At 30.4% G+C, this 72089-nt stretch overlaps 8 protein-coding genes across 12 annotated transcripts in view; 3 read left to right on the forward strand and 5 right to left on the reverse strand.

The window, feature by feature from the left end:
• Positions 1 to 8738: 8738 nt before the first annotated feature.
• LOC124420222 lies at positions 8739 to 10133 on the reverse strand. Its single transcript, XM_046952436.1, has 3 exons — positions 9943 to 10133; positions 9690 to 9885; positions 8739 to 8816 (listed from the first exon to the last, which is right to left on the reverse strand). The coding sequence occupies exons 1-3, from the start codon at positions 10056 to 10058 to the stop codon at positions 8739 to 8741; spliced, it is 390 nt and encodes a 129-aa protein (XP_046808392.1). The 5' UTR covers positions 10059 to 10133.
• Positions 10134 to 17181: 7048 nt separating this feature from the next.
• LOC111675615 lies at positions 17182 to 22514 on the forward strand. 2 transcript variants are annotated; one of them, XM_046952323.1, is made up of 5 exons: positions 17182 to 17416; positions 17481 to 17635; positions 17703 to 18087; positions 18174 to 18310; positions 21011 to 22514. In XM_046952323.1, exons 2-5 carry the CDS (start codon positions 17516 to 17518, stop codon positions 21098 to 21100), a joined length of 732 nt encoding a protein of 243 aa, XP_046808279.1. In that variant the 5' UTR covers positions 17182 to 17416; positions 17481 to 17515; the 3' UTR covers positions 21101 to 22514. The 2 variants fall into 2 exon arrangements, with proteins under 2 accessions (XP_046808279.1, XP_023292167.1); XM_023436399.2 differs by having other exon boundaries at positions 17183 to 17635.
• A 494-nt stretch (positions 22515 to 23008) lies between these two features.
• Positions 23009 to 30345, reverse strand: LOC111675619 (gustatory and odorant receptor 63a). Of its 2 annotated transcripts, XM_046952322.1 has the most exons (8): positions 30331 to 30345; positions 28907 to 29652; positions 25311 to 25460; positions 24451 to 24633; positions 24244 to 24387; positions 24070 to 24183; positions 23569 to 24009; positions 23009 to 23489 (listed from the first exon to the last, which is right to left on the reverse strand). In XM_046952322.1, exons 2-8 carry the CDS (start codon positions 29108 to 29110, stop codon positions 23253 to 23255), a joined length of 1473 nt encoding a protein of 490 aa, XP_046808278.1. In that variant the 5' UTR covers positions 29111 to 29652; positions 30331 to 30345; the 3' UTR covers positions 23009 to 23252. The 2 variants fall into 2 exon arrangements, with proteins under 2 accessions (XP_046808278.1, XP_023292169.2); XM_023436401.2 differs by lacking the exon at positions 30331 to 30345 and having other exon boundaries at positions 28907 to 29891.
• An 8880-nt stretch (positions 30346 to 39225) lies between these two features.
• LOC111690680 lies at positions 39226 to 40929 on the forward strand. 3 transcript variants are annotated; one of them, XM_046953089.1, is made up of 5 exons: positions 39226 to 39835; positions 39899 to 39951; positions 40013 to 40140; positions 40197 to 40329; positions 40429 to 40929. In XM_046953089.1, coding segments are annotated over exons 1-5 (681 nt in total). In that variant the 5' UTR covers positions 39226 to 39833; the 3' UTR covers positions 40794 to 40929. The 3 variants fall into 3 exon arrangements, with proteins under 3 accessions (XP_046809045.1, XP_046809044.1, XP_023308982.2); XM_046953088.1 differs by having other exon boundaries at positions 40197 to 40929; XM_023453214.2 differs by having other exon boundaries at positions 39899 to 40140; positions 40197 to 40929.
• Positions 40930 to 41821: 892 nt separating this feature from the next.
• Positions 41822 to 43717, forward strand: LOC111675609 (hsp90 co-chaperone Cdc37). The gene is made up of 3 exons (XM_023436390.2): positions 41822 to 42042; positions 42110 to 42970; positions 43034 to 43717. Exons 1-3 carry the CDS (start codon positions 42010 to 42012, stop codon positions 43250 to 43252), a joined length of 1113 nt encoding a protein of 370 aa, XP_023292158.2. The 5' UTR covers positions 41822 to 42009; the 3' UTR covers positions 43253 to 43717.
• A 1575-nt stretch (positions 43718 to 45292) lies between these two features.
• LOC111675607 (CLIP-associating protein) lies at positions 45293 to 55724 on the reverse strand. Its single transcript, XM_023436388.2, has 3 exons — positions 55222 to 55724; positions 54713 to 55089; positions 45293 to 52343 (listed from the first exon to the last, which is right to left on the reverse strand). The coding sequence occupies exon 3, from the start codon at positions 52277 to 52279 to the stop codon at positions 47789 to 47791; it is 4491 nt and encodes a 1496-aa protein (XP_023292156.2). The 5' UTR covers positions 52280 to 52343; positions 54713 to 55089; positions 55222 to 55724; the 3' UTR covers positions 45293 to 47788.
• Positions 55725 to 62065: 6341 nt separating this feature from the next.
• LOC111675612 (probable asparagine synthetase [glutamine-hydrolyzing]) lies at positions 62066 to 63974 on the reverse strand. Its single transcript, XM_023436394.2, has one exon. It carries the CDS (start codon positions 63857 to 63859, stop codon positions 62186 to 62188), a length of 1674 nt encoding a protein of 557 aa, XP_023292162.2. The 5' UTR covers positions 63860 to 63974; the 3' UTR covers positions 62066 to 62185.
• Positions 63975 to 71666: 7692 nt separating this feature from the next.
• The window catches only part of LOC111675614 (probable asparagine synthetase [glutamine-hydrolyzing]), a 1946-nt gene continuing 1523 nt past the window's right edge, over positions 71667 to 72089 (reverse strand). Inside the window, exon 1 of the mRNA XM_023436398.2 lies at positions 71667 to 72089. This exon is cut by the window's right edge and continues 1523 nt beyond it. Within this exon, the coding sequence (XP_023292166.2) occupies positions 71785 to 72089 (305 nt within the window). The 3' untranslated portion in view covers positions 71667 to 71784.

Consider the following 72089-nt stretch of genomic DNA (forward strand, 5'->3'; position numbering starts at 1 on the left):
AAAATAAAATCTATATATTATTTTGGTGAGTATACAAATAGAAGAAGAGAAAACTTATCTTCTAGAAGACGAGAATACTCATCTTCAAAAAGAAGAGAAAACTCATCTTCAGAAGAAGAGAAAACTCATCTTCAGAAGAAGAGAAAACTCATCTTCAGAAGAAGAGAAAACTCATCTTCTAGAAGATAAGATAGGAACACTTCTAGAGGATACTAGGTAGTCACTTCAAGAAGTGACTTCCTAGTCACATCTAGAAGAGTCTTTGGCAATACCTTACTTCCAAGAGTCATCTAGAAGTTTCTTCTGCGGGTCTTCCAAAAGTATCTTCCAAGTTACTCTTAGAAGTTGCCCAGAATTCTTATACTTCCGCAACATCGCTGGCGAGCTTTTAGCACGTTTGGAAGTTTCACACGGGTAACTTCCGCAATAGAAAATGTTTGTAGGGTAGTGAATGATTATATTTTTCCTCTATCCTGTTAGTGGAGAATTTACAGTAAGCTGTAAAAAAAAGTTTTCAACATCACTAAATTAATTTTATTGAAAAACTCTTGTACCACTACCACCATTTCTTAGTGAGGCTGTCATTTGTCAACTCAATATCTATTAGTAATAGTGAAAAATTTTACACTATCAGTAACATTTAGTGGAAACAGCAAATTTAGCGCATTACCTCCAACTCTGAAAAACAAACGTAAAGTTTTATGAGCTTTTTGATTGAATTCTTATACAAAAATACACACGATACGTATATGCACAAGACTTGTGAATTGGACAGTTGTTTTATTTAAATATTCTTGTACCTATGTGCAAAATTAAAATTCTTTAAGAATTGGATAAAAATGTTTTCTTCTGAGTTAATATTTCAATTGTTTTAAAATTGAATCAAGTACATCTTAATAATTTTTTTAGCAGAAATCTATATTTCGCTATAATAAAAATATACCTTTGACTTTTATAATATTAATACGATTTACTGCAGATATTTAACATTTTATGTATGTATGTATGTATGTATGTATGTATGTATGTATGTATGTATGTATGTATGTATGTATGTATGTATGTATGTATGTATGTATGTATGTATAATGGTGATATTAGCCATAAACATATTTTATGTGAACCTAAATTTCTTTGTACAATTTTATAATGATCGTCTTTTAATTGGCCGTACACGCCTTATAAACCCTTTTTGAAAGTGACTTTAATCTATTACAGAGAAATTCGACATAAACTTTTTTTATAATTATTAAAATAAATCAAAAACTTTTTTCTTTATTTTAGAACTGCTCTTAATTGCGTAATGAGTTTTTATTAATTTGGTTTTATAATTATAAAACATTAAAATAACGCAAATCTTCCAGAAGTGGACTGTTCAATTCAAAATGTATTTTCTTATGCATAAATAGTAAATGCAAAAATGTATTACACTTAAATATTATTTGTAGATCTATTCAACATTTGGAGTGAAATACTAAAAAAATAATTGTTCTTATAATTTTGAAACACACTATATATGAAACAAGTAAGAGTTCTATATTCGGCTGTGCCGAATCTTATATACCCTTCACCATGATGTGTTTAAAGCCTTTTGTACCTTTTGAAGAACGAAAAAGTACCAAAACGTCCCCATCTATGGGTCCTCAGTTAATCCGGGCCATACAAACTTAATTACATGTTCCTAGGTTCAATATTGTAGAAATTGTAAAAAGTACCTTTTGAAGAACGAAAAAGTACCAAGAAGTCCCCTTTTACTGGTTCTCACTCAATCCGGGATATACGAACTTAATAACATGTTTCTAGGTTCAATATTATAGAAATTTCAAAAAGTACCTTTTGAAGAATGAAAAAGTACCAAAAAGTACCCTTTCATGGGTCCTCACTTAATCCTGGCCATACATACTTAATTACATGTTTCTAGGTTTAATATCGTAGAAATTGCAAAAAGTACCTTTTGAAAAACGAAAAAGTACCAATAAGTCCCCTTTTATGGGTCCTTACTTAATCCGGGCCATACATACTTAATTACATGTTTCTAGGTTTAATATCGTAGAAATTGCAAAAAGTACCTTTTGAAAAACGAAAAAGTACCAAAAAGTCCCCTTTTATGGGTCCTCACTTAATCCGGGCCATACATACTTAATTACATGTTTCTAGGTTCAATATTGTAGAAATTGCAAAAAGTACCTTTTGAAGAACGAAAAAGTACCAAAAAGTCCCCTTTTATGTTTCTAGGTTCAATATTGTAGAAATTGCAAAAAGTACCTTTTGAAAAACGAAAAAGTACCAAAAACTCCCCTTGTTTGGGTCCTCACTTAATACGGGCCATGCATACTTAATTTCATGTTTCTAGGTTCAATATTATAGAAATTTCAAAAAAAATACCTTTTGAAGAACGAAAAAGTACCAGAAAGTCCCCTTTTATAGGTTCTCACTTAATACAGGCTCTACATACTTAATTTCATATTTCTAGCCAATAACAAAACATTAGTGCTGCTCTCGCTCTGCTACTCTTGCTCTGCTGCTCTTGCTCTGCTTTGCTTTTATAAACAAATTACAATAACAATATTTACCGTATTGTTATGTATTTTGTTTTTGTTTTTTGCAGTTTCTGTCTGAGCATGAATAAAAAATCTAAATTTTATATGAAATTTTCAGAGGTTGTCTCGGTTTTTTGCTCATATCTCCGTTATTTATGGACCGATTTTGCTGATTTTAAATAGCGTTCTTGCCGGTCGTATGTCTGATAGAATTATGGAAGATTCGGATCTCGCAGATATCTGGGGTCTTCTAAAAACTGATTTCAACAAACATACACACAGACAGACAGACGGACAGACAGACAGACAGACGGACATGGCTTAATCATCTCCGCTACCTATAAGGATCCAGAATATATATACTTTATAGGGTCGGAAAATTATATTATAGAAATTACAAACGGAATGACAAACTTATATATACCCTTCTCACGAAGGTGAAGGGTATAATAAATGAGAAAAACTTCCAAAATTAACTTTAATTTTACGGCAAAAAAATTTAATGGTGGGTATAGAAAATTCGACCTGGCCGAATATAACATTCTTAATTCTTAAATTTACGACAATTCCAGACATTTTAATTCTATTACAACGATTCTTAATAATTTTTGGTGTTCCTCATATAGGAATAGAAAAAAATGAGTTTGAGATTAAATACTGTAAAACTAAAATTTAAATTTACGAATTCTAGTTTAGTTTGTCAATTGTATCAATGATGCAGAAAACTAACATTAAATTGTCTATGGCTCGTTTATACATGTGTTTAACTTTTGATTCCAAATTGTGGTTGAGTACATTCGAATGTTTTAAATAATTGTGGTTTTATTTTATTCAATACAAATAAACAAATAATCTAACAATTTTAAGATACTAAATCTATATACATTAGAAAGCTAAAAAAACAAGTATGTCGTAGTCGATACCCTACTCGATTCAGTATGTTAATATTTTTAACTTTATTCTGGAATATTTTTATTAATTTTTGACAAAATAAGGATTTTCTACAATAGGGCTGATAGGGGAGTAGAGATAAATCCTTAAAAAAAATTATTAGAGAAATTTACGTCTACTTGAAAGTGATTTATGTACAATTTATTCGTGTTATTAGTGTTAATAACTGAATTTTGACATTCAAGTAATTTTCTGGAGGAAAGTTTGCATGGGGCTAGAGTCAAATAAGAACCGATCACTAAAAATCACGAACACTGATGAGAAAATTATTTAGACTTGCACATAAGAATACCTTTTTCGATTATTCTATAATGGTTGTTGAACAACTCTTTTCATGTAGATAATGGAGCGCAAAACAAGCCCTAGGAGAGAGTTTAGCATTTTGATTCTTTCTTATCACCAGTGTATACATATGTTTTTCAGTTCGAACTTAATGATAGAAAAGCTTAGCAATTATTATACACAATAGAAAATAGCAAATCAAAAAATAAATACATACATACATTATTTTTTTGCAACTTGCAACTTTATTTTAATTTACAAATAAATTAACTTCATACAATCTCAATATTTGTATGTTTATCTCAAATTATTACAAGATCGATAAAGCCCTCAAGTGTAAACTTTTTAATAAACTATAAATATATAACAGAAATATTGAAAATCCTGGTTTCCTCTAATTCCAGCAGTTCTTCAAGGAGTCAATGCAAGAATAAAGGATGATCATTTACACAAATGTCTAGCCACATGTTTGACTAACATGTATTGTCTTTCGTCACGATGTAAAGAAGAAAAGTTTTTGTGTCTCGAAAAGTATATCGTCCATTTACCGTCCCCAAGTAATCAAGAGAGTAGACACTCTTGCTGTATTCTACTTCAGAAAGTAATCAAAATGACTTATGCTAGCATTCTCTTTTGCTTTAGTTGGATAATAAGCACGTGTTAAAATAACCAGACATATGTATGGTAAAATTCCAACTTACGGACTGTCATCCCGTACTGCAGGAACACTATTTGTTACAATATTCGCTGCATCTGCCGCATCAGCAGCAGCTACTTATCTTCACATCGATACATTCATTTATTTTTACACATGGTGGAATGCATTGCACTGTACAATTGTAAGCAGTGAATATTAATGCCTTCGAGGTGTGTACTGAAATGTCATTTGTTGAAATGCTTGTTAACAAGCATTCCATTTTCGTTGTTGTTAAATTAATTTGAATTTTTTATAAGTTCTATAAAATCTCCTTAAAAATGTATTCGGTTACTTACGATACGTACAGTATATACTTGTATGTTGAAATCAAAAAATGTATCTCTTCATAAATATCGGAGATGTTATTACATTTCCGGAAAAACGCATAACTTTTTCTATATTTTTTATGTTTAAATCTTTGATAGTTTATTTGTAGATGTAGAAAAAAATAGCGAAGCTAAACATCACCAAATTCTTTATACTTCAAAAAAAAATATTTCATACAATTACATGTAGACAACAAATTTCAAATTGATTTAATTAATTAGATCAATAGAAATCACCGTGAAACTTGTAAATTCAGATTTGATAAACAAAAACTAATTTTAGAAAAAAATGCCGATAACTTATTCTTTGAAATAATTGCTGCCTATTTCATTTATACCAGATAATGCTAACAAAACCTAAATCTATGAAAATTTAAAAGTTTAGCTTTATTCAAGAATTCGATTCAGTTATTCGCGGTATCTAAAAAATGCAATCAATGAAATGCAACACCTTTTAGCAATAACGCCAGATATTAATAATGTTGCTTCTGTTTTACCATTTTATTTCGCAATTTAAAATTGAAATATATATTTCTTATTTATGCTTACGTAACTACTTAACTGACATGCACTTCTGCTATAAGTACAGTGTACACACGAAATAGTTACATTTAATACAATTTATATACTCATGGGAATACAGACACACAGAGAGGACAACAAATGCAACTTAGCTCAGAGGAACTAAAAGTCGAAACTGTTAGTCGCAAAGGTTCTTCACAAAGAAAGCTTAATTATTGCCTCAAACTATATCAGCGAAATTAATGAAAGGCTGATTCAATGTTCAATACCATTAATACTAAGAAAACTATGTAACTCTAGTAATACACCAACATTTATTTTTCCAAGTATGGACAATTATAATTGTTGGACATTACTCCCATTAACGATAGATCTAAAATGACAGTTCATATTTGGTGAATATCCAGTAAAAAGTCTTTCACAGACAATAATTGGATTATCGTTATATTAGACTAAGTAATAGAGGCAGATTCCAGATCTCTATAAGTTGACAGCCAAACCTCTGCGAAGAATTACTTTTGCGGTGGTTCCGCAGGGAATATGGACCATTGTTTCCAGTTTTTTTTAACCGTGTTAATGTCTCGCGCTCCCGGCCAGAGTATTTCGATTATCTCGTGCACTAAGAAAGCATTACATAGTGGAATTCTAAACTTTGCAAAAAAAACACAAAGCCGTGTCAGCACCCCATGGAAAAGCTTCTGTGAATCTATAGATAACACAAATGACTCTACCATAATTAGAAAACCACTTGTTAAAGGCTTATCTAATCCAAAATATTATTAAAGAAAGACACTTGCTCGCAATCATTAGCATAATATCCTACTGAATACACTAGCTGCACTAGCCCCATGGGGAATGTTATTTTGCAAAGAATACATCCAAAGGAATACATCATTTCTTGGCTTCATAGCAAAGATGACAAAAAAGTCATAAAAATGCGTCAACATGTGTACTTTAAAGGTCGATCTACAAAGTCTGCTCTATCGGTGCCTTAAGTAACGTAATACAATTAAATAAACTCTTACTAATGGAGATGTCGAAGAGTATCACTTAAGATGGCTTTACACGATCACACAAGTAATATGATCTGCCAAAATTTTGTGTAGAAGAATACAAATGCGATCGTCTAAAAGCAATATGTAATGAAACCAAAGTATAACAAGTAGTCCGACTCTTTGACAGCAGTACCTAACTCTAAGCATGTGTTAGTGAAAAAGTACATAACTCTAAATATGTGTTAGTAACAAAAATGTATATGTATTGGTGCATTCCAAACACACAGAGTTTTATAAAAAAGATACAATTTTAAATTTGTTTGAATTTTCAATACCTAAAATTAAAACTCTATTTGAAAATTAAAATTCAACAACAATAAAAATGAAATGTCAATAATTAGAAAAAAATATTTTTTTTTCCAGTTTAGGAAAATTAAACAAAATTCTGTATAAAAAGTGAGATAAAATTATTTTAAAAAATTACAGATTTTTTGTGCACAGATTTTAAATTGTAGATTGTATTTATTAAAGCATGATAATATTTTTCATGCATTCTATACTTGGTAAAATATATAAAGCTTTAATTTCTTGGATTATCATAAATTTGTTTGCTACTAAGAAATGCTACTTCAATTTGAAATTAGAAAAACAAAAAATTAAATGTCAAACAATTGAAAAAATAATTTTTTGGTTTGTGAAAATTAAAAAGATTTCGATAAAGAAAATATATTAAAACAATTGTAAAAAAATAAATAATATGTGTTTGTGTTATAAAAATTGTGTACGAATCGTTTTTTGTGCGAATTTTGGACCTTAAATATTGAATATTTGTTGTTGTAGCTTTGTGTTGAATTCACACCGCACATATATGTGTGATTTTCGTTGTTGTTGTTTTTTTATGAAAAAAATTTGAGTTGACATTCTAGTCTTTTTCTATGCTGGGGGCTAATTACGGAAGTCGTGATCGAAATAATTCAGCATCGAAATTAGTTTCGATAGTTCTAATTTTTCTGATGATGTAACTCGATAAGAAACGAATCGATTTGTTGTTTAAGTGTTAGAAAGGAAAAATCTGAAAGAGTTATTCAACACTGGAAATATGTAAAAAGATTAAAGAACAAAAGTAAACAAAAAACATATGTTTACTCTGCAAAAAATTCTAAGCGCAAATGTTATAAGAATTCAAATATAAGTTAATAAAAGATTTTTTTGTGTTTTATATATTTATATTACAAGAAAAATGGACCTAAATCTTTTTTTTATTCTTCATCGTCCAAATCGGAAGATGAGTGTAACGTAAGTTTAATAAGAAAAGAAATTCGAAACACCAGTGACCCATTAAGTTTGCCAAACGCTGAGTAAGTTTTAATCTATTTGTTTATAAAATAAATAGTAATTATTTTTTTTTAACAGGTTTAAAAAACGCTTTAGGGTTACAAAGGAAGCTTTTAACTACATTCTTGACGAGCTAGAATTTGTGGCACACTTGTCGACAGCAGTACCTCCAAAAATACAACTGGCCTCAACTTTATTGCTTTTGGCTTTAGGAGGGTTTCAAAACACTGTCGGAAATGATTTTCTGATTGGTGTAGGCCAAAGCACACTTTCCAAAATAATCAAAAGAGTGGTGAATGAAATGGAAAGTAAGCTATGTAGTAAATTTATTGAGTTTAATCTCGATAACTGCGACGATTCAAAGCAATTCTTTTTGCAAAAATACAAAATTCCTGGAGGTATGTGTTAAAGTCTTTATTGTATGACAATTTAATAATTAGTTTCTTATAGTAATCGGCTGTATAGACGGAACTCATTTTGGTTTGCAAAAGCCACCAAATGAGCATATGTTTTTTAATAGAAAGGGGTTCTATAGCCTTAATTCCATGATTGTGAGTAAATATTTTTACTAATAAATGTTCATTGTTTTTAAAAATATTATTTTTGTACATATGTAATCACAAATACAGAATTTTAGCAATAAATTCTAAGTATGGAGGTGCTGCCCATGATTCTTTTGTATGGAAACAGTCTGAGGAAAGAATTCTTTTAGAACAAAAATATAGCTCCAATTTACGAAATTTTTGGCTTTTAGGTGAGAATTGTTTTCTATCACAATGTTTGTTACATATATATACATATAATAGCGCTTTTATTCACATTTAATTCTTGAAGGTGATTCTGGCTACCCGCTTGAGCCGTGGTTGCTAACCCCATACCGAAGTCCTCAAGAAGGATCAATGGAGTCTCGTTTTAACGATATACATTCTAAAGCCAGATGCATAGTAGAAAGGACCATCGGCATATTAAAAGCGAGATGGAAAATTTTATGTCATGACAAAAGAAGTAGGTATAGTCCTCAAAAAGTGGCAAAATTTTCAAATGTTTGTGCTGCACTGCATAATACTTATATGCATTCACTTCAAAGTGCCTAATTACGAGAATGTCCAGCAAACTCCTGTTGAAAGTACAATGCTAGATATGGATAATGGAAACGAGACTCAAATAACTAAAATAGGAAAAAAATTTGAGATAATATCAAAAATTCGTTGTGTTCCAATTAGAATAAAGATACATAAAGGTTTTTAAAAGTATATATTTTTATTAATAAAATAAAAAAAACGTTTGTTAAAATAAAAATGTGTATTTCATAGTGAGATTAAAAACTTGGTAGTGGTCCAAAAAAAGTTTGATAAAATAAAAATATGTAATTCATTTTAGATTAAAAACTGGTAGTGGTCCAATTTTTTATTGTAAGCTTGGCCGTTAGTATTGTTGATTAATATTTTCTAATTCCTTTATCCGTATTTGAAGCTCATTTTTTTATGTCCATGTTGATGCCGTGTAATTGCGCATTCATTTTAATTTTCTTTCTTAATTTCTATTATTTTATCTAATTTTTTATTAAGAACTTCAGCATGGTATTTATCATTGGCACTAATATTATTTTTTAATAAACTCGTCTTCGTTTCTCTTGACTCTTTTCTTGTAATGCGCAAGTGCAGTGATCTATCTTTTTTAGGCGTCTCTTCATTCTCCTCATTATCTACGATGTCCATTACTTCCGAAATGTATTCGTCGGCTTCATTTCCTTGGGATGTACTCGTACCTTCAGAAGAATTTCATTGTTCTACTTCTTGATTTTTTTCCCGAATGAACGGATCTCTTGCAAGCCTACTACAGATACTTCAATTCCTGCTGCTTCCAAAATTTGCTCCTCAGCTACGCTAAGGTGTTTCTCCTCAAAAGGGCCTCCACCAGTTTTTTTTGGAGGATTTGTTAAAAGAAACCTTTTTTAACCAACTGCTTTTGATCTGCATACACCTATTGAATAAATAATATTAAATGAATGAATATAACAATATTAAATGTTGTTATAAACCTTTCGCCACGTTTTAGCATCCTTCAATGGTGGACCAGAAGCATTTAGCATTAGGGCTAAGTTTTCCCATAGTCTATTGGCTGTTGCTTTTCCTTGTGATGTATTTGGTAGAACTCCTTTGGCCAAATCAGTGTGCTCTGACATAAACTCAGCAAGAATTTGCTTTTGTCTGAAGTTAATTTTTGTTGTATTCGAACTAATAATTAATAAAAATTGGTATTTTTTCAAAAGAAATAAAATAAAATTGTCTTACATTTTCTTTTCTTCCAACGAATTCTTTGAAAAATATAATTTCGATTGGTAATTTGCTAACGACTGAGAACTCACACGGTTGCATTCGAACACAAGTTTGTTATCGAGTAACATCATTAGAAATTTCGATACACTTTACTCGATAGCGAATGACAGAATCTCAAAAGTATAAAATCTCGCAAGTACGAATAAATTTCGATCGTGTTCGACTGCGGTAATTAGCCCCCTGTAAAACTTATTTCTGGTGGAGACCAATTAATACTTTTGATATAATTAAGTTCGGTGCTCCAACTTCCCATATGAAGGTATAGGTCGTTTGGTGGGGTTTATTAATTAGTTAATTAGGTTATTAATTAGTGCCGTGTTTCTAACCGTAATCAATAGATAGTTATTCACCCAAAAAGTAACTACTAACACTTTTCTACAATATTACTTGCCTACTTACCGGGTAAGTAAAGATTTTGCTGGGTAGTACAAATCTTTAAAATAATTTTCGTGTACTCACTTTTACAACAAAGGCTAGTGATAAATGAAAAAATATCTAAATAAAGGTTTTAATCGAAATTTATACTCTATCTAAAGTAAACTACAGCAATAATAACAAAGGCCCAGATGAGTTTCTTTTAATAAATATTTTTCCATTAAATTACAATTTCTTAGCCTGAGAGTCGATGCGTTCTTTATGAATTGAGTGAAAAGGTCGCAAAGGGGAAACAATATTGGTAACGTTGGAACATCTTTACTACATAAAGACATTTCAATTTCACAATGATCATGCAACCGATCAACAATAAATTTTAAATGTAAACTTTTGAATGGTATTCTGTGGCTGTGTGTGTGTTTGCGTATGATCGACAATATTAAAAAAGGAAGAAAATATGCCTGTTACTCCTGCAATTTATTGTTGTCATGTTTTTATGAACTTGTTCTTTGATAAACTTTCTATGTTACTTTTTGTACTGTAGATTCTGTTTGTAAATTTATATGTTCGTTGATTTGCTATAACAAGAGAACCCAAAACAAAACTTTACCAAACAGTTATTCTAAATTGGTTATCATCAAATCACTAAAAATAGATTTTTCTTTATTTTTGGTTAATTCCTGATGCGAATCCATGCTAACAATTTTCTATTAAGAAAAATATAGAACATTTTCAATAGAATTGTTATTAATAAAGAATACAACAAGTAAGAGTGTATATATAAGTAAGATATGAATATTTTATTATCATATATCGATGTAAATATGAACATCATATTAAATATGGTCCGATCCCTACAATTAGCAAATAGTCGTTATATTGGGGTCAATTATGAACCGATTCCCTTAAAATTTTGTAGATTTTGATTCATACATATCATGTTTATATCAAATTTCGTTGATGTACTCGAATTTTTAAACCAGTACTGATCGGTAAAGTAATTTCTGATGGGGTAGGGTCAATTATAGACCGATCCCTGTAAAATGTTGTAGAACGATTTTGGTTCATTGAAATTATACTAATGTCGAATTTCATCCCAGTACTCGTATTTTTAAGAATGTAATGAGCGTTAAAGTAATTTTCTGATGGGAACCTTATATGGCGATATGTACCGATCCCCACAAAATTTTCTTAGATATATTTAAGGTCATACAAAACTTGTTTATGTTGAATTTCGTTACCATATAATTATTTTGAAGCCAGTAATCAACATTATAATAATTTTTTATAGGGGACTTTATATAAGGGGTAGGGTCAAATATGGACCGATCCCCACAAAATTTCATAGAGATATTTGGAGTCATACAGAACTTGCTCATGTCAAATTTCGTCGCCATATAATTACTTTGAAGCCAGTAATCAGTATATAAGGTCCCCTTTAAAATATAGCCATTTTTTAAAGGGTACGGTCAATTATGGACCGATCAACATAAAAATTGGTAGAGAGGCTTTGGACAATAAGAGACTTACTTATGTCAAATTTTATTGTTATACTAGTATTTTTAAGCCAGCACTGAGCTGTAAACAAATTTTCTGAAAGGGCCTTATATGAGGTGTAGGGTCATTTATGGACCGATCTTCATAAAATTTGGTAGGTAGATTTTGGATCATATGAAACTTATTTATGTCGAATCTCATAGCTACACTCCTACTTTTAAAATAGGTGTACTTTTTGTAAAACGAAAAAATACCAAAAAGTTAATTTTTATGTCTTCTAACTTAACCCAGGCTCCACATTATTATTTCATGTTTCTAGCCAATAACAACACACTAGTGCTGCTCTCGCTTTGCTACTCTTGCTCTGCTGCTCACGCCCTGCCTTGTTTTTATAAACAAGAGTACAATATCAAAATTTAACGTATGAGCATGAATAAAAAAACTCAATTTTGGATGAAATTTTCATATCTCCGTTATTTATGGACCAATTTTGCTGATATTAAATAGCGATCTTCCCGAAAGCATGTCTCACAGAATTATTGAAGATTCGGATCTCACAGATATCTGGGGTCCTCTAAAAACTGATTTCAACAGACAGACGAACATGCCTTAATCGACTCCGCTATTTATAAGGATCCAGAATATATATACTTTATAGGGTCGGAAAATTATATTATAGAAATTACAAACGGAATGACAAACTTATTTATACCCTTCTTAGGAAGGTGAAGGGTATAAAAATAAATGGCTCTACAAAATGTGGGGAGATGAGTTCCCCAATGCCTACCTAGTGTCTAGTAGTCTTGAATGTCTTCTATTAGTACAATTAGGTCCAATTATCTACGACACAAGTACTATTTTGTGGATTGAGTATAAAAAAACCACTTCGTTAATGTCGGTTTTAAAACGTATGAATTATTTTTCAGGTAAAATTTTTGTTTTGAGTCTGTCCATCTGTGTGTCTATATAAAAAGATAACTTGATGAATTTTTGTTCTTACATCTCTCTCACGTCCATAATTCACTTAAATTCGAAAGAAATATAATTTATACAAAAATACATTCATTCACCAAAATTTATTACAATTGCTATCAAGCTTTCCACGTTCAGAAATTAAATATATACTTTTTATTTTTGTCATTCTCGAGGTCGTGGTTCCGTTAAAGTGGTATTATAATACATAAAGGAGTCTTAAAAGCCTGTATATTTGTTGTCAAAAACTTAAGATCTGAATACTATTAATATATACCTTCACAAATTGCTAATGACTAATCTATAGTTTTTATAATTTTTGGTCAAAACGATTCTACTCGACAGTTCGCGTGTAGTAAACTACCACGTAAACCAATAGTTTAATGTATTCCTATGGCTAATATAAAAAGTATCTATATTAGTTAATTGTTATAGTCAAGTCTCCCGTCTAGTCTATATAAAAGCCTATTGCCTAACCAATGGACTAGTAAATTGACTAATGAACTTACTTATTAATATGTGAATACAAATATTCATAAGTTTACTGACTGAGAAAATCGACTTGAAATGCTATAATTTTATATTTTTTATAATGTTGTACATTTCCAAAAATATGTATTTTGTACAATCGGATTCGAAAAAGTACACTTTTAAATACTGTTTGTAAAATTTAAAAATTACATTTGCCATTTAAGAGGTTGTCTCAGATTTTTGCTCACATCTTCGTTATTTATGAACCGATTTTGCTGATTTTAAATAGGAAACTTCTGAAAAGCATGTCAATTAGAATTATAACTCAATAATTATTGACTGACTGAGATTCCAAAAACATCTGATTAATTTTAACTGGGTTCCTAATCCATTTGCTTAATAATTTGTTTTTCGACAAAAATGCTTTGTACAATATTGGAAAGATAATTTTATCTTGATGATTCGATTTACGATTACGTTTAGTTAATTCTCTCATATACTTACGGTATATGAACGTATAAAAATACTATAAAAAGGGCTAAGAAGATTAAATAAAATTAAAAATTTAGCTGATAAGAAAAGTCGTACTCGACTGAACCTAATATATTTGTTGCCTAATTTTAATGGGTGTTTCATAGTGATGTGTATACAGTAGTAATTTGAGAAATTATTTTCATAGCTTCTCACTAAAAGCAACACTCTTTCATAAAAATGATCACCGAATGAACACAAAAAGATTGTTTGTTGGCGTCAGACAAGAAACCTGCCCGTAAGTTATAGCTTTAACAATTCACTTTTGACTGATGCAATCATAATCTGCATGCAACACCACTCATACATACCACTAAATAAAAATTGTGTACTACAAATATGAAACTTACAAAAAAACACAATTTAACTCATACTTTGTTTTTCTTTTTCCTCCTTGTTTTAATACTTAATCGAAACAATTTGACTGCAACGGAGATTGAACATACAGAGGAATGGTAGAACCTAGTAGTAATACACAGTCTCAACTTTTAAATGTTAATAAAATACGCCCAATGATAACAAGAAGTCAATCGTAAACGAATATTTTTGCCCCTGAGGTCTTCATCATACACCAACCAAAGAAAAAACGAAAAACATACAACAGCAACACAAACATACAAGGATATCAATGTGCCTGTAAATTCAACAACAGTTTGGCGGCATGTTGCATACACTGGCACTTACTACTGATTCATTGATTTCATTCACGAAAAGTGCAAGCAAGAAGCAACAAGTCTTTGGAAGAAAAAACACCAACAACATTCAAGACAGGTTGTTTGTCAGTCATCCGGCAATAATGTTGTTGGAGCTGCTTTAGCTGTGTTTTATGTTGTTGTACATATTTACTGCAAAAGTTGTTTAACTATGAATTGAGGTGGAATATTAGTGAATTCGAGTCCATTCAAACTTTTTATGATCAACAACTGGCAACAACTTTTTTTGCACCAAAGGTGAAACAATTCGATGCATCCTTTTGGACATCATTGATGCTGTTGTATTTGGTATTCTATATTATTTCGGCTACAAGTAGTTTGCTGTCCCTATGAGAGACGACTACTTAATACATCCAAAGTAAGAAGCCATAAAAAACAATCAATTTGTTGCACAAACACAGTCAATGGCAACTCCCATTTGTGTTAGCTTTCAGCAACTGAACTAAATTTATTGCACGTTTTTATAGTTACATCTAAATTGACTTTTAAATTGTAAAATTTATCATAACAAAACAACGATTGCAATAGGAACATAAAACTATCATAATTTATCAATATTGTTGTACGAAGAACATTCGAAATTTGTACAAATTGACAGATTTTTAATTAAATTCGATATCAATATATCAAGTTTTACGATCATTAGCAGAATCGAAATGAGTTTGTGTTTGATACAATAATGATGGGATTCATATTACAGTTACGCCTAAAAAAACAGTCACAATACAACAAAGAAATTTAGTTTTCTTATTAGATTATCTCGCTGAGACGAACGCTTTTTCATTCGTTAAGTTAACTATCTCAAGTTAATTTTTCTTTCGATGTCGATTATTTCCGAGTGTTCTGGTACCCATATAATAATTCAAAACTTACCTCTGGTGGTTACCTCTAGTAGGTAAGTTAACCTTATAGCCTGATATCGACCTAATTGCCTTCCTGCTGCTCTGACATCTGCTGAAATTGTATCTGAGACCAGTGTTTTAGAATTTCCCATATACATATTCTATGTCTGGTATACGGCCACTTCCGATGTTGGTGAATAGCCTTCCAATGTGTTCAGTATATATTGATGTCGTGTCGTATAACATCCTTTAGTTAGTTGCGTAAGGTCTGGGCACGTTCGGGTATAAGTTTAATATCAAATATTTTTCGCACATAAATTCAAAAATATTAGAGTAACCTTCGATTCTCCTATTGAACACCTAGAATGTGCTTTTTTCCATCTATGCAAATACTTAAACAAAAAATGTTCGTCTTTCTTGTAAAAAAACATATTTGAGTCTTATTATCTATTCCTTTTTCGGTTAGATGTTTATTGTAATTTTGGTATCACTAATAACATAATAATTACACTTAGCTACAATTACATCAAATGTAATTGTAATTACAATCAATACCAACCAAGCCTGATTCCGCCAGTGCATAACTGGCATTACTATATTGAATGTGGTTTCCACGATTTTCTCTGCACATAAGGAAAATGTTAATTTAAAACATCTATATCTCAAAATTTAGGGAAATTGAATATACAAAAAAGTTGTTAAATTACATAGCACTATAAAAATAGCACTACAAATAAAATAAACAAAAAAAATATTTGTAAACTAAAGTAATTTGTTAGAAATAAGTATTTGCTAGTGGCAATGATGGTCGTTTTTGACAATTGCTCTTTGTTACAAAAAGTGAATGAAAATGTAAAGTTTTTGTATTGCACATTGCGCATGTATGAACATCCCAGTAAAAACTTAGTTTGTAATCCGTCTTACTTTTTGCTAACAGTTTTAACTATGTGTTTACATTTGGTTTTAAGCAATTAGAGCGGTTTTTTGAATTGGCAATAAGTACCGGACTACTTTTGATTTGTGTGAAAAAATGAAACAAAAATGTAATGATTAGTAATTTTTTACACAAAATCAGAAGTTTTCGAAAAAAAGTTTCCCAATGTTGACCGCCTTTAGATTAGTTAATCTGATGTTTATACCCTTTGATGCTTTTTAGTACAAAATTAAACTTTACAGTGCTGCCATACAAAACAACAGAAATCGTCACAGTTTGTTTTCAAAAAAATTCATATACATATTTAATAAAGAAGAAAGCCAATCTTCATGTGAACGATCAGTGATTAAATTAAAATTCATTCTCGAAAGTTGTTTTTGAGTACTGAGTTAGTAAATTTTATTTGTTAGTTTAAACGCCCAATGGAGGTGGTTTAAACTTAAAGGAAATTTCAAAATAAAATTTATTGATTAATGATACCTTTTAAACTTTGGTTTTAACAGTTTATAACAGCTTGTATAAAAGCTTTTATTTAATTTGCTAATTTAGTTAGTTTTATAACAGTTTACGTTATATAATAAATAGATAAAAATTTGGTAAAATAATTATAAAAATTATTTTAAAGTAAGACGAAATGAAAAACTTCTTCGTGTTACCATTTCTGTTAACATACATGTGTACATTGAGCATACATACGTATGTATAAGTACATTAAATAAATATTAAGTATACGCCACGATGAAAGCTCATTGTAATAGATTCAAATAAAAGAGAATCCAAAGCAAAGACGTAAAATAAAGCTTTAGCTGTCATGTTTAATAAACTACAAAATACTATGTACGAAAATGTTTGATAAATTTTCACGTGGATTGTAACAAAAATAAAAAAAAACGGAAAACACTTTCTCATTCATTGTTTACTCGTCACAACAACGAAAACAACACTGTAAAAACAGTGCCAAAAGAGAGAAAAAATCTTTAAGGGAAAATATAAAAACTTATTTCACATTTATTGATTAAACAAACTTTATTCACTTACGTCAAAATAAGGCGAATAAAAGCAATTGCAACTATCACAGATATTATATCAGAAAAGTGTGTTGAGTAACAATAAATCCTAAAATAAAATTACAGATTAAATTAATTAAGTGTAATTAAGTTTATAAGCATAGCAACTAAAAAAACTTTGTATCAATGTTGTTGCCAGAACAAATACGTCCAGGATGTTTCGAACGTTTTCTGGATATTCTGAAGTCACCAATAAGGCCAAAACATATACGTTTATCAGCTGTTCTCATTTGTATTAATCAGTTTGTAAGTTGTAGATTCCGTATTTAAAAAAACATCGTTAATGGTTACATTTTAATACGTTCTTAAACAGTTAATTGCCAATATTCTGCTCTTCATTGTCATACTGGCTTACATTCACATCGAGGAAGCCAATTCAAGGGCGATTGCCGACATGGAAGATCAACGTGACAATGCGTATTACAGTCTTCCGGACTTGATATTGAATCGCATACGTTTTCACTTTGCCAACGACGTTACAATGACATCACGGGTCTTTGCCTTCTCAATGGTCTGTTGCTCGGCTGTCTATTTGCTGAGTGCTATTGGTCTGCTGATTGGCATCTATAAGAGTCGTGAGGAATTCGTTTTGATTTGGTTGATACTGCAGGTCGTTTTCTTTATTGGCGGTATAGTTTTTAGTGTTTGGATATCGGATGGTGAATTTGTTAAACATACAGTTGGCAAACTGTTTTTCTGTAAGTTGATTCTATCACCTGTTTTTATAGGTGTTTTATCGATTTAATTGTTGGATATGAAATAACAACATTCATCTTTTATTTAGTTTTCATGTCTGCAACTGTACTTGTGTGTGATGCAACAATGTGGTACATTATTTATTGCTTCTATCACAGCATACGTTTAATGAACAAATTACGTGAAATAGCTACTGTTGCCATTCCATGTCCTGCGCCCGGAACGGTAAGATTTCTCATTAACCATTTATTTATAATGAAGAACGAATATATAGTCATGTCTGACTACTTTTACTCCACCACCAGCAGGGGGAAGATAGAGAGAGGGCTTATATACATCTGTTTATCATTCCGTATATAACACCAAAAAATAATAATCTGAGATCGAACAAGTATATGTGATATAAAATTATTAAGTTTCTCGAAAAACTTATTTTGTGTGATAGAACAAAAAATTGTTCAATAGATTTCAAATCCGACTTTGTGGCCAAAGCACTGATTTTGTGTGAAATTTGATATAGAACTAAAAATTGTTCAAGAGATAATGTTAATTATTTCCCCTCCAGAAAAGAATTTTTTTATAATCAGTACCGAAACTATTAAAACTCCACCAAAATAATGTTCCATGTATAACTTGTATAATTATTTTGGGAGTTATAACCTTCGTGGTTTTTGTAACACAGCGTTCTAAACTTTGAAATCTGAAAATTTAATGTAATTTAAGTTTTTATAATTCCAATTACTTGTAGTGTGTAATTGACCAGTAACCAATTATAATTACGTGTAATTTTAATCTAAGTTTTTCCAATTACAATTACTTGTAATTGCAATTGAAGTTTCCATATAAAATTACTTGTAATTGTAATTTACACATTACTAATTACAAAATTACATGTAATTATAAGGAACAAAATTTACAATTACAAGGCAAAACTTCCATTATAATTACAAGTAATTGTAATTGGCGAAACTTCAATTACAGTTACAAATAATTGTAATTGCAAATGTAGTCATTACCCCCATGTCTGATTCTTATTGATTTTTTCTATAATTTTCTGGGTCGATTTATTGATTCTAACCTAATGGTTAAGATCGGTCCATTATTTCACCTAGCCCCCATACAACTGATCTCCTGAATAGAGCTTGTAAACCTTGTAATCAAACCAGATAACAATTTTGGAGATAATTCAATGAAATTTGGCACATGATCTTTTATGGTACTGTAGACGAAGCCTATTGAAAATGGTTAACATCGGTCCATTATTTCACCTAGGCCCCATAGAACTGAACCCGCCAAATAGGGCTTTGAAGTTCATAATTATGTTTAATATACTCGTATCTCGACAAAAAGCTGCAAAACCAAGTTCTATACTAGTCTTTATGACCCTGATGAACTTTATAATTATAGGGCCTCAGTATATCTGCAGCAAGGTACAATTCAACTTAAATCCTTTATTATAAAAACTAAATCACATTTTATTCGTATACAGGTGTAGGGTATTATATGGTCGGCCTCGCCCAACTATAACTTCTTACTGTTTTTTTTTCGACTAATGGTCAATAATGTTCAAAACAATCGATCCAAAATATTATATAGCCCTCGGAAATACAAACAAATAACGTCGTATATGGTATTCAAAGAAATCGTATTCCACTTCCTAAAATAACTTAAATGCACATAACTAATTAAGAAATAAAAACATTAGAACAATCTTCGTCACAAATATGTTTCAGTCGTAATTCAGGTCTGAGTTGGGGAACAACTCTCGCGTCATCGCGATTATTTCTTAAACGCGTTCAGGCTTGTGTTTGTTGCCTGGCTTTCGACAGTTTTGCGTCTCGCTCGCACTGGTGTAATGTATTACTTCATATAACTGTTCAAAGTTGTATGTTGTCTACATTAACCTCGTGCTTTCGTATTACCTCAAGTGAGGTTATGTTTTATTGGTGGAGACCATAGAATACTCAAACGTTTTTAACTGGTGGAGACCATAAAATACTCACGATATAACCTGGTGGAGACCATAAAATACTCACGATATAACCTGGTGGAGACCATTTAAACTCAAATATATACTGGTGGAGACCATTAATACTTTTGATGAAATCAAGTCCGGATGCTCCAACTTCCTATATGAAGGTATAGGTCGGTTGGTGGGGTTTTCTCTGGACAAACGTGTGATAACCTGGCAATATGAGTGCTTGATGCACCGCCATCCTAATCAAAACCCAAAAAAAAAAAACAAATATGTTTGTGTAATTAACTTCCAAAAAGAGCTTATTACATTTTTTATATATACAAATCAATTTGACATTTTTTATCTTGTATCTCATATAAGCTCCACTTTATAATTAAAACGCACTATTTCATTTACAAAAATGCATATTAAATAAATATACAATACATTTATATTTTGTGTATATACAAATCATTCTGAAACATATTTTTGGATCAGTCTATAATTAGCCATAGCTCTTGACTGAATTTATGACATATATAAGTATATAAAATCCTTGTCGATAAATCATTCTGTGTAATTTTTTGGATCAAAATTACCTCTATAATTGTATAAAGCAATTAGAAAATAATTTTAACATGAAAAAAATTAAACTTCCGCAATTTATTAAATACGTATTTGATAATACATTTAGATAAAGAGTTGCTTACAGGTGGAGGGTGTGAGTTCCGGTAGGTTAGTGTTCTAGTCTAGTAGACTGGAGGTGGTGGGCTCGATTCCCATCTGAGAAACTGGTTAAGGAGCTCACAATAGGCCCGATAGATGTATTTATTCCATTTTAATGTATAAACTTACATCCTCCTTTCAAACTAACTTTAGGTAGAGAGTACAGCACTCTAACTTATTATTATCTATGTATGTATTTTATTTAACATTTAATAATTAAGTTTAATTATTTACTTTTACAGGTTCCATTCCATTTCCGGAGGGAAAATATGTATTTAGGCAGTAATGGCTATAAACACATTTTAACCGAGGCGCCCGATGGCAATTATTGATTTTAAAAAGAAAATAAATGAATATTTTTACTTGTTTTTCACCAAATTTATTTAATTACAGTTTTCTAAAATATGCTTTATTATTTTTTCGGTACAAATCTAATTAATATTTTAATTAATCACATACAGAACTAATTTTACTTAGTATATAATTCGCAATTCCGAATTGGGTTTTGGCACAATACAATCTATTCAAATAATTAAAATGAGTTTTCATTCTTTGCGAATTATATATATATATATGTAGGTCCTAAATTACGGATTATATATGTATTACTTAGGTTATAAAGAATTTATTAATTTAATGTGAAAAACGAGTTAAAATAACATCTCAGTTTAAAAAAAACATGTGTGATAAAGAATTAGTACTTGTCAAGGCAAAACAAAACTAAAGACAATTTCAATAGAATCTTAGATCTTATAGAGTTTAAATATACTCTGATCTTTAGAAGTACATAAGTGGTAATGTGTGTCATTATTTCTTAACATTGTAACAATAGCAATTAATTAGCAAAAATCCAAAATAAAGATTGAAAGATTTACCTTTTTACATTGATGAAACTGTTAAAATGACTCAGTAAAATTTGGATACACATAAACTTTTGGATAAACTCTTTTAAATTAATAAATTTATTGGTTAATTATTGAAACTTAACACCAACTACAATGTCCATAAAAAAATAAATACTAAATTAAAACTGAAACCCTAAAAACTGTGAAAATTTAATATGTATGTATAAAGCTATGTATTTTGTTATATCTTAAAATATATTGTCAGAAAAATATTCAAAAGATATCTAACAAACGTGTCAACTTACAATTTTCTGTAACATAGTCTGAAATGCTATTTCAGGCAACGTTTCGTAGCAAAATTGTAAGTTCACAAGATTGTTAGATATTTTCCGAACATTTTACTGTCAATGTTGTAAGATCTGACTTTAATGTAGGCTTTAAGTAATATTGATTCTTAATTAATTTATTTTTTGTAATATAAATAAAATTAATGTGTCTCGTATGTGTTTTACTGTGTCATTTCAATTTTTGAAATTTTACTCACAGTGTTATAACAGTTATCAGATACAAATGAAATTTTTACTACCTACACATTGATAGGTCAATGATTACGGTCCGCTTAATTCTTTCGATATTTTAAGTATTGTTAATTAAATGTAAAAACATTAAGAACAATATATATATATACATACATGTAATATGGAATGATATATTTACTACTGTTTACATACTTGTGTAATAATCTAACCTGTCCTTCCAAATAATATACAAATACATATGTAGATATTTATTAAAAAAACGAAATAATAATATTAATAAAATACTAACAAATATGCACTTAAAAGTCAATGTAACTGATTTAGGAAATTACAAAAATAATAAACGATACAGTAAAATTATATATACATACTTATAAAAATGTATACAGACATACTTTTTGTAACATAACGGTGGTAAATATTAGTTATCGTTACTGCTAAAAGACCGGGATATACCGATTTTAACTAAAGGTATACCTCGAGTGAGAGTGTACTTGCCTCCCATGACATCAGCATACAAGTTGGATACATCTTTATTGACGACAGTTTCATTGATGTTGTCTTCAGGAAATTTTAAATTTAGTCCTGTACAAAAGGCAGTTTAGTACAACTTTAATAACAAAGTCTTTAAATTTGTCATGTTTTAAGTTTAATAGATGACAGAATAAGGGAAATTTCTTGAACTTGTCTTTATTTAAGCTTTTTTAAGACAGATAAATATTGATTCACCCCTCTACGCAATGATCGAAAAAGTATTCCAACAAAAAACTGAATCGTATAAAAAGAAGAAGAAGAAGTAGTAATAAATGTTTTGCTGGGATCTAGCACAAAAATACTTGTAAGTCCAAACTGAGCAAATAGTCTGAATAATCCAAAACTACGTTGAAATTACAAACTACATTACAAAGGTAATTTTATTTTACAAGCTTTTAAGAATTTTATTAATTGATATACGGATAAATATACAAAATATAAATCAGGAAATAAAAGAGAGAATGAATATTGATTTATTTTTTTCTTACGTTATAATAAAAATTTCGAAAAAAAACAACTAATTCTATATATTGCATCAAGATATTTTCACAACTGTTATCAATAATTCATCCCTTCCGACCTCGACCAGGTGGCACAGCAGCTCTTGTTGTTGTCGTTGTGGCTAGAGTTGTCATCATTGTTGTCATAATATCAACATCCATTTCCTCACTATTCATACTAGAATCAGACATTGAAATGTCTTCGGTTATTGTTACATTCCGATTAAAAGTTCGTATATCAGTTGGAATACTAATTTGAAACTGTAACAACACCACTAAATATGTAACCATTGTTGTTAGTAGCTGTAAACAAAGAATATTTCACGTTTTTTTACCATTTATAGAATTATAGTACAATTGACAAATAAACAAAAATACGCACCCCTTTGAATAGATTTCGATTAACATCAAAGAATCCACCACAATTGATGTTCGAGGGATTAATTTCGGTGGCTCGTAAAAACATATTGATTTCAGTCTGAGCATCGGAGTTCATCCAATTCAATTCAACCATAAGTAATTTCTTTTGAAAATTAGTACGAACATTGAAGGAGGCATAGTGAGCTTGATCGCAGATAAAGAATAAAAGACAGACATTCCATAACGCTGTAATGGCTAGACCAATATCCTTGATTCCGAATCCTTCGGAAAGTTGTGACATTAGGCCATAAATGGAAAGAGTTATTATGAAAAATAGATATAGATTTAGAAAGGTGAATGTGTAGCAAGTTGCAGTGCCAGTATCACGTGTCAATTTGCTCAATCTTAACCAGAGCGCTCGATAATCGGCAACCATAGCTGCGGGACCAATATGACGCAAGGCCTATTAGTAAGAATTGTAATTTAATTAGATTAGTCATTAACATTTATCATATACAAATACCTTTTGAAAACGCTCTGCTAAAATATTAGCTGTAGTACTTAGAGCTTCACAAATAAGATACCACCAGGCTCCCAACATAGCTGTTAAGTTATCCAAAATACAGTAGGGTACAACCTAACTCAATGTATTGTATTAAGCATTAAAAAATATACAATTGTAGTATATTGGATTTACCTGTATCAAATCAAAATCCGCCATTGTTACATGTGTAATTACCACCGAAAGTATTGAGAGTATAGGTAAAGCAACAGCTATGATCCGTGTTCTGCGTCTTAAATTCAAGGGAACACTATGACCCGATATTTGATAATAAAGTATCTGTAAATTAATTTAACTAGCATTATCAACATACGTATTTGTTTTACTTTAATGTGTTCTTACTTCGAAATCATCCCAATCATTAATGAGACGGCATATTTTACGAGTTTCCCACCATATTATTGGTATTATGAATATTGGTAATATGTTAACCAGAAACAAATATGCAATGACGGCCTCTTCAAATGGTCCACTTAGTGATGTAACAATTATGATACGATTGTTTGCAACATAGGCAACGTAAATCTATAACAATATATAGATGAATATTAATTTTTATACATTGAAATTCACACAGAGTTACAGAATATGAAAAATAGAAAGTACCCAAAAAAACTCGATAATGGCTTGTACTTACATAACTACTTACTTTTCAATGACTACTACAATATGAATCAAATCAAGAAGTATTTTTATGTTACATACACAACAAAAACCAACATAGAAAAGTATCGGGTTAAAATACTAAAATTTACTTACACAATAGCATTTTAAGTCATTATAAAGGGGTAGTTATGTAAGGACCTACTACGATCGCGTGCAAATAAGAAGTTTTTTTAGAAAAAAATTGCATGAAGGATACGTCCACTTCTTCTATTATTACTTTTCACAAAAAAAATGTTTTTTTGTTTGTACATTTTTCAAAAAAAAAAAGAAAAAGCACGCGAAAATAAAAATTTATAATTAATTTTGTTTAATAAAACTTGTTCTGATTTTTATCAAAAAATTAACAAAAACTACTTTAGAAAAACGAATTCGAGCCCCTGGACTGTAATATTTTTCAATATTTGTAGGGTTGTATTATATTGTATTGTGATTAGATTTACGAATCATATGCATATAATTTTTAAATTTGATTTTAAAATAAAAATTATAAAAATTGATGTAAATATACATTTTTTAAACAATTTGTTATATATTACCATTAGAAATGTAAAGAATACAATAGAATAAGCAAAAATAATCGATCCAATGACGAATTTAGCTTTTCCTGGTCCAGACCGTTTCATCGGCAGGGCTCCAATTATGCTTAAAAACCATTTTATGGGAGCAATATTTCGATAAAATACGTTCTGAAATAAATAAATGCATCGTATTATTTTCCTTATCTGTGTTAACATTCTGAAAAAAAGTATGAATGTATAGTCGGGCATAGCCGACCATATGATACCCTACAGCAGTCAGTACGTTGAAAATGGGTATTATTTAATAAAATAAGGCATTTGATTTGTTTTTTAACTTTATTCCGGAATATTTATACTTATTTTTGCCAAAAAATAAGTAGGGGAACATATGTAAATAAATGTTGGTAGAGGATTTCACGTCTACTTCACTTCCCCACTAAAGTGGTGCAGGATATAATAAAAAAAGACTTACAGGAAAGAGAATGCACTTGTAAAATATTTTTTCATTCACCCCTATTCATATTTGGTCAATTTAAAGAAATAGGTTTATGTTAAAATTCCAAGGTTTATAAATCAAATTTTCATATAAAACCTTTGATAAAATATGATAGTATTTTTGATGAAAGCTTTAGGAATATCTGTAGTATCATGTAGAGACCGGATTAAGTCAGAAAAAAGGGTATTTTTTGTTACTTTTTGAATTTTTGTATAATATTGAACATAGAAACATAATATTAAGCATTAGAGTCCGAAGTAAGTGAGAACATATAAAAGAGACTTTTTGGTACCATGATGTGTTAGAAACCCATCAGTACCAAATAGTCCCCTTTTATATGGTCTTAATCCGGACTCTAATGGTTAATTTCATGCGAAAAAACTCATTACTGACAAACAATTCGTTGTTAATAGTGAGCTTGCCATGTTTGTTAACATTTAGACAACGGAGATAAAATTTAGATTTCGACAACGAATCCGGGCCATACATACTAAATTTAATGTTTCTAGGTTCAATATTATAAAAACTTAAAAAAGTACATTTTGAAGAATCAATCCCCTTTTATAGGTTCTCAATTATTACGGTATAAGTTCGACGCTGTTGCCGAATGACAATAGGTTGATTTTTTTGTCCAGTTCTGTTCCGAGAAATCTCTGTTCATACAGGATTTACCACAGTGTAAGTCTTGGCTGATAGATTCGTACTTCGGTTTACCGGTTATGTTTCTAGGTGCCATATAACAATGCAACATAATGTTGTTTAAAATTAAAATACATTACATTTGAACTAAAAACTAAGGCACATAACCTTAAATACATAAGACATGAAATTGTCAAGTGACACAATTCAAAAAATCTATTTTGACGAAATTTGCAGTAAGGTTAGTACTATTGGAAAGTAGGTCAGATAGAAATTTCCATACGGGGTTTTATTTAAATGAGTGTAACTTTTCACCTATTGGTCCTAGCAAAAATTGTCCAAAGGAATTCAAGTTTTTTCATTCTTTACTTTAATATTTTTTTTATTTTGTTGTTTTTTTTTAATGCTTAAAAGAAAGCTTATACAATTTCCTGGAAGGGCTTTATAGTCCCATAATGGGATGCGGGTGTATTTTTGTGCTCAAATAAAAGCTTAGACCATTGTCTTTAAGAGCTCTGATTACCATATTACTGACCTTGGTGCAAATTTCATCCAAATCTAAAGACATGGATTTTAAAAGTAGTCTCACTTGACACGAAATTCTAAATATGCATTTTAGGAAATTTCAAAAAATGGTAATCACAAGTAGCTGTAGTAACGAAAAATAAGTATATTCTTCATAGATGAAATAACCCAACAAACACAAAATCAAACGTTAGAAAATTTTACTTTTTTTAATATTAATCATTAACGGTTACTTAAAGAAATAAATGAATGTAAAGTTTGCATTATATTTCAAATTTTAAAATAAAAAAATGTTTGATTTACAAGCATTCAATCACTTCGATTTGTGGGCCTCATAAAGACATATTTACATGTTATAAAGATGCGATATTAATCCCTCGTTGCTTTTTCGCAATAGATATTCTAGGACTTTTTTCCACTACTAAAACGTCAAATTTTCTATGAAAATTAGCTTTTTACACTTTTTAATGAATAAGTCAATTTTAAAATAAAAAAGCATTCAACGGAAGACCTTTTGAAGCATGCATGTAAAATTGAAACGATTTTGTAATGCGGCTGAATGTACATGTATACATAGATTAATACCTTTAGTAAGGCCCCTATACTGAACCTTTTTCCGTTGGGATATATTTTTTTGTTAGTTTATTTTTTGTTGTCGAATATAGATAGATAGTGCTAAACAAACTTTTAAATTTCTGAGAATTTTTTATGACAAAAATGTAATTTAAAATATTTAACAAATAAAGAATAATAGCAATAAAATTTGCACATAAATGACCATAGATATAAAAAATACTGTGAACTTTACTATAGTCTGGACTATACGGGGGTCTATTGTGTGGACTACCGTCAAAACTATAGTACATTCTTTATTCTGGGCCATAGTCTAGTATATAATCTAGACCGTAGACTAGTCAATATACTGAACTATGTACATACAGTACCATAGTCTAAACTATAAACAAATATTTGGACTGACTATAGGTCAAATTGTTTTTACCAACGTGAGAATTTGGGATGATTTGTGTAATGTCAGTATATTGAATTGAATTTATGCTTAAATCTTTTAATGAATTCCAAAAATTAGCTTCCAATTAATGTGAATATGCCATAAGTCTTACCTTTTTTATTTAAATGAAAGTATTCTGTCAATTGTTAGAGAATGACACATCCTTATTTTTTTCTACTATGCTTCAGACAATTGTTTGGAGCAGGTAGTTAAAGCAATAATATAATACCAACACTACCCAAAAGTTCCTAATTCAGACTCTATATACTTAATTTCATATATTTCATAATAGAAAATTCAAAAAGTACTCACTTTTTTCGGTTCTCACCTAATTCAGACTTTATATACCTAATTTCATGTATCTAGGTTCAATATTATAGAAAATTTAAAAAGTTCTTTTTGAAAAATGAAAAAGTACCAAAAAGGTCCCCTTTTATGGCTTCTAACTTATGAAGCCATATGATTATTTTGTTTTTCTTTTTTGCAGTTTCTGAATAAAAAATCTAGTATATTTTTAATGAAATTTTCAGAGGTTGTCTCGGATTTTTGTTCATATCTCCGTTATTTATGCACCAAATTTGCTGATTTTAAATACCGATCTTAACGAATCTGGGAAAGATCGCCGATAACTGGGGTATTCTAAGGAAACAGATTTTATATACTTTATAATGTCGGGAAATTATATTTTAGAAATAACAAACGAAATGACAAACTTATATATAACCTTCTCACGAAGGTGAAGGGTATAAAAACACTTTAGGGAAATAAAGGTGAAAAGATTGCAAATAGATCCCTTAGTAGGATGCTGGTGGGATATAAGTCTAAACTATAATTCAATTTCATTCTAATCGCAATTCACGATCGGCGTTAAATCATGAATCGTATGTCGTATTTTTTTGTTTGCTACGACGACAATTGTGAATTATATGTGTATTGTTTTCTTACTGGTAAAAATTGCTGATTCATGGAATCAATAGTTGATATCGATTGGCGACTGGTTCTTTTTTCTTTGTTATAATTTCCAAATCCACTATCTAATCGATCCATCAAACCATTCGAATATTTCCGTACAGTAATATTATTCGCAACCGGTTTAACATTGAGAAATATTGCGTCCTGTTTCTTTTTTCTATTATAATTATTCCACATTTTTTTTTAGTTTTTAAAATTTATATTTCAACACCTTTATGAAGTAAGTCTTCTTATTTTTTGAAAACACCGACACCGATACGCAATTGTTACCGCAAGCAACTATTTGTTAATGATTAAATAAATTTAACTTTGTGCTGGACATGGAAAATGTTGTATCCTTAAAATTCATAAATTATAAATCATGTTGTTTAATGGTCGGAATTCATAATTTTCTTCTTATTTATTTTTTAATTATAAATTTATGAAACGTGTTAAGAGGGATGGTTATTTTGTTTTGAGGGGCGATAAATAGAATTTCCAATTTTTGTTCACCGAAAAATATAAAACTGCATCGATTTCACGAAGATGACAATTGTTTGGTGTTATTGTTTAATAGTTTAGACGTAATTTCATAAATGTCTATTTAAATTTGTAATTCAATTGGTCAGTTCAATAGTTTCTTTTCAGTTGAATTTCTTGTAAGTAGATATTGCATTGCACTTTGTGTTTACATTTGACTACAACTTATCATTTATTACACAAGTTCGAAAGAATAACAACTAATATTTGGGTGAATGTTGTTTTTATTTATTTACTTTTACATGGACTTGGCCTTGTAGAAGTTTCATTTAAATTTAGGTTATCTAAATAAATTAATAAATGACTATAATAGTTTTTGTTTTATTTTCTTATTTATAGGCTTATTACTATGTTCCATAGTGAATTAAGTACATCAGTACACTCAATATATTGTGAAAATTATAACAAACTAATTTAATCAAATTTAAAAATGTAGAAATTTATTTTAGGAAGTTCTTGTGTAAATCCTTTCCACTCACATCATTTTACATACATGTATGTTTTATATGTATTTTTTAAAATACAACGCAAGGTGAATTATTTTACAAAATAAGTGTGTTAGCCCCCATATTCATAAATGCTTAATAAAGTTTTTGTTGATTTATTATAGAAATTTTGTATGGAAATTGTGCGTAATAAACCTAAAATTAGCGAATAATATCATTACGAACACGGGGATTAAACTTTTCCTTGTTATTCTATACAACTTAAGTATTATTCCTAAAAGTATGCTGCAAAATATAATTGATAATATTTAACAGTATGTTAACATTTAAAAGACAGGAATGCAATGTTTAGCATACAGCCGACATGGGCAGAGTTATTGCATTCTTTGCACTGAAAGAAAACATTATAGTGTTGTATAGTGTACTACTTACAGTGAAATGACAAAAAAGCGTAACATTTTGGATTTTTTAGAAAAAAACTAAAGCATAAACTATTATTTTTGTTCTTTGCCATCGCAAATGCATTTATTTGCAGTATAAGATATAATGTGGACCTTAATATATACTCCGCACAGTTAAAACTAAATAAATAATGGAAGATTTTAAGAAATTTAACAAATAATGGATTCTTATATGTATAGAAATATACTTCATGATGTTTTGCACTCATATGGAGTTCTCTAAATGTTAATTAAATGAAAATATTATCAGGACATTGACGGAAATCGCTTTATATGTCAGGAAATAACATAGTAGCGGATACTACACTTGTTTAGGAGTTTGTGTCGATGTATTAACTTTTTAAAAATTTTTATTATTTAACTGATTTACTCAGTAAAAATAACATTCGGCAAAGGTTTTGGTTCCTAAGATACATACTTATGTCAAATTTCTTCGCTATATTCGTATTTTACGCCCATAATTAACGATAAAGTCGTTTTCTGAAGGGGGCCTTATATGGGGGGAAGGGTCAATTATGGACCGATCCACATAAAATTTGGTAAATTTTGACTTGAATAAATCTTACTTTTATGTAATTTCATTGCTATAATCCAATTTTTAAGCCAGTAATGAGCATTAAAGAAATTTTATGGGGGGTAGGGTCAACTATTTACCGATCCACATAAAATTTGGTAGAGAGATATTGCCTAGTATAAAACTTATTTCTGGGAAATTTGGTAAAGAGATTTTGGCTAGTATTAAACTTACTTATGTTAAATTTCATCGCTATAGTCGTATTTTTAAGCTAGTAATGAGCGTTATAGTAATTATATGGAGGGACTTTATATGAGGGGTAGGGTCAATTATGGACCGATCCATATAAAATTTCATAAAGATGTTTTGGCTGGTTACTTATATCAAATTTCATCGCTATATTCGTTTGTTTAAGCCAATAATGAGCATTAAAGTCATTTTCTGAAGGGGACCTTATATGGGGGGTAGGGTCAATTATGGACCGATCCACATAAAATTTCATAAAGAGGTTTTGGCTAGTAAGAAACTTACTTATGTCAAATTTCATCGCTATGCTTGTATTTTTAAGCAAGTAATGAGCGTTAAAGTAATTTTCAGAAGGGGACATTATATGGGGGGTAAGGTCAATTATGGACCGATATACATAAAATTTGATTGAGAGATATTGGCTTGCATGAAACTTATGTGTGTCAAATTTCATCGCTATATTCCTATTTTTAAGCCAATAATGAGCATTAAAGTCATTTTCTGAAGGGGACCTTATATGGGGGGTAGGGTCAATTATGGATCGATCCACATAAAATTTCATAAAGAGGTTTTGGCTAGTAAGAAACTTACTTATGTCAAATTTCATCGCTATGCTTGTATTTTTAAGCGAGTAATGAGCGTTAAAGTAATTTTCAGAAGGGGACGTTATATGGGGGTATGGTCAATTATGGACCGATATACATAAAATTTGATTGAGAGATATTGGCTTGCATGAAACTTATGTGTGTCAAATTTCATCGCTATATTCCCATTTTTAAGCCAGTAATCAGCTATTTATCATTTTCTAAAAGGGACCTTATATGAGGGGTAGGGCCAATTATGGTCCTATGTCCGCCATAATGCAGATGTCAAAAAACTGACCTATGCGAAATTTTGTGGTATTTGCTTCACAACGAATTTGTGAATATTTGAAGCTATTTGTAAAATATTCCGGGGGTACATTTGTATGGGGGCTATGTGAAATCGTTGACCGATTTTGCCCATTTTCAATACCAAACATTTCTGATCAATAAAATATATTTTGGAAAAATTTCATCTCAATATCTCTTATTTTGGTGACGCTATCGTGCCAACAACAGACAGACGGACAGACTGACATGGCTAGATCGTCTTAGAATCTTACGAGGTCCCAGAACATATATACTTTATAGGGTCTTAGAGCAATATTTCGATGTGTTACACACGGAATAACAAAATCAAAGATGGGGGGTATCTTTTTTGATGGTGGGTATAAAAATATTATAATACAAATTTTGATGCATTTGTTGTTGCATTTTATTATTTTACATCATAATTTGCACTTTAATAAAGTATTTTGCATATTGAGAATTCCGGTAAATTCGTTGGGTTTTTCAAATTATTTTTTAACTACTTTTTGGAATGTATTCTTTTATTGTTAAAAGGACGAGAGTTAAGTGTTTTTCAATTGTAATTTACAAAAATCATATCCTCTTTGTGTGAAAATGTGATGTTATTTGCCTTAAAAATGTTTAAAGGATAATAATGAGGCAATTTCGATATAAAAGATTTGTTTTGATTTCTAGAAAAATATAAAACAATGAAATATAATTATGAGATGTTTAATCAATAACATTAAAAAATTGATGAAATGATCCAAAGAATTATTACAAAAAACGCACTGAGTGGTGCTTCGAAATTTTTAACTGCCAAAGGGAGGCAACTTGTATCCAAGGAAAACCATTGGACTCTTGATTTAGCTTCTCCAAAATCCATATACGAACTAGGAGGAACACTATGTTTAAATTTAGACCTCTACACAGACCATAGAATGGTTGGAACCAATATAAAGTAAAGTGTCGTGTAGTACAGGAAAATACCTAATTTAGATATTTTAAAATATAGGTGGTTATCATACCCCAAAGGTCAACAAAAGCAATATTTTTTAGCTAATACATACACTTATAAATATTTAGAACCCAAATCAAGAATAACTATCCAGATCCTGATATGCCTACTGTATCTTATTCATAAAATAAAGCATTTAAAATATGAGATTGAAAATCAAGATTTTAGCATGTAATAGTTCTAGAGTGGTATATGGTGATGCCCCCATACTTAGAGTGGCTAGGGTGTACTTAGTGTTAGATTTATTGAATAAGAATCAATATTCTACAATTCTAGGATCTGGATAGTTATTCTTGATTTGGGTTCTAAATATTGTCAATACGTTCACATTTTAACAAAAATCTCGTTAATTAATATCATGATTTTACTTTTTACGGTACAAACAAATTGCTTTATTTTACTTAAAATAATTGTTCAGATAATGTTTTTTTTCTTAAAATTTATAATATTTTACATAAGCAAATTACTTAATTGATTCACTGTATATACAGCCAAATATAGCACTCTTGTTATACCCTTCACCTTCGTGAGAAGGATATATATAAGTTTGTGATTCCGTTTGTAATTTCTATAATATAATTTTCCGACCCCATAAAGTATATATATTCTGGATCCATTGAGTTGTGTATTTGGTTTTGTTTTTTATGAATTATATTCGTTTATTTGGAAGTAGGTTGGTTTTATTGCATTGCTTATTTTGTTTTTGTTTTTCTGTGTTTTTCGTTAAGTATGTTTAGATGTTTGTTGGTTTAGATGCCTTGTGTATTTTGTTTTTTATTTCGTTTAGCGTTGTTGTTGTTCATTTTGTTTTGCTCTTGGCGTAATATTAATGTAGTCGGGAAAAATTGAAAAAAACTAATATTTTTAAAATACACTATGGTGAAGGGCAAAGTAAATTTATAAAGTAGCGACACGAGTTGTTGTACAACAAACGTCTACAAAAACCACAGGCAATTTGTTTTTGTTCGAAATACTAACTTGTCAAAATTTGTTTACAAAAATTAACCAATAATTAATGGAAAATATGGCATTATTGTTGTACTTTCCAAAAATATGTTGTTATTTATATTAAAAGTTACAGAGTTTTCTTTATTTTTTAAAAATTAGAACATATTTAAAAATATTATACACTTAAAATACACTTTTTCACATTAAATACAACAAATTACTCAGAAATTTGCACAAAAGCAAGCGTTAAAATGAAAACAAATATGGCAACATAAACATTTTTGACAAGTAAGTCCAAAGTAAATTAATAAAGTAGCGACATCTCTTGTTGTACAACAACATCTACAACAAACACATGTATTTTGTTTTTGGAATAATCCAGCAATGTGTCAAAATAAAATTTAAGAAAATTTCTTTTAACAACAAAGTGAACAAAACCTAAATATAAAATATTACTTTTAAGTTGAAAATATTAAGGATTTAATTATATTATTATATATTATAAAATTTATAACACTTTTAAACTACTTTAAAACCACTTTTAATACATTTTTTCAACTTTTCACAAATTTTAACAAATAGCAAAACACAATTTAAAAATGGCGACATAAACAATGTTAACAATTTTCAAAACAAACTTTGACAACTAATATTATTTTTCTATAGAAACTATAGTTAAAAAAAATAGTCAGCTGTTCAAGTGATGCTACTTTATTAATTTACTTTGGTGAAGGGTATATAAGATTTGGCACAGCCGAATATAGCACTCTTACTTGGTTTTTTATTAAATATTCTCATAGATAGTATAGTTAATTAAAATTTATTTATCTCTAACATCATTTGCATTCTTATTAGGATTTCTTATGGAAGTTGAAGCCAAATTGTTAAGATTTTTATGTTCAATATTCAACGCAGTAGGATCCATTTTATATGACTTTCTGGGTATATAATTATAATCATTTCTTAAAAAAATTGTGGAGATAAAAGCAGGTTAGAACGATAGTAGACACTTTCCCGAACGCATTTTCAACTATCCTTCTGGATCGGGATAAACGATAATTATACCCTACACCACTATAGTGGGGAGGGTATTATACGTTTGTGCTGATGTTTGTAACATACAAAAATATTGGTCCAATACACACCTTAAAGTATACCGATCGACTCAGAATCATTTTCTGAGTCGATTAAGACATGTCCGTCCGTCCGTCTGTCCGGCTGGCTGGCTGTCCATGTAAACCTTGTGCGCAAGGTACAGGCCGCAATTTTCAAGATAATTTGATGAAATTTGGACCAAGCATGTTTTTTGGCACAGGGACGAAGCCTATTGAAAATGGTTGAAATCGGTCCATTATTTCACCTAGCCCCCATACAACCGTACCTCCCGATTTGAACTTTTTATGCCATAATTACGTCAAATATTCTATTATCTCTCTAAAAATTGGCATAAATAAGTTTTACATAAGTATTTATGACACTGTAGATTTTCGTAAGGATCGGCCCTTATTTGACCCTAGCCCCTATACAAACCCCCCTTTAAAAAATGTCTTAAACGTCTAAAATTGACTTGTAACCATTTGTATCGTAATGAAACTCAACAAAACTAACTGTTATTTAAAAATATATCCTTTTCCCAAATTTACCGAGGATCGGCCCAATTTGACCTATATAAAGCCTCATTTAGAAATTTTAGTTTTTTTTATCAATAAATTGCTTAAATATTTTGGAAAAATATTCAACATAAAAGTTTTTTTATAAAAAGTAAAAATTTTAAAAATATACTCATGGTGTAGGGTATTATATGGTCGGCCATGCCCGACTATACTTTCCTTCTTGTTGAATATTATTTCATTGCTTTTCATTGTAGTATGGTTATAAGGCTTCATTAAATTGCTAATCTATATAATTAATAGGCAAAGCGATTTTGTGTGACCCGTTTTACTTTTACAGTAATTATACTATAATAAGATCGGTTCAGGATTTTGGAAGCTATAAGCATTTAAAGTTGTTACTAACACATTGAAACAAAAGTCACACGTACGTATGCCTGAATAAAAAAATAAACAATGCAAGAAACAAAACATAACAAGTAAGAGTGCTATATTCGGAAGTGCCAAATCTTATATAACCTTCACCATAGTGTATTCTAAACATATGTATTAGTTTTATAAATTTTTTTCGGACTACATTAAAATTACGTCAAAAGCAAAACAAAATGAACAACAACGCTAAACGAAATAAAAACAAAATACACAAGTCATCTAAACAAACAGACATCTAAACATACATAATGAAAAACACAGAAAAACAAAATAAACAACGCAATAAAACCAACCTACATCCAAATATACAAAAACAAAATACACATCTCAATGACGCCAACAGCATTCAACATACAAAACGAAATACACAGCCAGAGTAGGGTTCTATAGTTGAAACGAAAAGACTTTTCGACTTTTTGCATTTTAGTTAAAAGTCCATTTTTCGACTTTTTTCATTTAATTAAAAGTCGATTATTCGACTTTTAATATTTTATAAATAGTCGACTTTTCGACTTTTTCAACTTTTTCCGACTTTTCGACTTTATTCGACTATTTTCGACTTTTTCCGAAGCCAGAAGCGTAAATTTATAATGTTGCCATTTAACATTATATTATTATTATTATTATTATTATTATTATTATTATTAATGTTATTATTAATAAAAAAATTGTATTTATATTTTTTCTATTTGTTGCAATTTTTTGAGTTTTTTCGACTTCTTTCTATTTTCGACTTTTTCCGACTTTTTTAGACTTTTTTCGACTCTTTCCGACTTTTTCGACTTTTATTTACAAAGTCGACTTTTCGACTTTTTTCATAGACGATAGTCGAGTTATCGACTTTTTCGACAAAAAGTCGATTGTTCGATTATTCGAAAGTCGATTTATAGAACCCTAAGCTAAAGTAAATTAATAAAGTAGCGACATCTCTTGTTGTACAACAACATCTACAACAAAAACATGTATTTTGTTTTTGGAATAATCCAAGAATGTGTCAAAATGAAATTTAACAAAATTTCCTATAACAACAAAGTGAGCAAAACATAAATATAAAATATTACTTTTGAGTTGAAAATATTAAGGATTTAATTATATTGTTATATATTATACAATTTATAATACTTTTAAACTACTTTAAAACCACTTTTAATTCATTTTTTCAACTTTTCACAAATTTTAACAAATAGCAAAACATAATTTAAAAATGGCGACATAAACAATGTTAACAATTTTCAAAACAAACTTTGGCAACTAATTTTATTTTTCTATAGAAACTATAGTTAAAAAAATAGTCAGCTGTTCAAGTGATGCTACTTTATTAATTTACTTTGTACACAGCTAAAAAACCAAATACATCTACACACACGTGTACATCTTTTTCTAATATACAGTGTTGTTGTTGCTTATTTAACAAAGCATGAAAAAATATGACATTTTTGATGAAATTTTCAGAGATTGTCTCGAATTTTTGCTCATATCTCCGTTATTTACCGACCGATTTTGCTGATTTTAAATAGCGATCTTTTCGAAAGCATGTCTAACAAAATTATTGAAGATTCGTATCTCGCCGAAGCTGAGGGGTATAAAAAGAAAACAAGGAATCCAGTGATGCCGCATATAATTACATACATACATATATACATATGCATATTTATTTTGATAATCTGAATTTTTAAATAAATTTCAACCTAAATACGACATCGCTTACAAAAACATACGGCAACTTTTCATCAAAACCAAGTAATGCTTCGAATCAAAGTAAATTAATAAAGTAGCATCACTTGAACAGCTGAATATTTTTTTTAACTATAGTTTCTATAGAAAAATAATATTAGTTGTCAAAGTTTGTTTTGAAAATTGTTAACATTGTTTATGTCGCCATTTTTAAATTGTGTTTTGCTATTTGTTAAAATTTATGAAAAGTTGAAAAAATGAATTAAAAGTGGTTTTAAAGTAGTTTAAAAGTGTTATAAATTTTATAATATATAATAATATAATTAAATCCTTAATATTTTCAACTTAAAAGTAATATTTTATATTTAGGTTTTGTTCACTTTGTTGTTAAAAGAAATTTTTTTAAATTTTATTTTGACACATTGCTGGATTATTCCAAAAACAAAATACATGTGTTTGTTGTAGATGTTGTTGTACAACAAGAGATGTCGCTACTTTATTAATTTACTTTGGCTTCGAATCAGAAATACATATCTAATTAGTTATTATTGGCAGGTGGTTTTGTAATTTTGACATGCTTTCCGTCAATTGCGCCAATGAAATTTCGAAAATTTCACGAAATGCATTATTTTCATCTTTCCACTCAATTCTATTTTTTGGAAGCTGGAAAATATAAAAATAAAAAATGCTTTTCTAGTTTACTTTTTATTTTGTTTATTGTACCTTTATGTAATTATTTAGAACTTTATTACTTCACATGTTTATATGACAATTTTTCCAATTGTTTGTGGAGAAATAGCTGTGAGGAACTTTAGGTTTTCATAGCTATTTCCGCTAGCTTAAAACCGTAAGGTAAATGCTAAATGCTGAAGTTTTTTCTTCATTATAAATGGCGAAACTTTGCATAACAACTCATAGAACTGTTTGTTCTTTGCCCATTCTTGAAGAATTGCAAAGATCGTTTTCTGCATTGTTTTCCAATTCTTTAAGACCTGGTTCACATTAGGAAACTTTTTTGGGAAACTTTTAATTTTTGTGTGTAATTGAACCGGAAAGAAATATTAACCATCTCTTTCTCTCACACACAAAATCAAAGGTTTCTCAACAAAAGTTTCCCAGTGTGAACCAGTTCTAAACTGTTTCATTCAAATACTTTTTTCTAACCATTTTTTTTAATAATAGTAAGCACAGGTTATACTTTGTGATAGCAAAAATAATTAATAAACAAACTGACTCAATTATGTATGTTCTGGCTTTCGAATTCACAAGACAAAATGTGAAAACGAACGATTTCACATTTTCTTGGTGTTCCCGATTTCACTTCCAAAGAAATAAAATCGAATACTTTTCACTTAAAAATAGTTAAGTGAAAGCAAAACGAATCAGCATTTTCTTTAAGAAACATCTTATTTGTGTAAATTAAAATGACAAAAAATAAAACTTTAAAGTTTAAGTTATTATTATAACACTTTAATACAAAATTTAAACTCTTCTGGATAATAAAAAAAATGTTTTAAAATCACACCTAAAATTTTACAAAAAGCTATTCAAAAGCACTAAAATCTGACTTGTGTTAATAAATATATGTTTTTCTTAAATAAAAGAACATTTTTGATGTTAATAATTGTTTGCATTCTTAATATACACAGTAAATTATTTATTGAAAAGATAATTACACTTGTTTTCTACCAATTTCATTAAAAATATTCATTTAAAAAAAGAATTTCATCGATTTCACATATTTTTACAAATTTATTGTTGTGCCAGGCAATAGATTGTTTATTTTCGAAAAACTCTGTGTTGCCACCATCACGCAAATTTCGAAGTTAATAAAGATGACAGACTGAGGCAACATAGTTGCTCCAAACTTTAGCTGATTATAACAGCGAGCTGAATTTAGCAAATAAAAACCTGTGAACTATTTTAAAAATAAACATTTTTTCTTATATTATTTAAAAATTTATATATTGAGGAAGAAAAACATAACAACCTTAGAAATATTCTATGTGTTTCCTAAAAACAATTTGGCATCACTGTTACTATGTAAACATATGTTTGTTGTCAAAATGAAAATTGGTTGCAAAAAAATCTTTGCGCTTTAAATTTTAAAAATATTATAAAATATGTATAATTTGTCGATTTAAATTAACCAAAACAATAAATATGTAAGTATATATACATAAAATTATCAGGTACATATTCATACATAAAATTAAATTATAATTTAGGAGAAAACGAAAGAATATAAACCAGGAAAAAATTCTTATGCGGTTTATGAAAGACCATACTGATTTATATTTGTAATGAAATGAATTTATGGGAATAAATGAACTTGAACTTGAACCATACTGATTTAGGACGGGGTTTTTCGAAGAAAGATAAGACATCTCAAGAAAAGTTATGGACAGCGCTAAAGGACGAGCTTAACGCGGCCGGACCTCCTACAAAAGACTTGGGAGATTGGAAAAAAGTAAGTTATGGAAACATTTTGAATTCTTTGCTTACTGATATTTTGTTCATACTCAGACATGGCTCGATTGGAAAAGTAATGTAAAGCGTAAACTTTCCCACAACAAAAAAGAAGTCCGTCAAACTGGAGGAGGCAATTTTAATCAATATATTTTAAGCCAATTAGAGGAAGAAGTTGCTATCATAAGTGGTATATATGAAACAGTTGATGGAATAAAAAATACTCAGTCTTTTGGAAAACGTATTGCTTTAAAATCTAATAATGATGACATATGTATTTCTTCTTCAGAATCTGATACCTCATCATCTCAGTCACAAGGTCCATCAACTTCAGTTCCAAAAAAAAGAAAACGTACAAATCCCTATAAAAGTCCAACTCAAAACAAAAGAAAATCTAACGGAAATCTGGAAGAATTGATGAAAAATGAAAGTTACCAATTGGAAAGCATTGGCCAAAAAATAAAACAGCTTTCCGAAATTAAAAGCGAAGAGCGATCAGTTCTGGAAAATAAATTAGATATTATTGGTAACAAACTAGACAACATTTGTACAAATTTGGAAAAAATTGGAAAAAAATACGATGCCTTAATTGAAGTTGAAACAAAAAAGCTACAGGAAGCAAACCGCCATAATATTTGTATGGAAAAAATGTAGTATGAAAATTTAAACACTATTAAAAGCGGTTGAAATTAAGCCACTTATGTTTAACACTAATACGTTTCAAAATAATTTATTTTATTAGTACAAAAAATTTATCTTAAAGTAACTGAAGTACCTTATTTATTTTTGTTTTTGTTATTTTTTTGTTTTAATAAATTAAAATTTATTTTTAATACAAACTTATGTTCAATATATTTTATTAATTTTGTATTAAACTCTGGGCGATGTTATTCCTAATTATTGCAGCTTCATTGTTACTGTTGATTTCCTCATGTTCTTCATCGCTATTTTCAACATCCTCATTTTTATATTTCAATATTCATGAGTCAGTTTGATTGATGAATTTGTTAGATACACTCAATAAAACAAGAGACTGAAAAAATATTAAAAAACATTGTTTAATGGACAAACAAAGCTCTTCAAATGAGTTATTTTTAATGGAAAAAATAAAACTTAAAAGTTTCATTAACAAAATAATTTTTGTTAATTATATTTCTGAAGATCCCATGATTTTAGAATATTTTTGGACTTAATTTCCAATATTTAGACATACATAATATTATATAGTCATCAAGTACACCCAAGATTTTAAATTTTCACCAAGCTTCGTTTATTAGTTTTTGAACTTAAGATCAAATTTGCGAAAATTTTATTTTTTAAGTTTTTGTGATTCAAAGATTATTTTAAGAGCATACAAATTTATTCGAACATGCCTTCGAATTTTCGAACATAATTTCAGCTTTAAAACTTCTTGTTCTTCTTGTTTATTATTGAATTTTATTTCAAAAAGTTCCAAATAATTTTTTCGAATAATATGAAAAATATAATTCAAAAGCCGTTTGTATTTTCTGCTAAATAAAGTACAAATCAAATGTAATCTTAAAATAATTTTTTTATAAAATTAATAATGATTACTGTAAATGTATACATCCACCTTTCAAACTAACTAACTAGCCGCCTTACAGTTGATAATAAGCCGCGGCCGATATTTTTAGTGTCAGCCGCCGCTGTCGTTAATATTTGTTGGCGCAGGTTTCTGAAAGAAGATTCTGGCAAGAAAGTATAATTCTAGTAAAATTTGCAAACTTTTTAAGCGTATAAAACTGAAATCACAAAGTATATACCCTGTGCTGAAATAGTAGCATATTTAACACAAAAGCAACAAATTAATAAAGTAAATACTCTTTATATATTTATAAATTGGAGAAAAATGGTAGACTACAGCAAATGGAAAAACATTGAGGTAAGAAACTATAAAACATGAATATGCAAAAAAGATATGTATAAAAGACAATGGAATTTTTTTCTAGATATCTGACGATGAAGATGATACTCATCCAAACATCGACACACCTTCACTTTTCCGTTGGCGTCATCAGGCACGTGTTGAACGTATGGCAGAACTGGAACGGGAAAAAGAGGATCTAAAAAAGCAAAAGCAATCTTGGCAGGCTAGATTAATTGATTGTAAAAAGCGCATACAAAGTAAAGGTGATGATGAGGAACTAAAGAAAGAATTGGAAAAATTAGAGAAAGAAGGTAAAGATTTCGACCGTAAAGAAGAGGAGTTGATTAAGAAAGAAAAGAAAATGCCATGGAACGTCGATACTATTAGCAAGCCAGGGTTCGCAAAAACTGTGCTAAATAAACAGCCGGCTAGGAAACCAGACGAAAACCTTACCGAAGAGGAAAAGGAAGTCCGGATGAAAAAATTTGTCAAGGAAAATGAAAAGTTATGCAAGCAATATGGCATGTTGCGTAAATACGATGATTCAAAACGGTTTCTCCAGGAACACCTCGATTTGGTTTGCGAGGAGACTGCTAACTATTTGGTAATATGGTCCATCAACTTGGAGATGGAGGAAAAACATGAGCTAATGGCTCATGTGGCCCATCAGTGTATTTGTATGCAGTATATTTTAGAGTTGGCCAAACAGTTAGATATTGATCCTCGGGCCTGTGTAGGATCATTCTTTTCAAAAATTCAAAACTGTGTACCCGAATATCGCCAGCAGTTTGAAAGTGAAATTGATGGATTTAAAGAACGTATTAAGAAGAGGGCTCAGGAAAAGATTAAAGAAGCAATTGCAGAAGCGGAAGAAGAAGAGCGCAGGGAACGTCTCGGTCCCGGTGGTCTAGATCCTGCCGAAGTTTTCGAATCACTACCAGATGTAAGTAGGAACGAACCAATATGTTTGTAATTTATTAACATTTTTTTATATTTCAAATTTTAGGAATTAAAAAAATGCTTTGAAAGTCGTGATACTGAACTATTGCAAACTACTATTGCCGCGATGCCAGTAGAAGAAGCAAAATACCACATGAAACGATGTGTAGATTCGGGTTTATGGGTACCAAATGCTGCCGATTTAAAAGAAGAAGAAGAATCGACACCGAAATCTAAAGAAACAGAACCGATATATACTGGAGTCAGTTCCGACGATTTAGACTGATTGTTATGAACAAACATTAGGGGGGCCTTATTTGAGAGAAAAAGTGAAAATCGGTAAATTTGCAGCAGTAACAAAACAGTCCGTGAAATATAAATCATTCTGGCAGAAATATATACAAATCCAACACTTCTATCGAAAAATGTTTATTATATATTTCTTATCCTAGACTTATTACAGTAACTTGTTTTCATTTCGAATTTAGTTATGGAAATTAAGAGCTAGTTCCTCTAAATGCGAACTAACAAGAATTTTCTAGTTTTATTTTGAAAACAAATTCGAAAAATTTTTGTTATTTTCAATATAAAATGAGAATATCATGTTCGTTCGCATTTAGAGAAACAGGCGATTAGTCATTTTTAAGTATTCCTTGTTTTGAATATATTATAGTACATATGTGTAATTCAAATATTAAATCGTTGTGTATGTAAATAAAATTTAAGAAAAAAATTAACAAAAAACCATTAAGAGCGGATTGTTGTGTTGAATATAAAATGCTAAATTAATAATTAGATTCTGAAAATATATTTAATATTTTTTTATTCCTTTTTGCTGTTATTGGGAACTATTCTAAACATTTCAGTATTGCTATACAAAACAACCAAAAATTGAAGAAGAGTGGAATATGAAAATAAAGTAAACATTCAATATAATGCAGATTTTATACTAATCAAGCTAATTAATGTTAATTTGTATTTAAAATATATTGTTTTTGCACTACCTTTTAACATTGACTTTTTATCTTCCTCCATTCAACTGGTTAACAAAATGAGATAATAGTGTAAGAGGCTTTCAATCATTAGATTTCATTGTCAAATTTACTTATATTTGTAATTGAGCAATAAGCAGTTAGAATTATTTGTAATTAAAGTTAAAACAATTACAAATCACTTCATATTTAGTTATTACTATTATATTACCATTTGATATTCTTCAATTACAACTAATTTTAACTGGTAAAACAACAATAATAAACAAAACTTCAGTTACATCAAATGTAATAATTTTCATTCTAACCCTGTCGTATACTCAAAAACAAGTTTCTAAGAAAAATTCTAAATCTGGGGACTATCCAGCTGTTTTAGCAGTTTATTCAACATGAAATTGTAGTCCTTGGCTGGGAACACCATCGTCTATTGTGATCGAGATGATTTGTAGGCAGCCCGTTACAGTCCTTAGAACGGCATTTTGGCAGCTTTGATTTTTTCCCCAGTGACCACACTGGACCAGCATAATTAAACACTGACCGACCAATCGTTTTATATGTAGCTAACAAGGTTTATATATCCATAGCCCAAGTGCTGCCGGCTAACGATTTTTGGACGTTGTTTCTACAGAAAATGTTTGGTTTGTGCAAGGTCGGAATTTGGACTTCATAGACCACGATAATAAATTTCTTCGACCGACAAAAATAGTAAAAACTAAAATATCGCTTTCTAACTTAATTGGTATATTCCTGACGGAATAGGAATTAATTTCACAATATATAAATGTCTATTTTTGCAGAAATACTAGTTATTCGAATACAACAGCACTATACAACGACATTCGTAGAGAACAGAAAAAACATTTTGCTGCCCAAAACAAACGTACTTCTCGCGTAGGCCATGTAGTCTCTAATAAATGTCCAACTTTTAGTCAGGGTCCTTATTATACCCACCAAGTATTCAACTGTTTATTGTGGATTAGATAATTGCATAGTCGTACAAAAATATAAAAATTAACCGTTCGTCAGTTAGCATTACCTGTAATGTGTTCAAAGTGTTTAGATATGGCTGTTTGCGTTTTTGATAAGAACATACAAACACCATCAAGCCTTGATATTATCTAGCAAGCGTTATGAATTTCGGTCCAACATAAATTCCTGAGTCTTACTAATCTTTTTCTGTATGTTAACAATTCGATTAAGATCTGGAGATTAGGCTGGCCATTTCAAACGTATCAATGCAGTAGCTAGCGCGAGTTTTACCCGCCCACGAAGATGTGGAGTGAAATTCCAAAAAGTATACAAACATTCCACTTAGATTAATAAGTTGAGAGGTCTGTCGTAGATAACTGTTAAAAACATTGTTTTATTTAAATATGTTTATATGTATTTGTTTTACTAAATTTATAATTTGTTAAAGGTTTACATATACAATGATTAGCAGAGAACATATTAATATTATTAATAATTATAGTAATTATTATATTGTATTTATAAAAAAAAGATAATGCATAATTGCATTTGCACTTCTAGCCTACAGGACACAAAACATTGTAAATTTAAGCTAAAAATTAAATTCATATTACGAATATTTTGATCATCAATTGATGTTTGTGACTTTCAAATAACATACAACAAAACATTCATTATCATTTTCTCCACAGTTCTACATTTTTTGGTACTTTTTTTCTATTTTTGTTGTTTGCTATAAATTAGCGCAAATAATAAAAAAGAAAAATATTAGATAAATCAACATTTGTTTTTGTTTTGTGTCTCACTGATATCGAATGTATTTGATTTGACTATTCTAAAATAATAAATAATAATGAAGCAAAAAAAAGTTTTATTTCTTGCACAAAGTGGCGGGCAAAAGTTAAATTTCTTGTTATTTTTTTGGCAGGGGAATCTTTTGGACAGGAGGTTTATTATGTAATTAAATGCGAAAAAAATCAATAATTCTAAGCTATATTAAATAATAAAAAGAACATTTTTATGTTAAACCATAATTTACTGATTTGAATCTTTTAATTTTTTATGGTTTATTTAAATACTTTATTATGCTGATCTTTATTTCAGATACGTAAAAAATAATTAATTAATTTAAATAAATTATTCTGATAATTTTGAATTCTTCTAATATGCATTTAAATTACGTAGAAGACCTCCGCAGACAATTAGAATAAAATAAAATCATTTTTATTTCGAACATTGATTTAGGGACATTTGAAAAAAAAGCTCCTGATAATTTAGAGAAGAATCTGATCATATATACACACTTCTTTCATATGTTTTTTTATTACATTAAATTTAATAACTCAAGTAGAATTTTAGCTCATAACACATTCTGTTTCAATTTTGTGGGTATTATTTTGATCGATCATTCATTTCTTCAGATTCTGTTTATTTCAAAAGTCAAAATTTACTCAAAAACTTTACAACAGCGAAAATTATTTTTATAAAACCGAATATTTTGAAGTGTCAGAGCTGCTTTGAATTTATCCTACCTGTTTTTAGATTTATAAAAAGGTAAAGTTAGCATTTTTATTATAAATTTGATTGTAGAAAGGCAAAAGCAAAGCCCTGTGAACAAATTTTAAGCGAATTTATTTAATTCAACTCATACAAATCTAACATAATAATAGTCTGGAGACTTGTGTTGAAAACTTATTTTTAATTGTGTTTAGATTCGCTTCTTTAAATATCATTTTTTATTTTTATTTCACCAATAGTCATCACAAGTCTTGAAGTTTTTTAACGATAAACTAGTCAAAATTGTGTGTTTGTGTTTTTTTTTCTTTCGAAAGGATTTCTATTTTATTTTAATGATAAATATTAGTTATTGTTTTTGTTATATTATAAATATTATTTTTAAATTTAGTTTGTTATTATTTACCATTAAAAATATGTATGTATTTATATAACTTAAGATTAAATAAAACAAAAAATAAGAAAAATAAAAGTGTAATAATAAAAAATATTAAAATAATAAAAAAATTATTGGTAATTAATTACAAATGTTTGAGTTTCTATTAGTTTCAAGTTATCTTATTATAATTATTTAAATTTAATTGTTGTTGTAACCATATGGATACGTTTCGAGTAGATTGGTGTCGAATTTTAAAGCAAAAAATATGAGGAAAAGCGTACACGTTTTTAAACATAAATGACGTTAAGACTTAAGATTATATCGTTTGCATGTAGTTGTGATGGTAAAAACGGGAAATTTAATAAAAAGTTAATTAAATAAAATAAGGACAAGTAGGAAATCAACAGAAATGCATTTAATCGACAATAGGCGTAAATAATGTTGTGGTGGTGATTGATCATGGGTCAGTGATATTTGTAATCTTACTTATGCATCTGTATGTGTATTATGTATAAGTTGTATATTTTAAGTTTATAAGGCTGAAGCAAATATCATTGACTTTTGTTCGCTGAAGGTGGAGTGGTGATGGTTTAAAACAAAAAAAAAAAAAACATTTCGTTTCATTTTTGTTACGTTAAGGATAACAAAAGCGCGCTCGCACTAATGAGGTAAATCTAATTTGGAGTGTTACGTTCAAACACAATGTTATTCAGTTTAAAGAATATCGAAATACTTGAATGGCATGATAGGTATTTTGTTTTGTTTTGTCACGTTTATATTAACCGTCATTCGCAAGCATAACAATAGACAGGCATACGAAAAAACGCACACATTTCGTTCATACAACCAAATGCTAGATTTTAAGAATATTCTCAATCCCAATCTACCACCCAGAGAAACGGACTACAACTTAATATTTAACATCGCTTAATTCCATCTGCTGATGTTTCTTAACCGCCAACGGCAATCATGAAGATGATGCTGATGAATTTTTTGTTGAACTTCCTCCACCGCTAGACACTCCGCGTTGCTTCTCAATGTATACATTCAGAAGGCGAACTTTGCTGGGATTTAGCATAGTCAGCTTTGGCTTGACCTTCTCCTCGCCCATAACAATGTACAATTTGACAATACAAAAGACTGCTGCTTTTCGCACCATCGACTGATAATCGTCTGTAAGTCGTGCCAAATGGGGAAATACTATATCGAGCTGTGACTCGGTCAACTCTGAACCGTGGCGGTCGGCCAATTCGGTTAGCAATTTCAAGGCACACAGGTTCACTGGATACGAGCCCGTTGCAATCACAGGATTCACTATGTTAATAGTCAAGTTTAGAGGCAGAGCTGGTACAATTCGAGGTATTAGCATGTCCAGTTCGCGCATTGTTTCCTTGCTCTTTGGATAGCAGTTGATGATCTTTAGCAATATCAGTTCGACAAAATTAATCCAATTGGGTTTCATTTGCGCCCGCCGGAGAATTTTGGAGAGCACATGGAGAGCCTCCACGACTACCTCATTTGAGCTGGCATCAAGCATGTTTAGTAGCATTTTCATGATGGCGCGGAAGTGCTTATTGGGTAGTTCACAGTTGCCGCTTTTTATACATATGCCCAGATTGACGAGAGCGCCCTGAACCTGAGGTACGGCCATGTCAGGTGTAAGATTCAGTGCCACTTTAATGATCTCACTCTCATGGGTGCCATTTTCGAGGATAATTTCGCCATTATCGGAAAATTTAAGATTTACTCCAGACGATGAAGATGAGTTGGTTTGCCCCATACCGGAACCAAGCGTACTGGCTGTCATTTTGTGATGTTGCTCCAATAAATTACCATCTAAGCGCATTGTTGTGCTTTCTGGTGTGTTTGATTCAGTTGTTGTGGCCGACTGAGTCTTCGAGTTCGAAGAGGCACATGAATCGAGGGCTTCACTTAAATGGCCGTTGTAGCCACCACCATTTGAGTTATTGGCCAAAGAGTTATACTGGTTTTCTATGCCGCCAAAGCAATTGCGTATTTCCTCAGTCGTTTTTTGAATGTTCTGTTGAACATCAACCTCCGAGTAGCCGAGCATCAAATCGTTATCAGTGACTGAAGATTGGCGTGAACGAGGACTTGTGAATTGGGGTTGAAGTGATGAAAATGGCCCACCGACATTGGGACTTTGCAAAGGTTTTGGACTGGAGCTTGACAGTGGAGAAGATGAGGGTGAATTTGTGCCCGATGTGCTGCTGCGACGCAAGTGAGACTGTATGCAAACCTTAGCAGAGTCCTGATATCCTTTAGGTAGGGTCGACAACACTTTAGTCATCTGGGGTGTATTTAGATTGTATAATGCTATGAGGCAGTGACGTGCCTGATTCCGCAGTTCGAGGCTTTTCTGGTCTCCTGCCATTTGAACGATTTTTAAAAGTGTTTTTTCGACTATAGGTAAAACAATGCCTTCTTCAGCACCAGGAAAATCTGTATTTTTGCAATACGTGTTGGCCAAGCTTGTAAGAAATTTGAGTATTGCAATACGTGTCTTTGTACAAGGTGTCTGTGCAGAATCAGACAAGATGCGGAAGACGTCTTTCATTTGGAGATCGGTTGGAAAGTATTCATGAACTACTTGTAAAGTTTTCCAGATTTTTCCATGCATTGAGTTCAACAACTCTGTGCCAAGTTTATTGAAGAGACGTGTCAACAGTATAAACAGCCAGTCATGAAGGTCGTTGGCGTAAGCCAATATAAGTTCGGTGACCGTCTCCAGGAAAAGCGAGTAGACTTTGGTGTGTGTGTCCATAAACATTTTACGGAACGTGTCAAGAACCAACTGCAATTGTTGCGGTGTCAACTCTTTGCCGTCAGCGAGGTAATGTGTAAGACTAATGAGGCCATCTTTACGCTCGGACCAATGTGTGGAGGCACAATACTGGATAATCGTATCAATATCTTCGAATGGTGGCCTTACCCAACTCCAGTCCAACCGATTTCTGGATCCCGACAGGGAATAATTTGAGTTGTTGCCTCGGGTATAAGAGGAATCAAACGAACGTTCAGAACACACAGATGATGCTTCGGAATCATCAGATTCCTCGCGGGACATTAGTTTTCGTCCCATACGCGCACCGGCCGAATAACCACCACGATCACGACCGTAATCACCCATTGATGCGTAATCTCCTCCACTGCCATCAGGAGATAAGGCATCAGCAAGAGCATTTTCAGCATCTCTACTTTGTTGAAGCAATCTAGCAGCAGCCAGTTGCCGGGTTGGTTGATTTCTCTCCGGAGTACGACGAGAATTGCCGGTAGTATACATACTTCTCTTCATGATAACACCTCCACCACCTCCGCCTCTTGTAGGACTCGTCTCTCTAGAACTGGCCAAAGATCTTGGAATGCCCGAAGCTTTTTTTGGAATTGTTCCAGTTGGCCTATAATATGATCCAATAACATGCTGTTCGCGCAACTTCGAACTTGGAGAGGTGGATCTAGATCCAGGTTGTGATTGAGATACTCCTGCTCTTCCACGAGCTCGAGGCGAAATTCCGCTATTTACAGTTGATTGAGTCGTTGCTTGTTGTTGACCAGCGCCTGTTCGCGGACGAGGCAGAGATCCTGTTGCAGCACTACTTGTAGTAGACGTACCGGTGTTTGCGGCTTTTTTACGTGCTATAAATGCGTATTGAGCACGCGCTTTGGCACGTTGTGCTGCTGCTGTATCTACGGCTGATACACTACGCATACCGGGAGCAGGTTTCTGAAGTGCACCTGGAGAGCGCTGAATACGCGAAGCCGTTGCAACGGTGGCCCTCCTTTCTTCTGTTCCACCACCTCCTCCGCCACCTCCACCATCTCTTTCTCTTTCAAGTGCTCTTTGTGCAGCAATATCTAAAGTTCCGTAGATTTGATCAGCCAAATCTGGAAAGTGTCTACGGAACACCCAATATGCTCGACGCGAATGTCGTCGTGCTTCACTGTCGGCATCGCTCATAGACTTCTTAATTATGTCACGTAAAAGAGGAGCACTTCGTTCCATTGCTTTAGTCGGCCACTCATCACACAGTAAACACAAAATTTCGCATAGAGCTGAACGAATATCCTTCGATTTAGAGTTCTGCAATGTTTCCGTAATTATTTTGATAAGCTTAGGGGCATGTGTATATTTTATTATATATTTCAATGCAAGTAATGAAGACGATGCAATGACTTTAGCCGAATTCTGAATCAGAAGTATTAATTGCTCTAAAATGTACTCGCAGAATTTGTCCAATTTTTGGTGAAGTGTTTTAGACAAAAAGGCAATCGTAATACAAGCCTCTCGAATTACTTGTGAACGCAGCTCTTCCTTCAAAATATCTAAAAATGATATCGAAAGTTCTTTTAACTGAACCGTAAAGAATTGAGGCTGTGACTGTATATTTAATATTAGAAGCGACCGAATTTTCTTCAAAGCATCGATACGTTTCTCCCAGTCATAATTCTTGTCGCTGATTATTGACAATATATTTCTGTAAATGTCGTCCATGTCTTTGGGATGAAATATATTTAACTGTGGCACTGCCTCGAATGAAGCCTCAAAGATTTCCATGGTGACTGCTCCAGCATCGGCTGCACTCTCAGCAGCGATATTATTTTTCGAGCGCATAGTAGCAGAAACAGTACGCTTAACAATTTTTGTGGGACGTTCACGAGCTGCGACGTTGTCGGCCTCATCATGGCCATTATTGTTATTATTTTGTGTCTGAGTTACAAGCATTGCCGACTTTAGTAACAAACCCTCACCTTTGATTTGATCAAATTTCTGCTCCAATATGGCCAACTTCGATGCTGGCATATCATCCATTCGGCGCAAATCAGGCCGCAAACGATCACCAACATGTTTGTATATTTCGACTAATGATTGTATAGCAGTGTCACGAACTGATACAGTAGGATCTCCAAGTAACACACATATTGACTGAATATAGTTACGCACACTCAACTGCGATGTTCCGTACTCATTAAGCGTATTTACAATTGTTTGCAGGAACTCCTCACGAACCTTTGCATTTTTATGTTTAAAACAACTGGCCGCTAATTTGTCAAGCAAAACCTGAGGTGTAAGAACTTTGTGTTCCATTAATGTTTGCAGTAATAATTGAGCCTTCTCGCGTACTGTGTCTTTGCTGTCGCCGAGACGATCGATCACATGCGGCAAAACTGTTGCGGTGTAGGCATTGAAGTCAGGACCCAGCCTTTTTATAAGTTCCGTAAATGCTTCCAACGATTTTTGTGCAATTTTAAAATGACTCCCTGTCAACCAGGGCATTAGACCATCGACTAACATGCCCATGTCCATGCACACTACCGAATTGGTATCATCGCTAAGGAATGTAACTAGATCTTCTGCTAATAGCGCCTTAACACGCATATCTGCCTTTGGCATCAACTGTATGAAACCATCCAAATCATTCGGTTTTCTGTACGCCATTTTTTAATATCTGAACTGTCCTGAACACTATAATAATTTTCGATTGAGGTTTTTTTGTGATTTTCTGAAAATAGTTAAGAAAAGGAAAAATATTTTAAAATACATATGTATATTTTTATGTAGAGTATTTGAATACTATTATTATTTCAAAATGTGTTATCTGAATTTAATACTTTAGTTTAATCAAGCATTAGAAAAAATATTAATATAAATATTCATAAATATTGAAGAATAAATATGACCAAAATTATAGGTATGTATTTGTTTTCTAAATTAATTTATTATATTATATTAAAGAAATATACATATATATAGTCAATTTATTAAGAGTCTTGATAACATGATTTTGTGCACTGATTTTATTCATATATGAAGAAAAAGAAATTATTATAACTTAAACCCAATTGAGCAGGACAGACAACACAAATTTGACCCACTCATACAGTACATTTATTTATTTTCTACTTGTTTGACAATTGTTGGGGTGTCAGAGTACATGAATAAACATTAAAATAAAATAAAAAAAGTTTTATGAAAGCTCCACGGTATTGCGGGGTGGGCGTGTGCGCAAGGTTAGGAGTGACAAGTCAGAGCAATGACAACATAAAGAGTGTGATAAAAACATAGAAAAAGTTAACAAAGAAAGTTTTTAATAAAAAAGAATAAGAAAATGTTACAAAATAATAGCTAACAAATAGTTTTTCTTATCTCAGACCACCGTTGCTGCTCAGCTGCTTGTAATGATGTTGGATAGAAGTTATACATACATATGTACATATTTGTTTGGTTGATTGGTATATGGCGAGGTGTATGTGAATCATCTTTTTGACAAATATGAATTTTGCACAGAAACAAAACGAACAAAAGAGAGTTGTTATATACTCGATAATAAAAATTTAGAAGCACTCTTTTTACTAACACATTGGATATCAACTTATAATTCAATAATGGTGGCTAAAAAATTCAAAGTTAGGTTCTAAATCGATTTGGAACGTCTGTCTAATAATAAAAGTGCAGGTCATTACATATAATATAACTTGATTATTTCATTTATCTCCTTCACAAATGTTCAAATTCATCATAAATGTTATATTTAAAAAAACATAGAATTTTGAAATGTACATTCTCTGTTTAAAGGGTCTTAAACTAATGACTAAACAAACGTTTAGGAATATAAACTAGTTCCTCAATATTTTTTTTGCAAAGAAATGGCAAAACAAAAATATGACTGAAATAGTGCCTATTGTGACAATATTTTATTTGTTTGCAGAAACTTTTTCACGAGGTACAACTGCTGCCTTCACAAAAAAATATTTTCTGCATATCCACATCTTGTTTATAGATCAATATTTCTAACAAAATGTGTATATTTAATATTTTTATTACAAAGATTTATAAATACGAATAATTTATTGAATAATTCTCCACTAAATGAACATCAATGAGTGTATTACAATATGTACATAAAATAGCAAATACAACAACACCAATTATGTACATTGAAAAAATAACAATACAATGTACATACATACGTGTATGTATGGAATACGACGGATACGACTTCGAGCTCGAGAGTGCCGACCACTAATTCAATATGTACGCAATTTTCTATTTATAATCACACAATGACGTTGACGTTTGTTGTACGTTCATGTTGTCTGTCGTTGCCTTGGTCATGCGACAAAGATGTTTTAGCATTTTTCTTTTCTAACTATTTTTATCGTGTTTATTTACTGTATTTCCTATTTTCACATAATATAAGTTTAAAATTTAATAAATTTGTAATAAAAACAGATAAAGACAATCAACATTAAAATATTTTGTGAAAAAAGAGGCAGAAAGATGGACGCAAGAACTACTACAGCAATAACAAGACCAAAGATGACGTTGTTATCACGCTAAGCATTGGCTTCCTTAGCTGACAGAGGCGATGCCTGTCGCCAGCAGAGAAATTTGATGGAATGTATGTATGCATGTGTGTGTTTGCCTTTGAATGTATCGGTATTAGTGAAAAGAATTTGACATTTGGCAAAGAATAGTCAATGAAAACAAAAACAAATAAAAATATAAATGAAATAAATTAAATTACTTTTCATTCTGTTTATCTCAACAAGACAGTGCAAAATTATACATTCATAGATATACATATAAATAAAAAAACAATAGAAAATTCAACGAACAATTGGCACATTGACCATTTCATGTGATAAAGACCGGAGACCGGTAAAAGTTTTTATATGCACATAATTTGTCTTATTTATCTTTGAGCAAATGATGAACTTTCCTAGTTGATAATAAAAATGAAAGCTATTGGTATTTTCCAATAAATATGTATACATGTTGTATGTATGAAAGTACATAGTGGGTTATGCAAAGCAAATACAAATTAGATTTCTGACTTAGTTACTGGTGTCATTTTATAATTTTTCTTACCTTCTAAAGAATTCGATTTGATCCTTATATTTGCGTCTTTATTTATTTATTTATTACAAACAGATGCAAATACTCGTTAGAAAAAGCAAAGAAGCAACAGCAAAAGAAGAAAAAATAGTTGTGGAAAAGGTGTCACAATAATAAATTTAGCAATTTATTTAACGTGTTGTTGGGTGGCAACGATAACGACACTTTTCTTTTTGAGGCAATTGCGGCCAAATTTTAGGGCAGTAGTGAGTGCTACCGTCTTACTAAGTTGCCACTACAAATTGATTTTGCCGACACAGGCAAACTGCTCGCAGGATGATGAATAATTCTCTGGCTGAGTGATCAGTTAATTCATTTAAGTTATGTTGAAATTTCACTTGGACTTTTTCCTGCAAAATAATAAACACTTTTGTTTTCATAACTCTATAAACAAATTTTCACATTTTATTAAATTAGCTTCAATCACAGCAAGAGATGATAAAGAAAAAATCTTTTATGTATATTTTTTCACTTCTACTCACAATATTCATGTAAAAACTAATTTTATTTTGTAAAATTCTTCACAAGAGGTGGTACACTACTCTTTTTGCTGCTTCTTATTTTTGGCCTTTTCCTTTCTTACGTTTTTTCTGATATCTCACTATTTTTGCTCTTGTCGTTTTTATTTTCTTCTTAAAATTTTTTATTTTTGCACTCTGTTTTTTCTTTCGTACTAATTTGTTCGTTTATCGTTTCTTTTTTAGCTTGTTGTTCGTTTTTATGTTTTTTCTTGTTGGTGACACCACCACCTTTTTCCGACGCCTGCAGAAAACTTTTTAATTTATTGTTTTTTCTTTAAATTTGATCATCTTTTAGAAGCAATTATATAAAAATTAAAAAATTTTATTTATTCTTTTCTTTTGCCATATTTAAAATTGAATTCACTTTAATTTTACCAACTATTTTTAAATTTTTCTTCGCGTATGTTATGTTGAAAAATTTACTGCTCGTCGTTTTTAGTGGATACTAATGGAATTATGTCATTTTGTTTGTCAAAATGAAATGTGCAAATCAGTGTTGCCAACGTTGCCTTTTCTGGCTACATTAAACGCATTCTACTTTTCGAAACTCCAAAGACATTTGTTATCTATAAGCCAGAAAATAACCTTTTCGGGATAGAATTGAACAATTTTTTACTTTTGAAATTCGATATTATCCGGTATGTTTCTCTGCCTTTAATATTGTTGTCATTTAGCAAATATGAGTTGGTCACACTGACGAAAAAGCGTATCAGTGATGGCAAGTACAGAATTTTTCGATCAATTTTAAACAAAGGGAAGAAAATATAACTTTGCTTTTATATAGTGTAAGCAGTAGTATATATTAGTTTTTATCTAAATTCCATAATATCTATTAATACATTTTTAAAAATAAAAAACATTTCAAATAAATACGTCGAAAGTCGCTGTTTCATTATAATACTACATTCAGAGACATCTATGTGTCAAAATATCAATAGAAACAGCAAATAAAAACTACAGCGTTGCCAGTTGCAAATTAAATCTGTATCATTGCCAGCACTGGCAAAATTTATAATGTATTTTAAAAAATTAATTAATATGTATTATTTTAAATTATATGTGTTCACGTAGATTTGGAATTGTAACCACAGTTTGGGCACTGACACACGTTCAATATATATTGATCAATTTGGATCACGACGCATTTAAATGGATTGATGAAAACCTCGGGTATGCTACATGTTCAATATTTTTTACGTCAGTATTTGGAATATTTTATGGATGATTAAACAAACGCCGCGAAAATCCCAAAATAACACAAATTTAGAAAAAAGTAATTTTCTTTTATATTTTTTAACAACTTTTCAAACGATATTTCATTTTTATTTGTTTTATTATATTTATTTTTCCGAATTTTACAAATGTATCGTGATCGATATCTCAAAACATGCTACATGTTCAATATTTATCATGTGATCCATTATAAATATTGATACGAATTTTGGATTTCAGAAAATTGGGGTTTTCTGTGATATGGAACACGATCCGTTAATATTAAATGCTACACCTTCAATACATATCATAATACAGCAAATATCACGATATATATTGAACGTGTGACACAGCCCTTTTACTTAATACATATTTTTATACCCTACACCACTATAGTAAGGAGTATATAATGCGTTTGTGTATACCAATCACAAAACGCATTATATCTATGTTTGAGGTTGCAATTTTTAAGTTGTTGAAAATGGTCTACTATTTCGCTTAATACAGCTCAAAATTTTGTTTATTCAGTGTGAGACTTTTGCTCTAAATTTTTAATCTAAAAACCATATTCCAAAAAGTTTAATATTTTCTAAATCTGTATTTAGTGACGATAATTTTAAACCAAAATAAATAAAAATCCACTTAATTGTTCTTCAGAAAAATAAAAAATATACATATTAAACTCATTTACACATTTTTGGCGCGTGGTACTAACTGCCGGTCCACACTAGGAAACTTTTTTCGGAAACTTTTGATTTCGCGTGAGAGAGAAAAGAAAGAATATCATTCATCTCTCTCTCTCGCGGTACGTAGTTTCCCGTTCTGGGAAACTTGTTTTGTTTTATTATTCTTTTCATTCGTACAACAACAAATCAATGCAATAAACACATATTTTGACCTGGTTCACACTAGGAAACTTTTTTTTGGGAAACTTTTAATTTTTGTGTGTGAGAGAAAGAGAAGAAAATATTAACCATATCTTTCTCTCACACACAAAATCAAAAGTTTCTCAACAAAAGTTTCCCAGTGTGAACCAGGTTTTTCTGAAACAAAAGTTTCTATGTGTGGACGAAGTCTAAGACAGGGTTCACACTGGGAAACTTTTGTTGAGAAACTTTAGATTTTGTGTGTGAGAGAAAGAGATGGTTTATATTTCTTTCTCTTTCTCTTACACACAAAAATCAAAAGTTTACTAAAAAAATTTTCCTAGTGCGAACCAAGTCTTAAGAACACTCATGTAAAACCCAAACAGACCTCTGGGAGAGCTGCCTTGAAATATAGGCGTTAATAACACAAGAATAGAGTGACAAACTGATCGAGATTAAGACTTGGTTCACATTAGGAAACTCTTTTTGGGAAACTTTTGTTTTTTGTGTGTGAGAAAGAAATATCAACCATCTCTTTCTCTCACACACAAAATCAAAAGTTTCTCAACAAAAGTTTCCTAGTGTGAACCAGGTCTAAGTCTTTCAGAGTTGATACTACCGTTGCCCCAAAGAAAAGATACAAATTGCTAAAATGTTTGCACTAGAAAATGTATAAGTCTGTCATTCCGTTTCTAATTTTTATAATATGATTTCCCCAAAGAGAAGACACAAATTGCTAAAATGTTAATTATACCCTTCACCTTCGCGAGAAGGGTATATATGTATAAGTTTGTCATTCCATTTGTAATTTCTGTAATATAATTTTCTGATCCTATAAAGTATATATACATATATTCTGGATCTTTATATATATAGCAGAGTCGATTTAGGAATGTCCGTCTGTCTGTCTGTTGAAATCAGTTTTTAGAGGACCAAGATATCGGCGAGATCCGAATCTTTAATAATTATGTTAGACATTCTTTCGAAAATCAGCAAAATCGGTCGATAAATAACGGAGATATGAGCAAAAATTCGTGACAACCTCTGGAAATTTCATTTAAAAAATAATTTTTTTCATGCTTTGATAAATAACACTGTGTATAATTTTTTAAGACATGATTGAATAACCATATACGGACACCACTATATGATAAAAGACCAAAAAAAAAAGACCCGTGTCTTCCAGTTTTGCCCAAAGTCATGCACGTTTTTAGTTATAGGCCCCCGAAGATTTGGGACCTCGGTGTCTTTTTTGAAAAAGTGATAATTTTCTCAGGCTCACATTTTGCAAACCGTTTGGAATTTTGATTTACTCTCTGAAGGAATGTTGTTGCTCTTATCACAAAGACCCAAAATTGTGAACATATAAAGTCAAAAAATTATCTTTACCTAAGATCTCAATTAACAAATTTCTAGAACATATGAACTTCCTAGGAATGATAGGTAAGTCATAAAAGTGAAAAGTTTTCTGAAATTTTTTTAATTTTTCTGAAAATCATTTTGTGGACCAGAAATATTCTATAATTTTTTAAATTTATTTTACCCGTAATCAGCTCAAAATTACGGATTTTTCGAGATCCATTTCAAAAAAATCGAAAATGTTTTATTTTTCAAAAATTATACTATGATTTTCAATCAAATTCAGGAAAGTTTTCACTTTTTCGATTTAAATATCATTCCTAAGAAGTTCATATGTTCAGGAAAGTTGTTTATTGAGATCTTAGGTACATTATTGTAGTTAACTGTTTTCTTAAATTTTAAACGGTTTGCTACTTATAGGTCTGAAAAAGGAAAATAATGTAAAACAAATTGAATTTTTGAAGATTCTGTAAATGAAGTTAACGTTTTTTTTACTTTATATGATCACAATTTTGGTTCTTTGTGATAACATTTTGGTTCTTTGATTAACATTTACACAAAGAGTAAATCAAAATTCCGAACGGTTTGCAAGATATGAGCCTGTGAAAATGCTCACTTTTTTCAAAAATGACACCGAGGCCCCAAAATCTTTCAAAACTGGAAGACACGGGTCTTCTTATTATTGGTTTTTTATTATATAGTGGCCGTATATGTTTTTATTTTCGTGTTGCACTGTGTAAGCAACAACAACACTGTGAATTGGAAAAAGATGTACATGTGTGTAGATGTACAGTGGGTTCCCGGTTTAACGAAAGATATAATGTCAGAACCATTCGTAAAAACAAAAAATTCGTTAAACCGAATAACATCTTTTCTATGATTTAATAATAAAAATACGGTAATGGAGGATGCAGGATGTTTATTTTTTAAATCTTTTTGAATGCACCCATAAAGTTTATGATAATTTCCATGCATTTTTATGAAATGTGAAAATGATAGAAATTAGTTTTTTTTTTGTTAAATTTGCAATCCAACCAAAATTGAAGATTTTTTTAAAAAAATTGTATTACAATTACGTAAGAAACATTATTTTTTGTTTAATGAAGTTAAAGTTGTTTCATTTCGAAAATGAATTTTTCTCTTATAAAAAAATATTGATTTGATGCCCATTTTAAACGATGAGAAAATCTAAGTATTTTATGGTAATTTTCATTACAAACAATTCCATTTCCATTTCTAAAAAAAATATTTTAATTAATATGTGTTTAATATCTATTGAAGTAGCGAAGCACACCGGATATTAGCTAGTATTATTATAAAAAACAAATATGTACTTCAGAAAATCTTGCCTTTACCAAATTTTATAAGGATATGCCCATATATTACCCCTATGAGCCCTTTTGAAGAAAATCTCATTTTGGTCAATAATAAGTAAAAATATTCCGGAATTAAGGCAACAAGGACATGGTTGACCATGTCCGACTATACACTCATACTTGTTATAATTTCTATTTATTTTCACATTGTTTTCCTCTTCCTGAAAATACATAATCTGATCGGAATTTATTTTATATATGAAAATGCAACTGCTCTATATAGATGAGACCAACTTTAATTTATTTGTAGGTGAAAATATTGTTGATCTCGTGTTGGTGTACACGATCAATATGTAGTGTTGTTTATAATTCTTCTGCTTCAATGATTTCTAGATATATGTATTACTACGTGTGGCCATACAGCTATAGACTTCAATCTCAACTGTGGTTTTAATGCATGATTGCAATATATGTAAGTAAGTCCTGCAAGTGTTAAGCAAAATAGTGAATTACTCGAAATTAAGACGTGATAGGAAAAAAATTAAAGTTAGGCTAAGTTTCAGTGTGGCTTTATCATAATTATGTTAATTTTTTAACGGAGGATTTCAGTGCAGATCAGTCATAGCTCCCATATAAAGACCTATTCTGAAAAATAATTAATCGTAAATCAATCAGTGCTTAAAAGGACATTAATATGCCATCAAAAATATTCCATTTTAAAACTGTTTTTATCAGTATACTTTTCCGAAAATAAAAATTTTATTAGATACAAGATCGACATGATTCAAAAAACTTTGTTTTGTTTTTTCACTTATTTTCTTTTTTTCTCATTTTTAGATTTTGTATGAAAAATTTTCGGTTTTGGGGATGAATGTTCCCATTTACTTTTGAACTGGATATAAGATATACATATATACTAAAATTTGCAAAATATATATTTTTATTCAATAAAGCTAACACTAAGTATCGAGCGCATGATATTATTAATACATTCAATACAAATCTAAATACAAACCGGTTTACAAGATCAGGCTTGACTTCGCGATTCTAAATAAGAATATTTTGGTATTTTTTTAAAATGTAGATTAGGTGATATACATTTAAGTGGGGTTTTGCATGCCAAAGTTCATTTTAATTTTGTTTTGGTGGCGATAAGAATCCATCCAGCCAGCGTCTGGCAAAAAAAAATATTTATTTTTCTTTTATATTTTGATCTGGTTACGTATTTAAACAAATTGCTTAAATAGTCTACATTATATAAAAAACAACGACTAAGGGTTTTATTTATTATGTTTTTATTTCATTAATTCTATTTATTCAGTTTTTGCTATATTTATTAATAAATAAAAAGATTTTTATTATTGAATAAAATAAATTATAACAATAAAATACAAAAAAAAAAAAAGAAAAACTGCACACAAATAATGACAAAAATGTAAATTAAGCATTTTAAATAGTATTCATATATCCATACATACATATTATGCATATATTAGTAACACTACAGTATATATTCCATTTATAAGGTTGTCATTCGAATAAAGATTATTCGATTAATCGAAGAATAAAATTGTTATTTATTTACTTCTTAATATTTTTTTATTGTTTGAACGTAACAATTGCAACATTATTTAAACACTTTACTTTTATAAGATTACAATTTATTAACGTAAATTTTAAATAAATTATTGCTATATTAATGTTTTTTAATAAAAAATTTAAATATAATTATTCAGATTTTATTTACATTTTATTAAAATATTTCAATTTAAACGGTTATTCGTCATTCGAATAGTTCGAATGATTGAATAATTTTTAAAATTTATTCGACTACTTGAAAAAAAATATTGCCCATTTTTATTCGAATAATTAATAACACAAATGTGTGGGTATGTATGTAATTATGTACCATATTTAATATACAAAAGGTATTAAATTTAAATTATAAAATTTATTCTCGCTCAAAGTAGGTTTGTTTGTATGTATATATGTAAATATGTATGTACATTGTACATACTTACGTATGTAAATATAAATTTTAAGATTTGTACAAGTAAGGAAATATTTATATTAAAATTTTCATACAAGTATGAATAAATATTATTATTCCACCAAATATAGGTAGATACAATTATCAAATAATTCAGTCTTTCATGGACACGTGTCATCAGTTTACTGATGAACTTGATGCACTGCTTGAGCTCTTCCGGATGGATCCTCTGGACAGCCCCAGTCTAGACGAGGCACCCAGCGTTTGACAGTTTTGGCAGCATCGTTTCCAGGAAACATTTCAGTAAATATACATCTGTAATAGTAGGCTTCTTTTGTTGTCGGTGTATTAATTGGGAATCTTTCGGAGGCATTAGCAAACTCGGCATCACTAATATGATCAGTGGCTACACGTCGAATGCTATCAATCCAGTCGTAACCTACTCCATCGGAGAATTGTTCCTTTTGACGCCATAGAACTTCATCTGGCAAATATTGGTTGGCGAATGCTGCTCGCAAAATGTGTTTTTCAATTCGATGCTTTTGTTCATCACCAAAACAGTTGAGAGAGCCCGGAATTTTATCTTCCGGCCTTATAGACATCACATAATTTACAAATGCTGTATCTAAAAATGGCACACGAAGTTCAATGCCCTTGGCCATTGTTACTTTGTTGGCACGCAGACAATCAGAGTCACAAAGTTGTGCAACCCTTTTCACTAATTCTTGATGGAACTCAGTGTAATTGGGGGCCTTAAAGAAGTACAAATATCCGCCGAAAATCTCATCAGCACCTTCACCGGATAAGATCATTTTTATGCCAGTGCTTTTGATATATCGGGCCAACAGCAACATGGGTAAACTACAACGGACTGTGGTAACATCATACGTCTCCAAATGGTAAATGATGTCACGAATGCCATCCAAAGCATCTGCAATTTCGAAGACAACTTCAGTGTGGTCACTGTTTATGTAGTCGGCTACCAGGCGTGCGGCTTTAAAGTCGGGAGCATTACGTAAGCCTACCGAAAATGTGGTAAGTCTGAAGTTGGGATCACGTTCACGACGTATTTTTGTAGCGATCGATGCCACTAAACTGCTGTCTACACCGCCAGACAATAGGGCACCAAATGGCACATCACATTGCAAATGAGATCGTACTGCACTTTCCAATCTAGTCCTTAGTAAAGTCAAGTCTGTGCTCATGTTTGGTATTTCACTCTGCCATTGCTGTTGGAAGTAAGTCCTTCGGATTAGATTATCCGCTTTTCCAAAGCGAAATTCGCCTGGGGTAAATGCTTCGACTTTTGGACAAACCTCTACTAAACATTTCATTTCAGAAGCTACCCAAACATTGCCATCGCTATCCTCTCCGATATACATTGGAATAATGCCAAATGGATCGCGGGCCATGAGGATGGTTTTTGAACGCTTGTCATACAAGACGAAAGCAAACATGCCTGTTATATGTTCAAACAAGTTTTCTCCATATTCTTCGTACAATTCGATGATAACATTGCAATCGCTTTTGGGTTTATAATGCCCACGAATTTTGGCAATTCCGTATGACAGCTCCAAATAATTGTAAATCTCACCGTTGGCAACTAAGATGACATTTTTGTTCTCAGAATATAAGGGCTGGTGTCCTGTATGAACGCCCACAATAGCTAAACGTTCGTGTATCATGACAACTCCCTGTTCTGGTATATGACAAACTCCTGTGTCGTCAGGACCCCGATGTCTTTGCTTGCCGCTTTGTCTGTAAGCAATTTCCCGCAAACTGTGCAGACTTCCGTGATACACCTTAGGTTTGATGGGTTCACCATCCTTTGAAAAAATAGCAAATATTCCGCACATTATCACAACTGCTACTGTATTTTATTTATTTAAATTTTAACTTTTCTTTTGTTTTAATACGTAAACGAATTTCTCAACCTCATTCAATGTCGAGTTTTCTGTAAATACTAAGAGAAATTCTCAGACTGTTGCGGCTTTTAAAGTGCCCAGTCGATGCAGAACCAACAAACACTCGCACACACAAACATAAATCCATGAGATACTGCTGCTACATACATTTGAGCGAATAATATACAATAGGGTGGTCTCGTTAGCATGGAAAAGAAATAAGGTACAATTATTAATACCAAAAAATAAATTTGAGTTCATTTTAAGTTACTATTTTTTAAATGTTTGTCGTGGGGCAAATATTTGTTGAGCTGGATCAAAGAATACATATTTATCCTTGGTCTTTCTTTTCAAAAAAATCAAAAATATTTACATACAAACATATATTCTTTTATAATTGCTCATACAAATATTATATATAAATATCTATGTACAAAGTTTATTCATATGAAGTTTGAAAAAATTCCGTTTTATCCATTGTTCTTTTTCATAAAATAGACCAATGGATAAAATGGTAATTCGCAATTACTATTTTGGGACCACCTTAGTGTATATAGTACCTATATGAGAATGTTTTTATTTTCTCCACACACTTCGATTCGGTTAATAGCGATAATGTAAGTTGAGATTATATTTATTGACTCTTAAAATGATTGATACTTATTAAAGGCAAATTAAACAAAATGTTTTTTTTTTAATATTTATTAAATGAATTAGTATCTACCTCGATGCGGGAAATGAACAATGTTTGCAAAAAAATTAATAAGTTATACCAATTTTATATTAAGAATATAAATAAGTGAACCTAAAATTAAATTTTACTTTTCTCTTCAAATAAATGTTTGGTTATTATGTTATAGTTTGTATCTCAACAATTTGTTATTTTATTAAACATTTCACAGATACCTTAATGTATCTATCCATCAATCTCTTTTGTACGGCTTAGTTAAATGTGTATGATAGGTTTCATAGCATTATTGCGTCATGTATTCACGGAAAGAAATTTTTATTCTCTCTCAATTTATATATTATGGATTATATGCGAGAAATACACATACATATTTGTATTTCTCTGATTTTCTGATTTGTTTGAGAATATTCACGTGTTTAAAAACCCAGACGTTATTCTCTGTTTTGATTTCTCTTTGCGTATTTACTGGGTTATCGGATTTTTGAATGGAAACTTTAAAGACGGGCGATTAAGGGAAACATTTCGATGATTCCATAATTGACTTCAATATATTGATCGACTAGCTAATACCGGGTGTGCTTCGTTATACCAATCAAAATTAAATATATAATAATTAAAAAAATTTATTTATTTTGTTATTAAATTATGCAATTTTTCTTAAAGGTTTATTATAATTTCATTCATTATAATTGATGACAATATATTTCATTTAAATTCTAAAAAATACATTTATAAGCGATTTATTTTTTACTTGAAATAGGACACACGTAGTTCAAATATTTTTTTTGTTAATTCTAATGTGTTCAGTATAAAAATTATCTGAATCACAGAACTAAAGAGAGGTATACTCTTATATTATCTATGTATCTATGAAATTTTAAATTATCTAACAGTTTTCAAGATATACGAAATTTTGAATTTAATTCAAATATGTGGTGCCAAGCTCTCCATTGAAAGTCCGCCTGTTATTCTCTAAATGTTTACATGAAAGTTCTTCAAGTAAAATTTGAAAATCCAGTCCTAATAGTTTCATAGATATACGCATTTTTCTATTTAATTCATGTGATGTCTTCAAGCTTCCCAGATGAAATCCCGTATTTTTTCTTCCAAAATGTTAAATTAGAATAATTATTTTAATCGATTTGTCTATGCCAGTCTATGTAATCAAACTTCAAGTCGCAATTTCAATATAACGTATTTCTATATTTACAGAAAAGATTTAGAATATATTCAAATTAATTTTTTTTGTATTTATGTATCTCTATTAGGCTTCGTTATAAAAACAACATGTTTCCAGTGATATCACAACTTTTTAGAAGTGATCAGTGATCACTATTCTGTAATAATTTTTTCAAAATTCCAACTCCTTTCTCTGCATATCTGGGGCGGAAATCACTGGTTTTGAGCGACTTTTTTACAGAGCAGAAACTGCAGAATTTTTTTTTACGCACAATCAAAGTATTTTTTTTGCTGAAACAAATGGTGTGAAAACAAAAATTCTATAATTAACCCTTTAGATGTGATGAGACTTTAAATTTTCAGATTTTAAACTTTATAACGCTATATTTCGAAAACTACAAAAGTTAAAAGTCCAAAAATTTGTCATTATACATGTTATATATGAAAAATTAATTGGGTGGGGTTTTATTAAATTTAGAGGTGATGGGAAATTATTCAACCATAAGTTAACATTATAACCAACATAACTCCTAAACAGATTACAACAAATTAAAAATTTTAACACTTTTTTAAGGGCATTGAATATAATATTTACGAAAGATGAAATCAAGTTTTGAAATGTTTTTTGAAAAAAAATGCAAATTTTCTTTTGCTCTTATGCATAGTGCATTCAAATTCTGTCGAATTAAGTTTATATACCTTAAATTTTCCTATAGAATAGTTTACTAAAGTCGGATTTGAAAGAGGAAGGAGTTGAAATGTTAACAAAATAATTACACCAATATTAGTGCTGGTCCAAAGATTTTCATAAAAGGCATGTTAACACAATTTCAAAAAATATTGCCGCTGATTGTCATAACCATCGGTCCATAAAGAACAATTGCCTCCAGTAAAATCCCTTTAGTTGAATGATTCTTCAACATAAACACTTATGAATATTATAAAAAAAGACATAAATACGTTTTATATGAAAATAAATCAATCTTAAATTTTTATGAGGATCCATAGCACCCAAAGGAAGTCACAAAATAAACATAATACAAAAACCATTTTATATGTGCTCATAACTGGTGTAGGGTATATGACTTTACTTTCTTAGTTGTTTTATTTTGTTTTGTTTCCACTTAATTTTATCTATTATTTAATGTCAATTATAATTTATTATTAATCCAGCTACTTCATTTAAAATTCTGATAATAATTGATTATAAAATACTCACGTCTCTATATAAATACGTATATTCGAATCATTTACACCCTCCAAAGTTGACTTTTAAAGAAATTTAGCTTAAAATAGATTAAAAATCTCTCTCGTAATTTTTAAGAAATATTTCTTAATCCCTTGAATATATGTACATATGTATTTCTTGGTATACACCTTAATCATCGCTTAACATGGACTCACCACATTGAAGCCAAGTTTACACAAATAAAATTAACATCAGCTCAATAATATTAGCTAGTTGCACCACGGTAGTTGGACCACGGTCTGTGCTTTTGTACAAAACAATTATAACGCCAATATTGCTATACGGCATTTAACTATGGAGAACAGCCCCTTCAAAGGCGCTGTTAAGGACAATAACAGGTGCCCCGTGGTACATTCGCAATAGTAATATTCATAGGGATCTCAATGTCCCCATTTACCTATCAGTCGAAACTAACAGAACACTTAAATCCAACTGCCAGGGAGTTGCTGTTATTAGGGGGTCATAGATGACTAAAAAGAATGAAAACACAGTTTTTCGAGAACTTCTATTAAAATTGCAGTGGCAATAACAACGTTAGTTATAGTTTAGATTAAGATTTTAATGCTTATTGTAAATTTCTGTTAAAGAAAAATTCAATAAAGAATAAATAAAATAAAATACTTGCATATGCACAAATTGTAATTTTAAATCTAATTACTTAATTCGCGAAAAATTTCGACTTCAAATTGAAAACGACATTAAATCATATTGATAATTTGATAAAGTATGAAAAAAAAAATAATTAATAATGATTACATTATTCTACCGAATGGGCATTAGTTGCAGACACGCCACTATATATTTTATCTATGGTTAAAGTGGTTGGTCGCTCTTTATAATGAGTATATCGAATGAGTAGGTACTTGCAAAAACAAATGAAGCAATCTTGTCTTTGGACGATGTCTGGAAATTGCTGATTAATTTTATGGTCGTTGCTATGACATTTTGGTTTAAGTAGCCCAAACTGCTGATTAGTTACACTTATCATAAATATAAAACATTTTATAAAATGGCTAGATTTCTGAAATTTCAAAAATACTTAACAGTTTACGTTAAGATTTTTAAACAGATTTTCAATGCGGAAGCCTGTAAAAAAATATTTTTGCAGATATTTGACAGAGATTTTAACTCTTTTCGATCAATCATTTATTGATAAACAATATTAAACATATCGACGACATCAGCTATGATAAGATTTTTTTTAAATGTATTTAGTTAATTGTATAGTTCATAATTATAGTTTATTTGATATATTATTTTTTCAAGGGTCTTATTTTACAAAATGAAACAACAAACGTTCAAAAAAATTGTATGGAAAAAATTCAAAAAAAACGAAACTTTTGTTGGCGTAAAAAATTTGTATGATGAATACTGATTTTTGAAAATGTTAATTTTTTTTAATATAATTTTTTTACAGTTTGTCGTTTCGTTAAAATAAAATATTCTTGAAATCCCCTATTGTTTCTATTCTTGACATGTATTTATGTGATCGCTAAAACTTTATTATAATTTTAGTGTTAGTATTAAAAAAATCGATGGTACATTTTTTGACATATACATACTTGACTATTAGGGCCTCATTTTATAAAACGAAGCGACAAACGTTTAAAAATTGTATTGAAAAAATTAAAATTTTCAAAAATTTCGCAGTATTTTTCATACAAATTTTTTACCTTAACGAAAGTTTGTTTTTATAAAATGATTTGAATTGTTAATATATATAAAAAAATACAAAAATCCCTTCCCACGAAAATCTTTCACAAATCCCTAATTTGGGGACAAATCCCAACATCTGGCTATACTGTGCACAGGTATCAAAATTAATCATAGTTCTCAACCCATTAGTAGAGGAAAATCTAAAAAATGAAATAGCTAAGACATGAATCTAATGTATTACAGTTTTGAATTAGCAACATGCCCTAAAGTATGCAATGCTTTTTTATAATCATTAACAAAAAAAAAGAAACGTTCTAAAAATATGTATGAAAAATATAAGGGAATCATATTTTTTTATAAAAGTAAAAAACTTTTTGAAAATAAAACTGGCATTTTTAAACGGCTAGTATGATCGGAATAAAATTTTAGACGAACATAGCCAAAGAGTATTTGAGTTTAAGTTATGAAAATGGATTCCACAAATGATCCGAAGGATGCGATATGGGGGCTAAAAATATGGTATCTTCGACATGTAAAATTTTTTGCTCTTCAATCCGATATCAATGGGTTATCATCGTAATTATTTTTGTTTAGCAAAATTAATTTTTGTTCTTCTAAACAAATTTCAAGTCAATATCGCAATTAGATTAAAAAAATATATCCATTTAAATTTGAATCATTCCATAATTTTGTACTTTGTTTAACAAATATTTTTATTCATCCATAAGTTATGCAACACTTTTTTCTAAATTGACTACTATGAAAAATCGTAAAAAATACAAAATTTTTATACCCTACACCACTTTAGTGGGGAGGGTATATTGGGTTTGTGCTGATGTTTGTAACATACAAATATATTCGTCCTATACCCACCTTAAAGTATGCCAATCGGCTTAGAATCATTTCCCGAGTCGATTAAGCTATGTCCGTCCGTCCGACCGTCTGGCTGGCTGTCCATTTAAACCTTGTGCGCAAGGTACAGGCCGCAATTTTCAAGATAATTGGATGAAATTTGGCACACACACTTCAGGCCTTGCTGATCGCTTTTCAAAACTATAAAAAATCTTTGATAACGAATGGGAAATGCAACGCGTACCATTTACGCGTTTAAAAATTTTACATATCGAAGGTATCCTATTTTGAGGCCTTGGCTACATTCGTTTAAAATTTTAGAAATGCCACATATACTTATTTTCAAAAAATTTTATTTGCCCTACTGTGCAATGGTTTATAAACCCCCTCATTTTTTAAAACGTTAACTTAAAAAATTTCTGTGAAGAATACTGGGAAATTCTTGAGAATTTGATTTTTTTCCATACACATTTTTTAAATGTTGTCGTTTTGTTTTATAAAATGAGACCCTATCTGTTTTTATGTTAAAAAAGTTTGTGGTAAGCCATTATTAAGGGTTTAATTTTATGAAACAAAACGACAAACATTTAAAAAAAATGTGTATGGAAAAAAATCAAATTTTTATTAAATTAAAGCATATATAACTAACTAAGGGAGTAGTGTTTATGGACATTTGATTTAAATCTTCTTATATCGAAAGTGGCAGGGAATACCTCTGCAGGAAGTTTATTCCACATACGAACAGTGCGGCTGAAGAATAAATTTTCCCTGTAATGTGTTGTGCGGTCAACTGGCCAATCTACTACAAATGGGTGTGTTCTTGAAGAAATACGTGTGTTAAGTAATAATATACGGGTATCGGGAACAAGTTCCCTAATTTCAAAGGAACACATTCCATTGTAGTATCGATAGAATAGTGAAATAAACCCCACGTTGTGACGGTGCTCCAGTGAATCAATAAAGATGGTTACCCTACTGTCACCGATAAGTACCTTCGCCCTTTCCTGTACGCGGTCGAGTAGCTCCAAAATAGACTTCGAAGCTCCGGCCCATACATGAGAGTTGTATTCCATTTTCGGTCGGATATAAGTGTAAATAGTAAGAAGATCAGATGAAGTTACTCTTACACCGTTCCAAAAAACTGAGACATATTTCAAGTATCGAAAGAAGCATTCAATTCTTTCGATACTTGAAAAATGTGTTTAGTCCAGCGGACATCGCACTGAATTTTCATGCCCAGAACATCAAGAGTTTCTGATTCCTTAATATTTACACCACACATATATATAAATGGAACAATAGTATCTGCCAAAAAAAACAACATCGAGTCTTACGGGCTATAAAATCGACTCTGTTAACACGACCCCATTCAGAGATTTTTATCCAGACGAGATTAAGCGATTCATTCATATTGCGCCTTCTAGAGGGCTTGGATTATGATTGAATGAATATGAATGGCAGATACTGCTGTCATCCGCAAAGAATAGATAGAGTTGGAAGTTTGAAATAGAAGGTCATTTATAAAAATAACAAACAGGGTAGGGGAAAGAACGGAGCCTTGCGGTACCCCTGAATTAATCTTAAACTCGTTTGATGAGATCCCATCTATTACTCGCGTATAGTGCGATCTCTGAGAAAACTCGAAATAAATCAAGAGAAGTTATTACCGACACCAAATGCAATTAGTTTTGATACAAGTGCAACATCTTAGCGCGAAGGCGCTGCTCGTGTAGAGCTTATTGGCATCTTAGCACTCTGGCACACGAAGACCTCGCCTTTTTGCGCAGCTTATCAGTTTGGACGTTTTTTTTTATTACGCCAAATTCTGAAAGCTTCCTCTCTGGATCTGATTGAATTTTTGCACTTCTGATTAAACCAAGACTTTTGACCTAGGCCTAATCGACGATTTTTTTGATGGAATTAATGTTTTCATTTCCAGCCTAATTATATTTTCAACCATTTTCGCCATGGCATTGATATTATTGTCTAGGAAACAAAGTTTCCAATTGAATTACCTATAGAATTCGTTGAGCTGAGCCCAGCGAGCCTTTTCGTAAATAAAAATTAAACGTTTCGAAGCTGTTTTTGAAACGCTACGAAGTTCAGAGATCAACATATAAAACATATATGCATATATTTGCATCATATTAACTATTAACTTTATTATGAAAATATTAAATAATTAAACAAATTGATATACAAAATATACACTTCTATGTACATATGAATGTATGTATATATTGAAATTAATCATTTAAGATATTCCTTTAAACGATTTGCATGAGCTTCTTGAGCTCTTCCGGATGGATCTTCTGGACAGCCCCAATCTAGTCTAGGAGCCCACTTTTCAACTGTCAAAGCTGCCGATTTACCAGGAAACTGCTCCTCAAATATACATCTGTAGTAGAAAGCTTCTTTTGTTTTTGGAGTATTAATTGGAAAACGAACAGAAGCTTTGGAAAATTCTATATCACTAACATGTTTGGCGGCGAAACGAGGCAATGCTTCAATTAAATCATAACCAACGCCATCTGAAAATTGTTCTTTTTGACGCC

This window comes from Lucilia cuprina, chromosome 5, assembly GCF_022045245.1.
Source record: "Lucilia cuprina isolate Lc7/37 chromosome 5, ASM2204524v1, whole genome shotgun sequence".
Lineage (NCBI taxonomy): Eukaryota > Metazoa > Arthropoda > Insecta > Diptera > Calliphoridae > Lucilia > Lucilia cuprina.

Excerpts from the sequence above, each read along its gene's own strand:
- LOC124420222 (XM_046952436.1), bottom strand. The coding sequence starts at position 10,058 with ATGATGTTACTCGATAACAAACTTGTGTTCGAATGCAACCGTGTGAGT. Across the intron at positions 9,886-9,942 it reads TCGTTGGAAGAAAAGAAAAT|TTCGAATACAACAAAAATTA; the intron begins GTAAGACAATTT and ends ATTAATTATTAG. Across the intron at positions 8,817-9,689 it reads ATGCTAAAACGTGGCGAAAG|TTATTTGAGTCTCGTTTCCA; the intron begins GTTTATAACAAC and ends TTCCTATTTTAG.
- LOC111675615 (XM_046952323.1), top strand. The coding sequence starts at position 17,516 with ATGTTGTTGCCAGAACAAATACGTCCAGGATGTTTCGAACGTTTTCTG. Across the intron at positions 18,088-18,173 it reads AGTTGGCAAACTGTTTTTCT|TTTTCATGTCTGCAACTGTA; the intron begins GTAAGTTGATTC and ends TCTTTTATTTAG. Across the intron at positions 18,311-21,010 it reads CATGTCCTGCGCCCGGAACG|GTTCCATTCCATTTCCGGAG; the intron begins GTAAGATTTCTC and ends TTACTTTTACAG.
- LOC111675619 (XM_046952322.1), bottom strand. The coding sequence starts at position 29,110 with ATGTGGAATAATTATAATAGAAAAAAGAAACAGGACGCAATATTTCTC. Across the intron at positions 24,010-24,069 it reads TAGCAGAGCGTTTTCAAAAG|GCCTTGCGTCATATTGGTCC; the intron begins GTATTTGTATAT and ends TCTTACTAATAG. Across the intron at positions 23,490-23,568 it reads ATCGAAATCTATTCAAAGGG|CTACTAACAACAATGGTTAC; the intron begins GTGCGTATTTTT and ends CTTTGTTTACAG.
- LOC111690680 (XM_046953088.1), top strand. Across the intron at positions 39,952-40,012 it reads TCTTATGCGGTTTATGAAAG|ACCATACTGATTTAGGACGG; the intron begins ACCATACTGATT and ends ACTTGAACTTGA. Across the intron at positions 40,141-40,196 it reads ACTTGGGAGATTGGAAAAAA|ACATGGCTCGATTGGAAAAG; the intron begins GTAAGTTATGGA and ends GTTCATACTCAG.
- LOC111675609 (XM_023436390.2), top strand. The coding sequence starts at position 42,010 with ATGGTAGACTACAGCAAATGGAAAAACATTGAG. Across the intron at positions 42,043-42,109 it reads GCAAATGGAAAAACATTGAG|ATATCTGACGATGAAGATGA; the intron begins GTAAGAAACTAT and ends ATTTTTTTCTAG. Across the intron at positions 42,971-43,033 it reads TTTTCGAATCACTACCAGAT|GAATTAAAAAAATGCTTTGA; the intron begins GTAAGTAGGAAC and ends TTCAAATTTTAG.
- LOC111675607 (XM_023436388.2), bottom strand. The coding sequence starts at position 52,279 with ATGGCGTACAGAAAACCGAATGATTTGGATGGTTTCATACAGTTGATG.
- LOC111675612 (XM_023436394.2), bottom strand. The coding sequence starts at position 63,859 with ATGTGCGGAATATTTGCTATTTTTTCAAAGGATGGTGAACCCATCAAA.